Here is a 55,973-nt window from a genome sequence, read left to right as displayed (position 1 = left end):
GTGGGGAGAGGGAGGAAGGGAGAGAAAAGAATTTTGTTTAACTTTACTTGAGGCTGGTTGATTCTGTACCTGTATCCTCTATTCTGTATTCACAATATCATTCAAATAGCCTGCTTACATTATCAATGCTTCTCAACAATTAATTTCTCACTAATTTTCTTCCTTTCTCTGAAGGCATTGACTCCTTGCTGAGATACAGTTCCAGGAGTCCCAGCCACTCTCCAGTAGCTTACTCAGCTGGTCATTCTTCATATATGAGCTGGACAGTCAATATCAGTATGCTATTTTATTATGGGGGGGGGGGAAACCAGCTGAGGCTCAACCGACATCCATTCACGTGCACTTCTGACAGGGATTGCTGGATAGTGATTAGGAGACTCCAGTTTAAACAATCATCCTTGATTCTCAGAACCCTTTCCAAAACATCAATGCGCTTTTGAAGAATATTGGGCATCTTGATTTCAAAAAGATACATTGTAGTTTTGGTAAACTTTGTGCTCATCTCTGTGAGAGATGTCAGTGATGGGGAATCGAAGACCATCAAATACTCAATGGTCAACGATAGCATAATTCATGGAATATAATGAGCAAAGCTCCTTCAACATTCTCCAAAGAATGTAACCAATCTCTAACCCAAGAAGATCACCCTCCTACTGCATGAGAGTCCAATCTTTTGGAATGTGGGGCCAGATCCTCATGCCACAACTATGGAGGGGACGCATATAATTAAAATACTTTGGGGTCAGTGTGTTGTTCCCCTTTGACACGCATACATAAGAAATACAAGCCACCCCTATATTAAGATCCAATTCACTCCTATATGCATTAAAAATCTAAGTCCCCACCGCCCCACTCCCTAGCACAAAGAATCTGTATCTCACTTCATCACCTGGTCTGGTCTGCTCATCTGTCATTATTTTCTACTGCCTGGCCAGGTCGGCTCTGGTCTAGTCCACCACCAGCCACTGTCCTTTTTCTTTTCTCCCCGCTGCTCATTTTGCTTCTTTTTCATTTGTCACTACTTGAGTGTATGCTGCAAAGTATACAAGCTTGTAAGCTGCAGCCTCAACTCTTTAAACTTCCCTGGCCTGGAGGACTGGGACAGGCTGCTTCCTAACTGATACAAAATGACTGTTCCTTCATTTGACTAAATCTACCAGTTGGGGAACAGTCTTTACTAATCCTTCAGGCTGGAGAGGCTTAAAGAGCTGATGCTGAAAGCTGGCATTGTGCAATTTGATTAGCTGACCCTAGATTTTTTGATTAGTTTAAGAGGAGAAGGGCAGATTAGAACATAAGAACATAAGAAATAGGAGCAGGAGTAGGCCAATCGGCCCCTCGAGCCTGCTCCGCCATTCAATAAGATCATGGCTGATCTGATCCTAACCTCAAATCTAAATTCATGTCCAATTTCCTGCCCGCTCCCCGTAACCCCTAATTCCCTTTACTTCTAGGAAACTGTCTATTTCTGTTTTAAATTTATTTAATGATGTAGCTTCCACAGCTTCCTGGGGCAGCAAATTCCACAGACCCACTACCCTCTGAGTGAAGAAGTTTCTCCTCATCTCAGTTTTGAAAGAGCAGCCACCTTATTCTAAGATTATGCCCCCTAGTTCTAGTTTCACCCATCCTTGGGAACATCCTTACCGCATCCACCCGATCAAGCCCCTTCACAATCTTATATGTTTCAATAAGATCGCCTCTCATTCTTCTGAACTCCAATGAGTAGAGTCCCAATCTACTCAACTTAGGACATGGAGGACAGAAATTTATCAGATTAAAGAGCCAACAAGTTTGACTGGTCTGATTGACTGATAGTGGAGAACAATGGCAGATGAAAAACAAAAACTGCAGGTAAGAGCCCAGCAAAGAGGAGCAAGAAAACAAAGGAGAATTTGCTGGGTGCAGCTTCCAACATCACCTTGAGAGGTAAGCAGGGTTTAAGAGAGGACGAAGTACTAGCAACAACTTGCGATGAATATCAGAGCACATCCTACGAGTTTTTAAAATGAAAGAATGCACAATGGTGGTGATCCTGGATGTGGAAAAGGCTTTTGACAAGGTTTGGATTAATGGGCTACAATACACTATCTCCCTGCTCGACATCTCCAGTGAGCTGAGTCGATGGATATCAAATTTTCTGGCAGAGTGCACAATTGTCAAAGAGACTCAGCAATCTCCACTGGGTTTTGTCCATTGGCAGGACGGCCCTAGAGCTCAGTTCTCATACCACTCCTGTTCTTCATTTATGTCAATTGACATTCCAACACCAGAACACAGGATTGAATCTTGCTCACAGTTTGCTATTTGGGTATCCTCCACGAGCTCAGAAATAGCATCAGAAAAGCTCCAGAGATGTCAGGAGGAAGGGGCATGTCAATAGCAAATTTTGCTGAACTCCAGAAAATAGTATCCTCTCATCCCTAAAAGAAACAAACACAACTAATAGGATGTGAGGATTGAGCTGCTGTCAAAACCAAGCAAGATCAGCAGAAAGTAGCAGTTCCTGGACATAACAATCAAGAGGAATATGGCTTGGACACAACATGTTGACCATATCACCACCAGGGCATCAGCCAGGCTGGGTCAATTACAAGTCCTCTGTGGAAGGATGCACAGAATCAGCCCCAGAACTTTCCTCACATTGTGTAAAGCCTACATCCGGCCAATCCTGGAATATGGCAATCCAGACTGGTGCACAGTGAGTCAGCCACAGATTAAGAAACTATAAGCAATCCAGAACCAAGCAATAAAGGCAGCATATCACTTCCAGTATTTTATCTGCTCAACCTATTGGCACAACATCTGTGTACTCCAAACAATGGAAGAAAGGCTTCTGGGACTCTGGGAGAAATACCTGCACAAAGATATCATTGCTGATAGAGGAAGAGGGACAAATCCACCATGATACATGTACAACACTGCACTGGCGGTAGGCCTGCAATAGGCGGCAGGCCTGGGCAACATTCAATCACAAAGAAGACTATGGCATAGGAGTCAACTGAGTTCTGCTAGTCAGAAATTCCAGAATATCCAAGGGTATTATTAGTAAGCTCCCAATGTTACTAGCTAGCTGTTTTTAGGAGTGTTGTGCACAAGCATGCAAACAAGAACTGCAAGCCAGAAAAAAGGAGCTTGTGGGCCAGATTCAGCCTGCAGGGCTAAGTTTTTCCCTTGGTATATAATATATGATATATCCACATCAACCATGAAACTACACAACTAGTGAGAAATTATGGCTAGTCTTTTGTTGGGAGTTTACACAGACTAGGAACTAAGACAGTCACAACTAATTTCACCCATGACCATTCTAGATTTTGATGAGAGAAGGCTTGAAGCCCATTAATTTGGATTGAATTTAAACCCAGATGCCAGAGTAAAAACAAAATATTCAAAGTCTTTATGACTTCCAGTCCTGTCAGGACATTTTCATTTGAATTTCCAGTACTTATTTTAACACAGTATCTCGACAATATAAAGAACCTTCATTTTAGAAACAAATAAAAACATCTACTGCTATATGAGATATAACATTTTCTATTCCTTGGCAATCTATAGTTGATTGAAAAGTACTGAAACCTACAGAAACATACCCATTCGACCAGCTGTCCTAGCTCTTTGTTAATGGCCTTCTGGTAATTTTCAATTATTATCAGCTGGTAGTAGAGTGATCGTTTCCTTTTTTCTATTGTAGCAGCATGCTTCTGATCCATAAACATCTTTCCCTAGCACAAAAAAAGTTTTAGAAATACATGACATGTACTTTTAAAACTGTGCACCTAGATTCAAACATCTAACCTTGGAATCATAATTTGCTATCATATATCAATTTTTGTATGATTGTCATTCACTAGCCAACAAGTCTCTTTATAGCAAACCTAAAGTACAAAATGGGAATTAATTTACCAACACACTGATGAGCTCCGTTTGCAGCTGGGAAGGAGGGGATGAAAAAGAAAAAAATTGAAACCCACAAAGAACGAACCTGATCTTGGTTATACATTGAAATAAAGTGAAGCAGAACCAATTATTTCACAAGGGGGAGGGGGTAAAGAATGAAAGAACCTGAATTTATATGGCACCTTTCACAACCTCAGGACATCCCAAAGCATTTTACAGCCAATGAAGTAGTGCTGAAGTGTAGCCACTGTTATAATGTAGGGAACACGGCAGCCAATTTGTACACAGTAAGGTCCCATGAGCAGCAATGAGATAATGACCAGGTAATCTGTTCTTCAGTGATGTTGGTTGAGGGATAAATATTGGCCAGGACACCAGGGAGAACTCCCCTGCTCTTTTTTGAAATAGTACTATGGGATCTTTTCGCTTCACCTTAGAGGGCAGGCAGGGCCTCAATTTAACATCTCATCCTAAAAAGGCCACCTCTGACAGCACTTCCTCAGTACTGCACTGAAGCATCAGCATAGATTATTAGCTCAAATCTCCAGCATGAGACTTGAATGCATATCCTTCTGACTCAGAGGCAAAAGATAGTTCTCTCCCCACCCCAAAAAAGGGGTAGGTCACTTTTAAAATTCCCCTAGCAGGTGCAGATGGATGCAGGCAGAGAAATGGATGAAAACTGCTTGATTGTAAGTCAAGCCAGGGTATAACTGCATAATAAAGATATAACAATGAAGAAATCATTAAAAGAAAAGTGTATATAAAATACACACACACACACACACACACACACAATAACCTCTTTTTTTGGTAATCATTAGCTGCAAACACTAGGGAAACATTAGGAATTAGAGTTATTGCAAAATCCAATTGCTGCATGAGCAGGAGTTTTAAAGATGATGTGGAGATGCCGGTGATGGACTGGGGAGGACAAGTGTAAGGAGTCTTACAACGCCAGGTTATAGTCCAACAGCTTTATTTGAAAGCTTTATGTGATTTCAAATAAAGCTGTTGGACTATAACCTGGAGTTTTAAAGACTGTGTGCAATGGGTTTTCGAATCAGATTATAAAATCAAATAACAAAAAGAGAATGGTAGGAAATTTGGAAACAAATCTTCACAACTACCACTTGTAACAGAATACATGATGTCAATTCAAACCAGTACACTGAATAAGATTTTGCCTATGTCTGTCATTTCAGTGGTGGAGGGGCTGTGGCTAGTGCTACACCCTCAGGTCCTGCCCCCAAATCCAATCTTTTTGCAAAGTGATCTGGGATGCTACAAAAGTAATGTGCAAAACTGATGTCCTCCCAGATCCACTGCCCAGTTGTGTAGGCTTGTTCAGGGGTATGAGATCTGCTAATGAAGTTCAGACTAACACAACTATCATTGCTAGAATTAAGAAGATGCATCCTCCCACTGTGGCAAAACTGTACACCTCCCACCACAAACATATGGATTAAACAACTGAGCCAGTCAGAATGCATGATGTATGGATCCTGGATAGAACTGGGAAATATCAAGCAGTCTGAACCCCGTTTCCAGTGACTTATACAACAAATCCCTTCGCACAAACCCAACACATCTCTAGGAGAAATGGGTTAATGCCAATAATAACACACACACATTTACTAGTCTCCAGCTATACAGAAAAGTTGATCTAATTGAAAAATCCCTCTAGTAGAATAGCACCTGTGCACCTATATGGCTGTCCTGCCCCATCCACGTCCTCTTTGGACTGAAGCATGTGAAAATACACCACACCGCAAGTATACACCAGTGTACAATGATAAAAAAGTATTCATATCTGGACCATTAAACTTTTGCTAGTTTTCCTGTTTCAACTCATCCTGTTTGTAATGTTTAGTTTCTTGAAAGATGTGTGAGGGAAGTGTAAAAGTTGTGTTTATTTTGAAATTAATACAACTCAAAATGGATTACTTTTTGTATTAAAAAATGACCAACTGCCACCCCTAACAAGCAACACTTATTAGGTCTGCTGTTCTGGTTTGTCTTATCGCTCTCCACCGCCATTGTCTACAGAACAGAGCCCAAAACCAGACAGGGGCGGCAACTTAAAGATAGGATTGAGTCTTTCGAAGAATGGTTGGCATAAAACACAACGAAACCCCATGAATTTTAAATTTATCACAAGGCAGTCAGGAGACTGAAAGTCACACGGTGTCCTAAATGATGGCATCAGCACCACCGACGTGACAAATTCACAGACGTACACTTCAATAATAAAAACACACACTTCGGGCGTCAGGCTTACACTTTCGCAAGTTTCGAACAGACCTCAGCCTGGTGCAAAACCAGTCAAGGGGCGTCTAATGCCAAATCAGGTGGGCCACTCACTGAGGGATGCGCAGGGTGTCGAGTTTCTAACGGCATTTTTTTTATTTTTGGGGCGCATTTGAAGCGCCCAGTAAGTGTCTGCTCCATTCTGACCGCCACCATTACCCATTCACTCGACACTCTCCTCGCTTTCACCGCACCTTGTCTTTTACCCCCATCACTCGGGCAACCGGCCAAGTGTCGACGTCAACTTCAAGCACCGCCCCCCTTCGACGACCAGCCGCCAATCCGCGCGCGCGCACACCCTGGAGAATGATTGACAGTTGTCGTCACCGGTTGGGTCCAGTTGCCTTGCAGGGCCAGGAACCCCTTCTCTTTGGCAGTCCCTCAGGGTCGAGGATGACTTGGTGACGTAGAACCATAGAAAAGATACAGCACAGAAGGGGGCCATTCGGCCCATCGTGTCCGTGCCGGCTGGAAGGACAACCGGGTGCCCATTCTAATCCCACCTTCCAGCACCCGGTCTATAGCACTGCATCTTACAGCACTTTAGGTGCAGGTCCAGGTACTTTTTAAAAGTGTTGAGGGTCCCTGCCTCTACTACCAATTCGGGCAGCGAATTCCATATACCCACCACCCTCTGGGTAAAAATGTTTTTCCTCATGTCCTGTCTAATCCTTCCGCCAATCAGCTTAAATCTATGTCCTCTAGTTCTTGAACTCTCCGCTAGGGGAAACAGGTACTTCCTGTCTACTCTATCTGGGCCCCTCATAATTTTGTACACCTCAATCAAATCACCCTTCAGCCTCCTCTGCTCCAAGGAAAACAATCCCAGCCTATCCAATCTCTCCTGGTAGCTGCAATTTTCAAGCCCTGGCAACATTCTTGTAAATCTTCTCTGCACTCTTTCCAGAGCAATTACGTCCTTCCTGTAATGTGGTGATCAGAACTGCGCACAATACTCCAGCTGTGGCCTTACCAGCGTTTTATACAGTTCCATCATTACATCCCTTCTTTTGTATTCTATACCTCGGCTAATAACGGAGAGCATTTCGTATGCCTTCTTCACAACCTTATCTACCTGTACTGCCACCTTCAGGGACCTGTGCACATGCACTCCAAGGTCTCTCACTTCCTCCAACCCTCTCAATATATTCCCGTTTACTGCGTATTCCCTTTTACTGTTTGCCCTCCCTAAGTGCATTACCTCACACTTCCCTGGGTTGAACTCCATTTGCCACTTTTCTGCCCACTGCACCAACCCATTGATATCTTTTTGGAGTCTACAGCTATCCTCTTCACCATCAACTGCACGGCCAATTTTTGTGTCATCTGCAAATTTGCCAATCATGCCCCCGACATTCAAGTCCAAATCATTAATATATACCACAAACAGCAAGGGACCCAACATTGAGCCCTGTGGCACACCAATGGAAACGGATTTCCATTCGCAAAGACATCCATCGACTTTTACCCTTTGATTCCTGTTACTGAGCCAATTTTGGATTCAATTCGCCACATTTCCCTGTATCCCATGGGCTTTTACCTTTCTGATCAGTCTGCCATGTGGGACCTTGTCAAATGCCTTACTAAAATCCATGTAAACAACATCCACTACACTCAATCAATCCTCCTTGTCGCTTCCTCAAAGAATTTAATCAGATTTGTAAGGCATGACCTTCCCTGAACAAATCCATGCTGACTATCCCTGATTAAACCATGCCTTTCCAAGTGACAGTTTATCCTATCTCTCAGTATTGATTCTAATAGTTTGCCCACCACCGAGGTAAGACTGATCAGCCTATGATTGTTCGGCCTTTTCCTCGTACCCTTTTTAAAGAATGGTACCACGTTTGCAGCCTTCCAGTCCTCTGGTACCTCCCCTGTATCTAGTGAGGATTGGAAAATTATCCTCAGAACATCTAATATCATTGCTATAACGGAAACCTGGCTTAAAGAGGGGGATAATTGGCAGCTCAGTATCCCTGGATATAGAGTTTTCAGGCAGGATAGAATGGTTGATAAAAAAGGAGGGGGGGGGGGTAGCAGTATTGGTTAAAGAATCAATTACAGTTGTGAGAAGGGACGACATGCTAAATGTACCATCAATCGAGGCCATATGGGTTGAGCTAAGAAATAAAAAAGGGACAGTCACACTACTAGGAGTGTACTATAGACCTTCGAATCGTGAAAGGGAGATAGAAGAACAAATATGTAGGCAAATTTCTGAGTGCAAAAATAAGAGGGCAATAATAGTAGGGGACTTCAACTACCCTAACATCAACTGGGATTCAAACAGTGTGAGGGGCACAGAGGGTGCAAAATTCTTGATTGGTATCCAGGAGAACCTTTTTAGCCAGTACGTGACAAGCCCAACAAGAGGGGATGCAATTCTAGATTTAGTCCTGGGAAATGAAGATGGGCAAGTGGGTAAAGTGACAGTGGGTGACCGTATTGGGGATAGTGACCACAATTCAGTTAGTTTTAGCATTATTATGGAAAAGGACAGAGTTAAATCAGGAGTAAACATTTTAAATTGGGGGAAGGCAAATTTTACAGAACTAAGAGGCGATTTGCAGAAGTGGACTGGACACAACTACTTGAGGAGAAATCAGTGGCAAGCCAGTGGGAGGCACTAAAAAGTGAAATTCTACGGGTACAATGCAGACACATCCCCTCAGAAAAAGGGTGGCACTGCCAAATTTAGAGCCCCCTGGTTGTCTAGGAGTATACGGGGCAAGATAAAGCAGAAAAAGAAAGCTTATGAATGTCACAGAAAACTAAATACTGCAGAAAGCCTAGAAGAGTATAGAAAGTACAGGGATGACGTAAAAAAGGAAATAAGGAAAGCAAAGAGAGGGCATGAAAATATATTAACTAGTAAGATTAAAGAAAACCTGGAGGTTTAAATCCAGTGCGCAGTGGGTCACTGGGTCAGCACGATACGGCAGAGACACGATGGGCCGAATGGCCGCCTTCTATGCCGTAAATTTTCTATGTTTCTAAGATAGGTTGTTGCAATACATTGCTCCTGCTGTCCTGCCAGAGATCCGCTGGTTGCTATAAATTCATTCCAGTCAAGGAGGCGACTAAATTACTTTCTAATTCCTCTCTTCCTAAAACTATGTGACTCCGATCTAATTACCGCACTCTGGAGTGTCTGGCATGATAGTGTGCAATGATTTTTTTGGCGTGTGCAGTATCTATGAGGTTTATTCTTCAGTCCTCACTCAAAGAATGATAGAATGATACAGCATAGAAGGCCATTCGGCCCTTCGTGCCTGTGCTGGCTCTTTGAAAGAATTAATCCCATTACCCTGCTCTTTTCCCACAGTCCTACAAATTCTTCCCCTTCAAGTATTTATCCCATTCCCTTTTGAAAGTTATCATTGAATCTGCTTCCAACACCCCTTCAGGCAATGCATTTCAGATCATAACAACTCGCTGTGTAAAAAAAATGCCTCCTCATCTTGCTTCTGGTTCTTTTGCCATTTACAACAACAACTTGCATTTATATAACGCCTATAACATAGTAAAGTGTCTCAAGGCATTTCACAGGAGCATTATCAAACAAAATTTGACATTGGTTGGCTTTATAAATAGAGGCATAGAGTACAAAAGCAAGGAACACTCCAGCTGGCGTATTGTGCTCAATTTGAGCACCACACTTTAGGAAGGATGTCATAGCTTTAGGGTGCAGAGGAGATTTACTAGAATGGTACCAGGGACGAAAGACTTCAGTTACATGGAGAGATTGGAGAATCTGAGGTTGTTCTCCTTAGAGCAGAGAAGATTAAGGGGAGATTTGATGGAGGTGTTCAAAATCATGAGCAGTTTTGACAGAGTAAATAAGGAGAAAGTGTTTGCAGTGGCAGACAGGTTGGCAACCAGAGGACATAGATTTAAGGTAATTGGCAAAAGAACCAGAGTCGACATTAGGAAAGAAAAATTACACAGTGAGTTGTTATGGTCTGGAATGCACTGCCTGAAAGGTTGGTGGAAGCAGATTCAATAATAACGTTCAAAAGGGAATTGGATAAATATTTGAAGTGGAAAAATTTGCAGGGCAATGGAGAAAGATCAAGGGAGTGGGATAATTGGATACCTCTATCAAAGAGCCAGCACAGGCACAATGGGCTGAATAACCTCCTTCTGTGCTGTATCATTCTGTGATTCCGTGATAATGAGATATTACTATAGGTGACCAAAAGCATGGTCAAAGAGGTAGGTTTAAAGGAGCGTCTTAAAGGAGGAGAGAGAGGCAGAGAGGTTTAGGGAGGGAATTCCAGAGCTTAAGGCCTAGGCAGCTGAAGGCATGGCCGCCAATGTTGAGTGATCCAACGTCCGCAGTGTTTTGCTTTTGATTAAAATCAGGGCTATGCAAGAGGCCAGAATTGGAGGAGCGCTGAGCTTTCGGAGGATTGTAGGGCTGGAGATTACAGAGATAGGGAAGGGAGAGGCCATAGAGGGATTTGAAAACAAGGATGAGAAAATTAAAATCAAGGCATTGCTGGACCAGGACCCAATGTAGGTCAGCGAGCACAGGGGTGATGGGTGAACGGGACTTGGTGCGCATTAGGATACGGGCAGCTCAAGTTTATGGAGGGTGGAAGATGGGAGGCTGGCTGGGAGAGCATTGGAATAGTCAAGTCTAGAGGTAATAAAGGCATGGATGAGCTTTTTAGCAGTAGACAAGCTGAGACAGGGGCAGACATGGGCGATGTTATGGAGGTGGAAGTAGGTGGTCTTGGTGATGGAGCGGATATATGGTCGGAAGCTCATCTCAGGGTCAAATAGGGCCAAGGTTGCAAACAGTCTGGTTCAGCCTCAGACAGTGGCCAGGGATAGGGATGGAGTTGGTGGCTAGGGAACGGAGTTGTGGCGAGGAACGAAGACAATGGCTTTGGTCTTCCCAATATTTAGTTGGAGGAAATTTTTGCTCATCCAAGACTGGATGTCAAGGTTAGAGCAGTGAAGGTTTAGGGGAGATTTAATAGAGGTGTTCAAAATCATGAAGGGTTTTAATAGAGTAAATAAGGAGAAACTGTTTCCACTGGCAGAAGTGTCGGTGAGCAGAGGACACAGATTATTATACACAGGTAATTATCCCTCATCAGCGTTCTCAACCTGTCTGTAGCCTTTGACAAGGTTGACCACCCCATCCTCATCCAGTGCCTCTCCTCCGTTGTCCAGCTGAGTGGGATTGCATTCGTCTGGTTCCATTCTTATCTATCCAGTCGTAGCCAGAGAATCACCTGCAATGGTTTCTCTTTCCACTCTCACACCGTTACCTTTGGAGTCCCCCAAAGATCTATCCTTGCCCCCCCTCCTATTTTGCATCTATATGCTGCCCCTCAGCGATATCATCCGAAAACACATCAGGTTCCACATGTACACTGATGACATCCAGCTCCACATCACCGCCACCTCCCTCGACTCCTCCACTGTCTCTGATTTGTCACACTGCTTGTCAGACATCCAGTACTGGATGAGCAAAAATTTGCTCCAACTAAATATTGGGAAGGCCGAAGTCATTGTTTTCGGTCCTCGCCACAACGCCGTTCCTGAGCCACCAACTCCATCCCTCTCCCTGGCCACTGTCTGAGGCTGAACCAGACCATTTGCAACCTTGGCGTCCTATTTGACACTGAGATGAGCTTCCGACCACATATTTGCTCCATCACCAAGACGGCCAACTTCCACCTTCGTAATGTTGTGCATCACTGCCCCGCCTCAGGTCATCTGCTGCTGAAACCCTCATCCATGCCTTTGTTACCTCTAGACTTGACTATTCCAAAGCTGTCCTGGCCGACCTCCCATCTTCCACGCTCCATAAACTTGAACTCATCCAAAACTCTGCTGTCCATATCGTAGCTCACACCAAATCCTGTTCACCCATCACCCTTGAGCTCACTGACCTACATTGGCTCCCAATCCGGGAATACCTTGATTTTAAAATTCTCATCCTTGTTTTCAAATCCCTCCATGGCCTCACCCCTCCCTATCTCTGTAACCTCCTCCAGCCCTACAATCCTCCGAGATCTCTCCGCTCCTCCAATTTTTATCTCTTGCGCATCTCCGATTTGAATCGCTCCACCATTGGCAGCCGTGCTTTCAGCTGCCTAGGCCCTAAGCTCTGTAATTCCCTCCCTAAACCTCTCTGCCTCTCTACCTCTCTCTCCTTTAAGACGGTCCTTAAAACCTACCTCTTTGACCAAGCTTTTGGACACCTGTCCTAATATCTCTTTATTTGGCTTCATTTCAAATTTTGTTTGATAATCGCTCCTGCGATGTTTTACTACGTTAAAGGCGCTACATAAATGCAAGTTGTTGTTGCTGTTGGTGTATAGGGAGCTACATTGAGAGAGACACACACACATTCATAATTCAGTTACTGTAATTTATATTATCTATGAGAAGCCTCAAAGTTTAGTTCAGTGGAGATAGCTTAAGGGATTTTGACTGGGAGCATTTGGAACATATTTAGGAGCTATCAATTTACCTAACAAGTCACTTTGCTTATAGTATTGCACACGGATGTAGTGCATCAGATGCTCTATTTTGACCATAAGGACCCCTGGTTGTTGTGAGGTATGGTGGAACAAGATCCAGGTTAAAAGAATTTCTGTATTGTATATTTTCTATGAATTTGTAGCTAGGCAAAAGTGCTGGGATTTTTAATGGAAGCTTTAACTGCTGCTATGACTATTGAGAATTCTGTTGTCTTGCTGTGAGGGCCTGAGTGTAATGCAATTCACACCTGCCTTTCTGGAGTGGATGTTAATAATCAAAACCTTTATTTATGTCTTTGTCTATAAACAGTCCCTCATACAGTTAAAATTGATTTAATTCCTCAGGTAATTTTACAAGTTTGCCAATGTGAGAAAAAGACAGTTATTAATTACAATGGCTGCTCCAATAGGGATGTTGCGTATTGCGGCAGATTTTCTTTGTTCTGAAGGAGTGCTTGAAATCAGGTATCAAAAGAATTGTCTTCAACATTTCCATAGCCAGAGACCTTCCAGGTGAAGATGAATAAAGTGTCGATCCTCGGCCCACTCCTCTTCTTCGTTTACATGCCGCCCCTTGGTGACATCATCTGAAGACATAAGGTCAAGTTCCATTTGTGTACTGACGACATCCAGCACTACTTCTCTCGACCTCTCCACCACCTCTTTGTTGTCAGACCGTCCAACATTCAATCCTGGTTGAGCCACAATTTCCTCCTATTAAACATCGGGAAGACCGAAGCCATCCTCTTTGGCCCTTGTCACAAACTCCGTACCCTCGCTACTGATTCCATCCCATTCCCCAGCCATTGTCTCAGGTTGAATCAGATTGTTCGCAAATTTCGCATATTTGAAGCTGAGCTTCCGATCCCATATCCTCTCCTTCACAAAGACCACCTACTCCGAAATATCACTCATCACCACCCCTACCGTGGCTCATTTTCTGCCGAAACCTTCATCCATGTTTTTGTCACCTCCAGACTCGACTATTTCAATGTTGTCCTGGCTGGCCTTCTATCCTGCATCCTCCATAAACTTCAGCTCATCCAAAACTCTGCTGCTCATATCCTAACATGCACTAAGTCCGGCTCAGCCAACATCTCTCTTCTTGCTGACCTACATTGACTCCCGGTCCACCAATGCCTCAAATTAAAAATTCTCATCCTTGTGTTCAAATCTCTCCATGGCCTTGTCCCTCCCTATCTTTGTAACCTGCTCCAGTCCTACAACCCACCGACAACTCTGCATTTGACAACTCTGTACAGGATACATATCTCTGATACATCCAAAATCCCTTTGCCCCATCATTGGCAGTCGTGCCTTCAGCTGTCTCGGCCCTAAGCTCTGGAATTCCCTCCCCAAACTTCTCCACCTCCCTATCCACCTTAAATACTCTCCTTAAACTCCACCTCTCTGAACAAGCTTTTAGTCACCCTTCCTAATTCTTCTTTGGGCCTTTGTTGAATCTTGTCTGATTAGGCTTCTGTGAAGTGCCTTGGGATGTTTTCTACATTAGAGAAGCTATATAAATGCAAATTGTTGTTGTTGTTGGCCACTGCTTCAGCTCATCGGGCTGAGCACATGTCTAAATCAGTGAAGTGAAGTAGAACTCCATGGAGGCTGAGATGTGATTTTATTTGTTCTCAGATTGTGGGCAGTGCTGGTAAGACTGATTTTTATTGCCCATTCCTAGCTGCCCTGAATGGAGATGGTGGGCCTTCTTGAACTGCTGCAGTCCTTGTGGTGGTGGTGCTCCCATGATGGTGAGGAATTCCAGGATATTACCCCAGGATGTTGAAGGAGCAGCGATATATGTCCAAGTCAGGATGGTGCAGACTTTTTTATTCATCTGATAAAATTGCTGACTTCTTGCTGAGATACAGTTTCTTAGCGGCATCAGTGACCATATATTACATCACCCAAGTATCCATTCTTCGTGTGTCAGTCTAGACAATGAGTGTAAACGGCTGAGGGGCATTATAGCTACATTAGATCTTCTCCACATCCATGCACTTTCCAACAGGAGGTACTGGACAGCAGTTAGGAATAGGAATCGTGGCTGATTTCTTGCTCTCTAATCCAGAGACACTGAGACTAATCTCTACTGCTATTCTAGCTCAGATCGTGTAATACAGCAAAAACCAGGGAATATCCTAAATCCGGGAAACATCCTAGTCTGGGAAGTGCCTTTACTAACTGAGCCAGCAGGGCGCTTTTGTATTGCCGATTTCTCAGTTCCTGTCTAGGGAGAACGACCTTCGTGTGACACACTGCTTTTATTTTTCAGTTGTATGCAATTGCACTGGATTCTACCGTGTAATGCGGACACCTCATTCCTTAACAAAATGTAAATACAAGGATCTGCTTCCAAAATCTATTTTTATTGAAAGTGAACCCCTTAACCAGACAGCACATTCATAGACCCACATTGTTTTGATGTCCAGAAGACCGGAAGCCCTGGATGTTGTCTTTTTGATGATAAATGATTTGAAATGCCACATATTTTTCTTTGTTCTGGTGTCCACAATGGATACTTCCATAAGACTTCCATTGAAATAGAAAATCGCATTTGATGCTTCAAAATGTAATTTAGAATTGCTGCATTTACATTACTTGACGAGAGCGGGTGTACAGGAAAAGGACATACATACGTTGGAACGTAATGGGTCAAGCAAAAATAACTAAGTACAGATGCAAAAACCTACAATGGATCTTTCCTAACCCTGTCGACGTGGCAGTTGCTGGAGTGAAGAGTAGGGGGAGGTGTTTCTATGCCCTGTTTTACTGGAAACACAAATAGATGTAAAAGCATTATTTAAAATATTTTTTCAAATAACCCACCGAAACAAAAGTTCACGATCAAATTAAGTCATCATTATTTGCATTCCTGCGCCAAGTTGTTTGTATCTCCTCACTATTTTAAGAATATATATACTTTTAACCGATCAGTATATATACTTTTAATCGACGGTTGCTTTCTTTTGTAATATTGTTCCGAATGTTGATTTGCTTTCTTAAACGCGATGTTGAAGAGTAATGAAGAAAAGTTTAAAAGTTATAAACATACGACAAAAATGTCGCTAAAGTTGCTTTAAAACATCACTTCCATCAGTATAATATATCAATTCATCGATACAGGATGTGATGTGGATTACCAACTTTAGAAATAAAACACTGCATTTGACCACTTTTGATAAAACAGAAAATGTAAGGGTAATTTATTCTATTATTTTTGTAGTAGAAAAAACCCCGCAAACACCAGATATTAAATCACTTTTTACTTTTTGCTGCTGGAACTTCTACTTTGCAATGATTCTCCCTTTCCCCAGTTATCAGTTTAGAATATGTAGATTTTCAGAAGATTTTCAGTTCTATCACACCTTTTATGTAAATACACACTAATACTTGAAAGAATCTGTACCTAATAGAAAACTTCTGTTTAATGTTGAATGAAATTTATTTAGTTCCCCAATTAAGATGATATTCTTATTTAAAACCCCCCTTTAAGCTAGCCCCTCAGCGATACATACTGTACCTCTTCTCGTGTAGGCAGTGCTGTCGGCTCGGGTTTCACAGATATTTAAGTTACGTTTAGCGAATTCCTTCTCGAACTTTCCTAGGGCTAGTTAGAAAACGGGAGGTGGCGTTTGGACTGGTTGCATAGATTCGCTGGAGCTGTTCTGAGAGTGAAGCTGACGAGCCCTGATTCAGAGTCTGACCTAAGACGAGGTTGCGAGAAAAGGTAAAAATTCCTCACCAACCAGGGTCAGAGCTACCTGGCTTCAACTCTTAGGAAACCTTACTAATCACTTCTGTAGATGAGGAAGGAATCTCCGAAAGCTTGTGAATTTAAAATAAAATTGCTGGACTATAACTTGGTGTTGTAAAATTGTTTACAATTACAAATATAAGCATTGGGGGGAAAAGTGTTTGTAAAAACGTTACTGGAGAATTGTGTTGCTCTCAATTCTCAGATGATCTGGAGCAGCCAAACAGTTCAGTTCTAAAGTTCTATTATCCACCTGAAATGGTACCAGTTGCACTAACATATTTGAGATGGTTAATATATAGGAATTGTAAACAATTTTACAACACCAAGTTATAGTCCAGCAATTTTATTTTAAATTCACAAGCTTTCGGAGATTTCCTCCTTCCTCAGGCAAACGTTTGCCTGAGGAAGGAGGAAATCTCTGAAAGCTTGTGAATTTAAAATAAAATTGCTGGACTATAACTTGGTGTTGTAAAATTGTTTACAATTGTCAACCCCAGTCCATCACCGGCATCTCCACATCATAATATATGGGAGTGAGAGAGAACTGCTAAGGCAGACAGACTGAAATAGGCTAACTTCAACAGAAAGTCGCGCATCGAAGAAAATGAGATGGAGATTTCCACGCATAAAGTCTAACTGCGGGAAGAGAAGAAATTGTTCCCAAGAGAGATACTCGCTGCCAAGCAGAAACAAGGGCGGGGGACGCAAGACGAGATTATCAGATACTACGCTCGAAATCAGGGAGAGGCCCTCAGACTGCCAGAGTAGACAGATTGTCTGATTAATCCAAGAAAGACTAGAGAACAAGATTTCTTTTGTTTGCCATTTGTAGTGAAATCATAAACGGTTTATAAAGCGAATGCATATAAGGTTGAAGAAGGCAGACAAAAAAAATCTAATTTTCTGCAGTCAGTTTTTAGATGAATGGAGAGCCCGATTTTTGCTAGGAATGAGCTTCCACAGAGTGAATAGTGTATCCCCAATATTCTAGGTTGGGAGTCTTGATTTTACAGGGTAAACTTCCTTAGCTGGGTTTTACATTCAACATCAGCAGTTGGAAGAGCCTCATAGTAGGAGGTGCCTACATGGATGATTTTTTGCCATGCTTTCCTATCTTGAGCAAGTTGTCTATTTTTCAGAATCACTTTTAAGCAATCTTTATATCTCTTGCTGTCCACCATGATATCGCTTCCCAGTTGTCAATGCCCCATAATCTTCTTTGGGATTAATTCAGCAGACATTCACACCACATGATCTGACCAGCAGAGCTGTGCTTTCTTTCATATCAGTTTTTTAAAGAATTTTGTTGTCAGGGATCTTGCCTTGCCATCTGATCTTCATTAATCGTCTCAGGCAGCTTAGGTGTAAATGGTTCAGATTCTTAATGTGGTGTGCATATGTTGTCCAAGTTTCACAGGTATAAAACAGGGTCATCAGAACGACAGCCCTGTATGCTTTGAGCTTGGTCTACAGGCTAGTGCCACCCTTGTCCCAGAGGTGCTCATGGAGTTTGTGAAAAGCTAAGCTGGTTTTGGCGATCCTGCAGGATGCTTGCTGTATGATGTGGAGCAGTGTTGTCCAATACATTATCCATATCCAGGCTAGTCGGAAATCCAGAAGCTAATTGCATTCCAGATTAGTAAATTAAAAATGATTAATAAACACTATCATTGGGCATGTGATCTCAATATTTATATTCACTTGGCATATGCATGTGTACTTTAATCTTTTTGTGCATTTGTTGGTAAAATGGTAAGATAAAAAGCAGAGTGTGTGAATATTTTATGATCGCTGTGAGTGCTTTGCTTCCTTGGTCACTGAATTAAAAAAAAAATCATTCTTGGTGGTATGATGGTAGATGTTCATTAAAGTAAATATACACAGGTGAAGTACATTTACCTGTATTGTGTGAGTGTATGTAAGGCGTTTTCTACTAAAATTAGAGCATTTGGCTAAAATGGTGTTGCCTTAGCCACACATGTGAGTAGTCAGCAATTTCTGTTGGACAACACTGATGTAGAACTACTTTGTTTAATGCCTCTGAAAATATTTTGTAAAAGATTTGGACAAGTAATTGTAAGAATGTGATTTAGGCAGGTCGAATAATCAGTAAGGCATGCAACTATTTTAATTATGGAAAAGAGGTGTAACTATGCTTCCTAATAATTTAGCCTTATGAATTGTCTGGTTAGATGTGTTGAGAATTAATGCGTTCAGCAGAATTTAACCAGAATCTAATTTGCTTAAAATGCATATGTAGAAAAAGAAAATTAGGAGTGTTTGACTCCATGCTTCTCCCCCTCCTTGCATTATAACGTATTGTTATGATAGAGAATAACCAAATGAACTGTATACCCTTCATTTGTATTTGTTATATCTTTCAGAATGGACTTGGCAAAGATGTACATCCCTTTGAAAATATTTCGAGGTACAAAAAACTAAAATAAAGGGCTGCAAACTTTAGGTTACCATATGTAATGGTTTGACCTGTTTGTATTTTAAACAGCATCAGTATCATCAACCATCAGTTTTTTAAGTTGATGGTGTTTTAACCCATGTGTCACTTTGCTAGTTTCACAAGAAAAGGCATGTTTTTCATTGGATTGGAGCTTGTCAATATCAACCAATTAGATCAGCTGGAAGACTTTATTTTCTCCCACTGTTTATTGAACATGAACTGGAGGTATAAAAGTTTTTAAGTGTCAGCTGAGGCTCAATGTTAACACCCTTGCCTCTGAGTTAGAAAGTTGTGGGTTCAAGTCCCACTCTTGAGCACAAGATCCAGGCTGACATTCCAGTGTAGCACTGAAGGTGTGTTGTCTTTCAGATGAGATGTTAAACTGAGGCCACATCTGCCCTCTTGTGGATCTGTATGTCACTATTTTGAAGAAGTGTAGGGGCGTTCTCTCTGGTGTCCTTGCCAATATTTATCCCTCAACCAACACCTAAAACAGATTATCTGGTCATTATCACATTGCTGTTTGTGGGACCTTGCTGTGTGCAAATTGGCTGCCATGTTTCCTACATTATAATGGTGGCTATACTTCAAAAGTACTTCATTGGCTCTGAAGCACTTTGGGGTGTCCTGAGGTTGAGAAAGGCACTATATAAATGCAAGTTTTTTTTAAGAGGAGCTGTTGGTTGCTCAGAGTCACAGTTACAGGTGTGTTTATTTAGTTTGGTCTGCAAAAAGTTATATATAATAAACAAGGTGCAAAGATATAGCTTTTACATTCTTTTAATTTTACTCAAAGGAAATTTCTAGATCATGCTGGTTATTGTCTTTTACAAAGGTTTATTTTCTTCAAGACTAGTGACAGATGCTTTTTTGAAATTAGATGGACATTTCCTGGTGTGAAAACATTATTGGAACAATTCTGTCATTGCATTTGAGGAATTGCCAGGATTTGAAAATTTGAATAGAGAATGGGGTTAGACAGATGAATTTTACTTAATTTAAAAATTTACACTGAAATTCCCATATTTTGAATTTTACTACAGCATACTACTGTGATGTGCATTGGCCTGTTATTGGGTGAGATATAGTTTTCAGTTATTTGGTAACTTCAAAAGCTGTTTTCAATTTGTTTGCATGCCCATGGAAGTCTTTTTGTCAACTGTGCAGTAATCAGGAAAACACCTTGCACTGTATATATTAAGGCTGTCAACATCCATGCAAAATGTGAGGATTTAATATTAATGATCAATAAGTATACAATAGATTGCAAACCCCAAAATAGAAGGAAGCAGTCAGTCAGATCCACATGAGAGCACAATATTCAGGTAACCTCTGCCTGATCCTATAAACCATGTTTTTGTGCACTTTTTTTTTGATGATTGCTATGTGTAATGATTTTTATCTCCTACACAAAAAAATAAACTTTTCCGACAGTGAAAGAGCAATAAAAGCTAGAAATTACAGTTGGCAATAATACTGAATGAATGCTTGATGCATTCCTCTGTCTGCTAGTTTAATATTCATTTTAAATGTGAACATGTTAAGTGCCCGTTTGCTATTGTCACTAACAGAAACCTTTAGCCTCGTATACATGTCTTAAAATTTTATAAACAGAAACCATTTGAAATACACAGCAGATTGACCAGCATCTAAAAGAGGAAAAGACAGGCAGATCACTGAAATTACAGCATAGAAGGAGGCCAGTTGGCCCTTCATGCCAGTGCAATTGTTAGATCTTCAACTGAAACGACCTGCTCTAATGCCATTTCCTTGCCTTTTTTCATACTCTTTTATATTTTTCCTTTTCGTACACTTATCTAACTCCTTTTTAATGATAATATTTTAGTATCTCTGTCTCATCAGCCACCATTCTAATGACCCTCTTGAGTGAAAAAACTTCTAACCTCTCCCTTCATTATTCTAATGATAGTTTATGCTCCCTTGTTACTGAGTCACCAGCCAGTGGAAACAATCTTTCACTGTTCACCCTCTTAAAACCTTCTGGTCAAAAACCACCATTTGTTAATGTATTGGTGTGATTCTTCATTAAGACTCAGTTTTAAGGTTTTCATCTCTTTTGCAATTATTTAACAATAAAGTTATTTATTTAAAGTAGTTAAATCAGCAATCTCTCAATTTAGGTAATCCCCCACTACCTCTCGACTGCTATGGGGTCCAGATGTGATAGTGAGCCATTCTATGCGGTGAATGTAGAATATGCTGCTGGCTAGGATTATTGTAGGTTTCAGTTCACAAATTAACATGATGCATCTGCACTTAGATTCCCATTAAAAGAAAGTGAACCCTATAAAGTTATTTGGAACTCTGTATAACTGTTTTATTTTCATATTTAAAATATATATTACCTATTCAGCATTTATTTTTGGTCTGAAAGGCAGAATTATTGTTCACTCACAATTGCCAGATATTGCACCAAATAAAGTGTAAAAAAAAAAATCAAAATTTGATGGGGATCATGTCTACAACCCTCCCACACAAAAAAAAAATCACATACTGTTTTTAAATTGACCACTGTGGAAACATGCTTTTGCGCATTTTAGGTTTTCTTTCGTGCAATGAATAAGCAATGTTGAGTGTACCTGTAGCTCAAGTTATGACAGATTCATGTCCTGCTGGGTTGTCTAAACCCCTGTCTTCATGTCATAAGGCCTATATTCAGGACTGTTTTTTGAGCTTTTGGCTTTTTAAGCTGTTGATCAGCTTTTTCTAATTTTCTAGGTTGGCATGTATCCAGTATTATGTGCTAGCTTTCTGGAGAGTGCCAGTAATGCAGCAGAGCGCGGGTTACAAAATATAGGCAAAAGTATAATACAGGGAGAGTGAGACACAATTCTAGTGTTTGCTTAATTGTACATAATCTTGTAGTGGAATCTGGGTGGGTGAGCAGTTAAAATCCCCCAAGTTATTTACTCTCCCCAAAGCCAACGGGAACTGACCGATCGCGATTTTAATCTGCTCAACTGAGCAGGTGGCAAGGACACATGTCTGTAGTCAGCGGAGTCCTTTTTTACATATACATGTCGGGTGCCACTGATGTCATTGAGCCCCGATTGCAATTTTTAATAGGCGGCCTGAGTGGGAAGTGACAGTGAGCTTCCTGCCAGGCCAACCCAGGGGGGAAACAGGTCAGGGCCAGAAGAGGCCCAAAAAGGCAAGTTTTAATTTTTTTAAAACTTTCTTTGTGGGGCTAGGGGGAGCAGGCTCCTCCAGGCCCCTCAAGGAAAGCTTAGGCCTTCCCAGCCGCGATCTTGCGACCCTCCTCCCACCCAATCACAGGACGCAGCCAATCCCGCAACCTAGTCGCTGTTGGAGTGCAACCTCCAGGCTGCATATTTTTCTGCCACGTCTTGTCTGGAACAGGTGGGAAGTTGGCCAGCAGGATATAAATGAGACCCAGCCATCAAAATTGTCTGGGTCTCATTCATCGAAATTACAGCACGGATACAGACCATCAGCCCAACTGGTCTATGCTGGCATTTAAGCTTCACACGAGCCTCGTCCCTCCCTACTTCATCTAACTCTATCATGATATGCTTCTATTCCTTTCTCCCTCATGTGCTTATCTAGCTTCCCCTTAAATGCATATAAGCTATTTGCCTCAACTGCTCCTTGTGGTAGCGCGTTCCACATTCTTACCACACTTCGGGTAAAGAAGTTTCTCCTGAATTCCCTATTGTATTTATTAGTGACTATTTTATATTTATGACCTCTAGTTTTGGACTCCCCCACAAGTGGAAACATTTTCTCTACATCTCCCCTATCAAACCACATCATTATCTCAAAAACCTCTATTGGGTCACCCATCAGCCTTCCCTTATCTAGAGAAAAGAGTCCCAGCCTGTTCAGCCTTTTCTGATAACGATATCCTCTCAACTCTGGTATCACCCTTGTGAATCTTTTTTGCATCCTCTCCAATGCCTGTATATCCTTTCTATAATATAGAGACCAGAACTGTGCACAATACTCCAAGTGTGCACTTGGTGACCTGATAGAAGTCATTCTGCTGCAGGCGGGTGGAAAATTATCTCAGCAGCGTGATTTCATGCCGGAAACCCACTGGCAGTCAAAATCCAGACCTTTGTATGTCAGGAAGCATTATTTTTTTCCAAATTGTGAATACCCCAATAAATTATGATGGGATGTATGCATCTTTAAACTGTTTTCTTTGAAATAACTACTTTCCGTTCTTTTTCTGCAAACAGTGTTACTGGCTTGTATTTACTGGAGGAAACCATGGAGATTAAACTAGTAGTCCTAAGCCTGCTACATGCCGTAGTAACAGCAGATCCTATGATGCTGAAGGAACATAGTCCCATCCTGGCAGACAGCACAGTAAACCTGGCTGTCAATCTCTACAAGACCATGATCAAAGACCAGCAATTGTCAGCTGAGAACCTCCTCTTCTCACCCGTGGTGGTGGCTTCCTCCTTGGGAGTGATGTCTCTGGGTGCCAAAGATAAAACAGCCAAACAGGTGAAGTCCCTCCTTAACATCAACCTGCATGACGACGCTTTTCATCCTACTTTCTCAGAACTGTTTAATGAGGTCAGCAATGAAACTGCCCGCAACACTACTTGGAAGATTGGCAGCCGCCTCTATGGGCCTAGTTCAGTCAAATTCAGGGATGACTTTGTTCAGAAAAGCAAGACGTTCTACAAACATGATCATTCCAAGATTAACTTCGGAGACAAGAGGAGTTCAATGCAATCCATCAATGAATGGGCCTCTCAGGCAACAGGGGGAAAACTGGGAGAAATCACAAAGGATGTGCCTAGTACTGATGGTGCTTTGTTTGTCAATGCCATGTATTTCAAGCGTGAGTATAGTAATCATTGATAAAGGAATTGGTTTTAAATAGTGGCGGTCCTCAAATGTAGATATTCAGTGTGCATGTACTTGGCTACAAACTTAATTGCTGTTAATTTGCTTTCACAGCTCACTGGGATGAAGGTTTCCATCATACCATGGTTGATAAAAGAGGTTTCATGATGACGAGAACCCATACTGTTTCTGTGCCTATGATGCACCGTACAGGTAAGTGTTAGAAATTTATAACACGTTTTTGAGCCATATAAACTGGGAAAGTCCTAGGTTTGATCCCTGCTTAGTTAGCAGCCTGAGTGACATTAGGGGTGTTACATTTGGCTTCAGTGCTCTGGGTTAGGGAAGGATAAAATTTTCCAGAGTTCCTGCCTCTGATTACTAAAGAGTGACCCCTACTGGAAGTGTGTTTGTATGGACACCAAGTGAGGAAAGGATTATGTTATGATGTTCTCCACAATTGGATAGCCTGCGGACAGTGACTGTCAAAGCTCACGTACGAATGATGGCCACTTGGGCAAGATATCAAAGGACACTAGACAGCCTTGAAACCAGGCTGCAGTGAAGGAGCCACTGCTGTCAGTAAAGGAGGGGAGAAGACTGGGCAAATGAAAAAGAGAAATGTATGTATTTTGGAGACAAAGAGGTAAATTTTAACGGGGAGCTGGGAAGAAGGCGGGGATGGGGGTGGGGAGGATTCCTGACGGGAAACCTGGAAGTATGGGTTTCCCGGACGTCCTTTTGACGTAAGGATGTCTTTCATTTTTTTTTCTGTAAGTTTCCCGCCCGACAGGCCAACCAAATTGACAGGCTGGCTATCAGTTGGACGGGAGAGCAGCCAGGGAGCGGATACCAGCAGGTAAGTCTTAGATTGGGGGGTGGGGTGGGGTCATTCATTGGGGGGAGAGGGGGTCTGGATCGGGATCGGGGGTCATGGGGGGGTTGGTCATAGGATGGGTCAGGGGTCATTGGGGGTCGGTCATCTGTGGGGTTGGTCGTCAGGGGGAGTCATTGGGGTTGGTGGTCATTGGGGGGTCATCAGGGGCTCAGTCATTGGGGGAGATGGATATTGGGGGGGGCTGGATATTGTGGGGGGTCGGAGATTGTCGGGGGTCGGAGATTGTCGGGGGTCGGAGATCGTGAGGAGGTCGGAGATCGTGGAGGGGTCAGAGATCGTTGTGGGGGAGTCGGAGATCATTTTGGGAGTTGGAGATCTTGGGGGGGGGGTCAGACATGGGGAGGGGGTCAGCTGATCGCATGTGTGGGGCAGGTAAGCTTGCTGGGCCTGGAGGAAACACTCCTGCTCCTCCTGGCCCACAAGCAGTGCAATAAAGGCATTTACCTGTTGATCCGGACCTTTTCGCCTTTTTTTAAAAGTGAAGCAGAAGGCCCGGGAATCCTGGCCCCCAGGAATTAAAAATAAAAAACCTGTCAAAATGGAGGCCCGCAGCCTCCTTAAAAGATTTCACTGACTGACCCGCCTCCTAAAAGCGGATTGGTCACCCGCCCCTCGACCCGCCTCCATTGAAACTGCAAGTGGGTGGATTGGAGGTGGGTTGGGGTTGGGTTTTACATTTTTATGATTTTTACCTTCCCAACCCGCCCGTTCGTGGGGTTAAAATTCCACAAAGTTTTCTCCACCAAGATTCTGTAAAATGCAATGAAAATAAAGTATTAATACAAAATGTGTTAACTAATTAAATTGATGAACATTAAAACTTTGTGCCTTTGTTGGAATTGTAGATCTTACAATAGTCTTCTACGGGGTCTCCAACAATTCAGGAACCTGCATTAAAGTGCTTGCCATTTCTGATGTGTGACTACAAATTAATTTTTCAGGATTGTATAACTACTATGAAGATAAGACTAATAACGTTCAGATTGTTGAGATGCCCCTGGCACACAAGTATTCCAGCATGATTTTCATAATGACACCTTATGTTGAACCTCTGGGGAGACTGGAGAAGTTATTGACCAAGGAACAGCTCAACACTTGGTTCAGCAAGCTGCAGAGACATGCAATTGGTATCTCTCTTCCCAAAGTCAACATTGAAGTCAGCCATGAGCTGCAGGTAAGAACTGTAACTTAACAGCTTTTGAGTAACTAAGGAACTAAATTATAGATAAATGTTTTTAATAAGTATTTGAATTCACAGATAACTTATAATAAAAATTAGCTTCTGTTTAACTTCATGTAACAGGTGAACATACTACACTGAGGAGGAATTTTTAGTTTCTAGACTTAGTTTGTAAACTGGTTTAGCCACCCATCACTGTTTCTGCCTAGAAAATAAATCAAGCAATATCAGGCCACATTCTTCTCTGCCAAAATTGTTCTCTATTCTAGGATCATCCTGGAGAGCAAAGATAACTTCAAGCTTATTTTCTCCACAACCACCACCCTCTTTAAACCCCTCTCCTCTGCACCCTCCATCCTTACCTCCAATAACAAGTCCGAGGAGCTCATTTGTCACTAGGATTGAGGTTATCCATCCAGCTACCCCTGCCACATCCCCCCTTCCCCTTGACCACGAGGCCAAACCTCCCCCAAGGTTCTCCCCGCCCTAGCCCTGAACCCAAGTATTTTCCTGAATTCTCTCCTATCTCCCCATGTGCCCTTCCCAAGCTCATATTGTTCATGAGATGCTTGCATGACCCCATTCCCACTAAACTGCTGACCACCCAACTTCTCTTCCTGGACGTCATGCTAGTTGACATTGTAAATAGTTCCCTCTCCTCAGGTACTGTCCCCTCTCTTTCTCAAAACCGCTATCATCACCTCTCACCTCAAAACAAACCATCAACCCTTCTGCCTTGGAAAATACAGCCCCTTTCCTCTCCAAAGTTCTTGAACATGTTGTTGCCCTACCAAAATCCTGTCCTTCTTTCCCGTGAACCCATGTTTGAATCTCTCCAATCAGATTTCTGACCATTCTACAGCACTGAAACGACTCTTATCAAAGTCACAAATGACACCCTCTGTGACTGAGACCACGGTGTGCTACCCCTCCTCGTTCTCCTTGACCTCTCTACAGCCTTTGACATGGTCAACCACACCATCCTCCACCAATGCCACTCCTCCATTGTCCAGCTCACTGGGACTGCCTTTGTTTGGTTCCACTCTTGCCTGTTCAATCGTAGCCTGAGCACCTCCATTTCTTACCGCCCCCACATTGTCACCACTTGAGTCCCCTAAGGATCTTTTCTTGGCCCCCTCATCTTCCTCATATATATGCTGCCCCGTGGTAATATCATTTGAAGACATGGGGTCAGTTTCCATATGTACACTGACCTCTCAACCCGTCTATTGCCTATGTGTTGTCAGACTGCTTGTACAACATCCAGCCCTGGATGAGTCGCAATTTCTTGCAGTTAAACATTTGAAGGACCGAAGCCATCGTCTTCGGCCCTTGACAAAAACTTCATACCCTTACCACCGATTCCAACATCCCCCTCTCCCTAAACCTTTCCACCTCTCCACCTGTCAGTAGAGATAATGGGCAGGTACTCACGGTGTGACTAGCAGTGTCCCACAAGGATCTGTGTTGGGGCCTCAACTATTCATTATGTATTTATTTATGACTTAGATGACGGGATAGAGTGCCACATATCCAAGTTTGCCAATGGCACAAAGATAGGCAGCATTGTAAGCAGTGTAGATGGAAGCATAAGATTACAGAGATATTAATAGATTAAGTGAATGGGCAAAACTGTGGCAAATGGATTTCAATGTAGGCAAGTGTGAAGTCATCCACTTTGGACCTAAAAAGGATAGATCAGAGTACTTTCTAAATGGTGAAAAGCTCGAAACGTGGAGGTCCAGAGAGACTTAGGGGTCCATGCACATAGATCATTAAAATATCATGGACAAGTACAGAAAATAATCAAGAAGGCTAATGGAATGCTGGCCTTTACATCTAGAGGAGTAGAATACAAGGGGGTAGAAGTTATGCTTCAGCTATACAAAGCCCTGGTTAGACCACACCTGGAGTACAATATTCCGTTCTGGGCACTGCATCTTAGGAAGGATATATTGGCCTTGGAGCAAGTGCAGCGTAGATTTACTAGAATGATATCTGGACTCCAAGAGTTAAGTTACGAGGAGAGATCACACAAACTAGGGTTGTATTCCCTGGAATTTAGAAGATTAAGGGATGATTTGATTGAAGTTTTTAAGATATTAAGGGGAACTGATAGGGTAGATAGAGAGAAACTATTTACACTGTTGGGGAGTCTAGGACTAGGGGACTTAGCCTAAAAATTAGAGCCAGGACTATCAGGAGTGAAGTTAGGAAACACTTCTACGCAAAGGGTGGTAGAAGTTTGGAACTCTTCCACAAACGGCAGTTGATGTTAGCTCAATTGTTAACTTTAAATCTGAGATTGATAGATTTTTGTCAACCAAAGGTATTAAGGGATATGGAACTAAGGTGGGTATATGGAGTTAGGTCACAGATCAGCCATAATCTCATTGAATGACAGAACAGGCTCAAGGGTCTAAATGGCCTACTCCTGTTCCTATGTTCCCTCTCCTCTTTTAAGACCCTCTTTAAAACCTACCTCTTTGACCAAGCTTTTAATCACCCCTCCTAATATCGCCTTCTTTGGCTCAGCGTCCATTTATGTCTGATTATATTTCTGTGAAGCGCCTAAAAGCTTGGTCAGAGATGTCTGTTTTAAGGAGCATCATAAAGGAGAAGAGGCAGAAAAGTTTGGGGAAGGAATTACAGTGCATAGGGCCTAGACGGATGAAGGCATGGCCGCCAGTTGTGGAGCAGAGGGAGCGCTCCAACCTGTCCTGACAGTCAGTGGCTATGCTACCTAGATTATATCCAACTATACTTGCTTTAACCAGAACCAAAAACTATCTGGTTGTCACACAGGGGTACCGTCCCCTTGTGACACAAAGTTTATCTGCTTATATATCTTCTTTCCACACAATGCCTTAGCACTGACATTGCAGCTTCAACAAAGCTACCACTTCACGCTGGTAACAGTAACGGTTTATCTGGTGCAATAACATACTGGTCAGCTTAATGAAATCTCACTGGTCTACAGTAATTATCCAGAATAGCAAAATATTAGCATGGCAAGACAGGAAGAATTTATGTTATATGGTAGAACAAGGTTGTTGACATATACATTCATTTATGTTCATATTGCTCTGGCTAGCCACAGGACCTGTGCTACAGATGTTAGTGCTGCGAATTGGAAAACATTCCTACTTCGGGCAGCGAGCATTGGCATCGAGCATTCCCTGGTCAGATATAGCATGGCTCAGTGAATAGTATAGCTCTCCTAGTGTGCCCCAACTATGTACCTGAGCCCTAACCTTAAAAGAGACCCCGAACAGCACCAGTGTTCCATTTCCCACAACAACCAATTGAGCTGTTTAGAAGAGAGATACTTAATTGGGAAATAAGGATATTAAGCGATATGGAGAAATGGGAGGAAATTGGGATTAATAAGGTCTGGCTGCCATGGTTAACACATAAGGTTGGTTTGAGGGGCCCAATGGCCTACCCTTTTTCCTATGTTCCAGTTATCTTGTGACCTCTTTTAGATTGCCGCTTAGTGCCAAATTTGTGGTGTGGGCCCATGGTCATAAGAAGCTACATTGTCACTGTCCAAATGCAAGGCAGTCTAAGGTGAGATTGGAGTGCATGTGTAGTAAATAAGGTTGGTGAGCTGTAGGCTCAAGTCGCCACATGGGACTGTGATATAGTGGCAATAACAGAGACCTGGCTCAAAGAAGGGGAGGGTTGGGTACTTAATATTCTTGGCTACCAGGTATTCAGGAAAGATAGGGAAGGAAAGAAGATGGAGGGTGGGGTGGTGGCAGTATTGATCAAAGAAACTATTATAGCACTGGAAAGAGATGCTGTAGTTGAGGGGTCAAAGACAGAATCTATTTGGTTAGAATTAAGGAACAATAGCAGAGCTATTACACTACTGGGTGTGTACTATAGGCCACCAAATAGTGGGAAGGAGATAGAGGAGTACATTTGCAAGCAAATTACAGAAAGATGCAAGAACTATATAGTAGTGATAATGGGGGACTTCAATTATCCCAATTATAGACTGGGACAGTAATAGTGTAAAGGGCAAAGAGGGGGAGGAATTCCTGAAATGTGTTCAAGAGAACTTTCTGAAACAGTGTGTTTCCAGCCCAACCAGGAAGGTAACAGTGCTGGCAGATGGAGCATGTTTCAGTGGGGGAGCATTTGGGGAACAGTCATCATAATATCATTAGGTTTAGAATAATTATAGAAATGGACAAGGAACAATCAAATGTGAAAATGCTTAACTGGAGGAGGGTAAATTTCAGGTGGATTGGAATCAAAAATTGATAGGCAAAACAGTAATTGAACAATGGAGGAGTTGGTTCGGGTACAGAGTAGACACATCCCTATGAGGGGGAAAGGAAGGGCATCCAAAGCTAGAGCTCCCTGGATGACTAAAGATATAGAGATTAAAATGAAAGAGAAAAAGGAGGCTTATGATGAATGTAAGGTTCATAATACAGTAGAGAACCAGGTTGAATACAGAAAGTACAAAGGAGATCTAAAAAAGGGAATAAGAAGGGCAAAGAGAGAGTATGAGAATAGATTAGCGGCTAACATAAAAGGGAACCCAAAAATCTTTTATAAACACATATATATAGTAAAAGGGTAGTCAAAGGAAGGGTGGGACCAATTATGGACAAAAAAGGAAATCTTCTTATGGAGGCAGAGGGCATGGCTGAGGTACTAAATGAATACTTCGCATCCGTCTTTGGATATTGGATAGGATAAAAATAGATAAAGAGGAGGTACTTAAAAGATTGGCAGTACTCAAGGTAGAAAAGTCATCCGGTCCAGATGGGATGCATCCTAGGTTACTGAGGGAAGTAAGGGTGGAAATTGCAGATGCTCCGGCCACAATCTTCCAATCCTCCTTAGATATGGTGATGGTGCCGGAGGACTGGAGGATTGCAAATGTTACACCACTGTTTAAAAAAGGGGAAAGGGATAAACCCGGCAATTACAGGCCAGTCAGCCTAACGTCGGTGGTGGGGAAACTTTTAGAGATAATAATCTGGAACAAAATAAATTGGCATTTGGAAAAATATGGGCTAATAAATGAAAGTCAGCATGGATTTGTTAAAGGAAAATCATGTTTGACTAACTTGATTGAGTTCTTTGAAGAAGTAACAGAGAGGGTTGATGAGGGTAGTGCGGTTGTTGTTGTGTACATGGACTTTCAAAAGGCATTTGATAAAGTACCACATAATAGACTTGTTAGCAAAAATAAAGCCCATGGGATTAAATGGACAGTGGCAGCGTGGTTACAAAATTAGCTTGGGGACAGAAAGCAGAGAGTAGTGGTGAACGGTTGATTCTCAGCCTGGAGGGAAGTATACAGGGGTCAGTATTAGGACCACTGCTCTTTTTGATATATATTAATGACCTGGACTTGGGTATGGAGGGTATAATCTCAAAGTTTGCAGATGACCCAAAACTCGGAAATGTAGTAAACAATGTGGAAGATAGTAACAGACTTCAGGAAGACATAAACAGACTGGTGAACAATGTTCCCTCTAATTTTTTTCGGCCACGTGCAGAATGAATTTGGGTTTGTGCACCCATATAAAGGCTTTGTGTGCCATCGTAAAAAAAAAATCACAACGTAGAATGAAACATCTTTTTAAAAAACATTATTCAGGGTATATAACAAACAGAACAAATGTACAAAATAATGGATAATTGTAACAATTTAATGTTATATTGGCTGATAAATTTATAAAATGTAGGTGATGCTGGCAAGGCTGTATTTATTGCCCATCAATAGTTGAACTGAGAGCATTGAGAGTCAACCGCATTGTGTGAGACTGGAGTCATGTGTAGGCCAGACCAGATAGTGATAACAGGCTCTCTTCCCTGAAGGTCATGAGCAAACCAATTGGTTTTTACAACAATCCGGCAGCTTCCGCAGTCTTTTTGTGATGCCAGGCCACAAATGATCAGATTTATTGAATTCAGATTTATAACTGGCCCTGGTGGGATTGTGAACTCTCAAGCTCTGGGTTGTTCGTCCAGCAACCAAACCACTGCAGTACTATCCAGACTCTCTCTTGACATTTTGAAGTTTGGACACCTTGATGTCTCAGTGTTTGCTATGACACCACCCGCCCCTGCCCTTGACAGCCCCCACCCCAAAAAGTTATGCCAGCCTGCCCCGTACCAGTGCTTGCTGCAGTCTCTATACCACAGCCACATTCAACAGTACCATCCTGCCAATGCAGATATTAACATAAACAAATTCACAAGGTAGACTTCAACCCTGTGCAGTCATTCTGTACAGTGTAGGAAAGATTTTGAATGCTTATAAGCAGTTGTCTAAAAGCTTAGTACCCCTGAGATTCAACTAATAGCAAGGACAATTTGATCATTTTTGTTGGCACAGGGAATGACAGAATGGAGCAAAGTTGGCAACTGCTCACCTGAATAATCATAATCACTGTCATCTGGTGTCCTACAAGGTGAAATTGGTCTTCAGCAGTGGTGCAAAACGGGCCATCACTGGAAAAGAGAATCGGGCAGGGTGTAAAACAGCATGCAGATCCGCTAATGCTTTTGCGTTAGAAGCAAAAACCAATTTCATGGTCCTAGATATTAGTCATCATAGTAAAAGCCACTTGAACAGAAGAGAGCAAAATGATCTGGTGTCATCTAGAATTGCAATAGTATTTTTTCAAAATGATGTTTATAATTGTAAAACTACTTGGAAGAAGTTGATATATTCTAGTTAAAGCTGAGTTGCGAATCTCAAATGTTTAACTGTGGAGCAGGTTATTCTAATTGGGCCTACCCAAAAAGGCCTCAGTGCACGGCTGTTTCTTCATATATTTGACCCACTGACTCTGCTACGGTCAATGTTGCCTCATCTCTTAAAGGAAATTGATGAGGTAATTGTCTAGCAGCTGGGCCAGAAATCATTGAATCTGTCACCATATTAGATTCTGAACATCAGTGGAAATTGCAGTTCGATTGCTCCAGATTCTCTTGGGAAAGATGCTGCATCTGGAACTGATAAACTGGATTCTTTTACCCCTCAGTCTGGTTCAGCAAACACTGAGTCGAATACACCTTTGAAGTTCAACACAATTTTATTACACCACAGCGGGACTTAGTCTACAGTATCGATTTTGACTCCTGACAGAGTCTTGTCGATCCTGATAGAGAAAGACAAAATTACATACAGAAGTTCACACATTTATACAGTATCAGCAGGGGTTGGAACCTGATTAACAAGGGTCAACACCAATCATAAGCTGGGCATGGGTTGGCCATGTGGGGTTACATGATTGCAGGCCAATCACAGGTAGTACACTTGGCTGATCACGCCGCAGTTACAACAGCAGAGGGGATGCCTCCTATCTCCTAGCTTGGAATGTTCCTCCTGTTCCTTATCTCTTAGCTTGGAATGTCTTTCGGCCTTGCTCAGCTTAGTGCCGCCATTCATTAACCCGCTCCATAGAGACACCCACACCAGACCCGATAAACTTATCAAGTCTCCTCCACTGATGAGACAATGCAGGCCTTACAGTAAAGAGCTGAGCATGCAAACAGATGGCCGAAAAGAGGCCCACTGTCCTAACTACCAGCTAACAGGCTACTAATTAACCCTCGCCTAACCGCATTGCTACTTCTGCTACTTTGCCACGTAGGCATTTTACTATTTTACTGGAAACTGACCACGTAGGCATTTTCATTAGAGGGGCACCACGTAGGCATTCTCAGAACTGCCAGCCTTCTAGCGATGCTAATTCCTGGAGTAAAGCTGCAATGATACACACCTTATTCTTTTGAAGCTTTATTCACTCCCATTCCTCAAGTGCAGCTCGTCGCTTCTCTATTTTCAGTCTTTGTTCCTTTAACCTCTTCCTCCGATCTTCCGCCGGTTTCGCACTACATTCGACATTGCAGTACAACGCTCCCGTCAACCTAACTTTAACTCCTGCCTTTGCCGCAAAGTGATTGGTAGCTAACGTCACTTCAGCAGCGTCTCCAACAGAGAGCACTGGTTTGGTGCGCAGACGGAATGATTTCGTGCGCGGCACATAACAAACTGCTGCGCAGCTGCGCACGTCTGCAGCTTAGAGGGAACAGTGCTGATGAAATGGGCAAACACATTGCAGATGAAATTTAATGCAGCGAGGGGTGAAGTGATACGTTTTGGTAGGAAGAATGGGGAGAGGCAATATAAACTAAATGGTAGAATTTTAAAGGGGGTGCAGGAACAGAGAGACCTGGGATAATATGTACACAAATCTTTGAAGGTGGCAGCACAAGTTGAGAAGGCTGTTAAAAAAGCATTTGGGATCCTGGGCTTTAACAGAGGCATGGAGTACAAAAGCATGGAAGTTATGCTAAATCTTTATAAAACATTGATTTCACCTCAAGTATTGTGTTCATTTCTGGGCACACTTTAAGAAGGATGTCAAGGCCTTAGAGAGGGTGCAGAAGAGATTTACTAGAATGTTTCTTTTTATTCATTCATGGGATGTGGGCGTCACTGGCAAGGCCAGCATTTATTGCCCATCCCTAATTGCCCTTGAGAAGGTAGTGATGAGCCGCCTTCTTGAATTGCTGCAGTCTGTGTGATAAAGTTACTCCCACAGTGCTGTTAGGTAGGGAGTTCCAGGATTTTGACCCAGTGACGATGAAGGAACGGCGATATATTTCCAAGTCAGGATGGTGTGTGACTTGGAGGGGAACATGCAGGTGGTGTTGTTCCCATGCGCCTGCTGCCCTTGTCCTTCTAAGTGGTAGAGATCGCGGGTTTGGGAGGTGCTGTCGAAGAAGCCTTGGCGAGTTGCTGCAGTGCATCTTGTAGATGGCACACACTGCAGCCACGGTGCGCTGGTGGTGGAGGGAGTGAATGTTTAAGGCAGTGGATGGGGTGCCAGTCAAGCAGGCTGCTTTGTCCTGGATGGTATTGAGCTTCTTGAGTGTTGTTGGAGCTGCACTCATCCAGGCAAGTGGAGAGTATTCCATCACACTCCTGACTTGTGCCTTGTTGATGGTGGAAAGGCTTTGGGGAGTCAGGAGTTGAGTCACTTACCGCAGAATACCCAGCCTCTGATCTGCTCTTGTAGCCACAGTATTTAGGGATGAGGGACTTCAGTTATGTGGAGAGACTGGAGAAGCTGTGGTTGTTCTCATTAGGACAGTGAAGGTTAAGGGGAGATTTGATAGAAGTGTTCGAAATCATGAACGGTTTTGACAGAGGGGTCAGTAACTAGAGGACACAGATTTAAGGTGATCGGCAAAAGAGTCCGAGGCGATATGAGGGAACATTTTTTTACGCAGCGAGTTGTAATGATCTGGAATGCCTGAGAAGGTGGTGGAAGCTGATTCAATAGTAACTTTCAAAAAGGAATTGGATAAATACTCGAAGGGAAAAAATTTACAGGGCTATGGGGAAAGAGCAGGGGAATGGGACTAATTGGATAACTCTTTCAAAGAGCAAGCACAGGCACAAAGGGCCAAACGGCCTCCTCCTGTGCTATAACTATGAAGTCTGAAGTGGAAATATGCTAATCTAATCTGCCACCAAGTCCTCAATATTGATATTTTTGTTCTCAACGCCACTGCCATAAAGAAATATGTGTATTTGTTATAATACTGAACTAGCAACCCAGCTGTAGTGAGTTCAAATCCCACTGTGGCAAATTGTGAAATCGAATTCAATAAATTGGGGTGATTTATGGTCTACTATCTGAAAAATAAACATGAACGCTTTTGGATTGTGAAAACCCAGCTGGTTTACTAATGCCCTTCAGGAAAGGGAACCTGTCCCCAACACGTGACTCCAGTCCACACTCCATAGTTGGCTCAATGTCTGTAGTGGAATAAGGTGAAGGGCTAAAGAAAGCAGTGTTGAGAATAAGACATCATTCAGTAAATGTTTTTCACCTTGCTTTCTAATGACAGACTTTTGGAATATATTTGTAACATAACTTGATTTTGCTTTTGTTGTGGTAGTTTTCATTCTTTGAAAATCTTTTATCGCCTCTTAGAAACATCTGCAGGAGCTGGGTCTGACTGAAGCTGTAGATAAGAACAAAGCTGATTTCTCAGGTATCACGGGCAAGAAGGACCTACACTTGTCCAACATGCTCCATGCTGCTGCTATTGAATGGAACATTGAAGGAAACCCTTATGACATGAACTTGCATTCTCATGAGGAACTGAAATCGGCCAAGCTCTTCTATGTAAACCACCCCTATATCTTTCTGGTCCGAGATAACAAAACTAACTCTATACTCCTCATTGGAAAGTTAGTCAAACCAAAAGTCAACAACCATGATGAGTTATAAACTTTATAAAATTGTACAAAGTGCAGTAATATTCTGTATGTACATTACTGACCTCACATTCCAATTACTTGTGTACTGGTGGTGGGGTAAGAATTATTCTTGTGTAATTGTAGTTCCATAGAGTTAAACTTCTGTGGAAGAGAAAAAAAGTTGCTTGTGTTGAATTCCAATCAGTAATTAGGTGGGAGGCTAATGAAATGTCCAATGGAATGCATTTTGGTTCACTAAAAATAGGGCTGACTATTTAAAACCAGGACTACTAAATACATATCTAGTGGCACTAGAGTTTAAGGAATTTAGAGATTTCTAACTATATACCTCTGGTATATAGTTAGAAACCTCTTACATCACTGGATCAATCACTGCATACAATTCTATTCCCTATTTCTATTATCATCTAAGTTTTAACTCCCTTGTAGACATGTATCCCTAAATACTACATTTAATGAAATCAAGAGAACAAGAATTTATAATCTGAATGGTTCATATCTTCACTTCATGTAAATGAACCAATAAATATATTTTTTAATACTGATCGACAACAACGGATACTACCTATTTGTGCAAGAGTGTGTTTAGAAAGTGAGGTTGTTAATATCACCACAGGGAACACATATCTTCCTTCTGTGCAACATAGGTTGTTTGTAAGTGAGTATAATTTTTATGCAGTGTTTTCATCTATTTTTGTATTCTTTTTGGTGAGCTGGATCATTTGAATAACTGTCTCATTTCTACTGTTCTTAATAAAAGGTACAACAAATTATTGTTAGTCTCCAGTTTCTTTTCGAGCCAGGTTATAGAAATCAAATGCATACTGTAAATACCTGGGTGTAAGGTAAGACGATCTTAACTTCCCAGGCAAAATCTTAAAAAAACAAAAATCTGTAACCTACGTATAAAATATCCCTTCAGCCACTGCATCACCCAGATAGGGCAGAGTTTAATGGACACCATTGCTGCACAAAGATGGAGTAGCAGTTGTTTTACTCCAGAACAATGCATGATCTGAATAGACTTTAATGGGAACTTTAAAAAATATTGAAATTATATCCTCTCCAGAACAAGAAACCAAAGCAGCAATCTGGACTGATGATTCTCTTCCTCTAATCAAGTCTCTGAGTACTAACAGAAAATGCTAGAAATGTACAGGCTGGTCAACAACTGATAAGTTAATAGAACTGACCAGTTCCAATGAAAGATCTATAACCAGAAACATTAACTTTCTCTCTAACCTGCTGCCCATTTCCAACATTTCTGTTTTTATTTCAGACTACCAGCATTTGACATTTTCTTTTTAATTTCTGTATTAGCCCAGCAGAGGTAAATACTCATGATTTGCCTAACCAACCTCACAGGACAGCAGTTTTTTTTTTGCTGTGGGGAGAGGAAGCAAGAAAATGGCTTAGTTATTAAAAGACTAAAACAGACGTAAGATTTTTTTTTATTTTGCAACTTATGGTTTACAACATGGGAAAAAAATATTTTACCACCAGGTCACTTCCAAGGACTCTAAAGGAGCAGTACAACATTTTCTATAGATACTACATTGAATATTCACACAAGTTCCATGAATTCAGGTGACAAAATCCAGTTAGCTCAGGGATTAAATACAGCTCAAGAATTCATCTGTTGCAGCTTTAGTTTGTTAACCAACACTAAAGAAAGTTGGCAAAGGAATCTGAACTCCTGATTTGTAGAATGGGAAAAAAATACAAGAGTTGTAAATTGAGATTCGCCAGATGCTGCTTAATACTAAATTAAGTAATTTCATTGCAATTATATATAATTGCACTGTAACCACTTTCTCACTCCTAATGTTATCCCTCCATTTATTACATTACAATGAGAAAATGCAAATTTTAAATGGCATACAGCAACAAGTGCCTCACTTTGCTTTCAGCTGAGCATCACAATACTGTCACTGAAAATATATTTTTTTAAAAAGGCACCACCAACAATTGCTGACAACTCAGAAACCAGCGATGTCCACAGACAGAGAGAGGGGTATACTCTGCATGGTTGACAAATCCATCTCAGTATTGGTGCAGGTTCCGACTCTCAGTGCACTTTCAAAGGCTCCAAGGTGAGCAGTGGTACTTGAAGTGCAACTCAAATAGAAAGGCTAACCCATGTTCTGCCTGTTACCATATCCACGTCTGTGCGTGTCCTTCCAGTCATCCTTATCACGTCTGATTCTCAGGGCCTGGTCATCGTCAGCCTCATTATCATTCTCTGCTTCCTGATCTTGATTATCCTGATCACCTAGAGTGAGAAAATTCCAAGATCAATTTAAAATCCACCAAGCCAACATTGTAGGTAAATTAACCACATGTTGTGGTTCTGAGATGTACAGACCAGAAAAGTTTGAAATTTGATCCCTGATCTGGTTGAGTTAGCTGATGTAAGCCCGAGTGGCCTTCAATGTCCCTGGATTGAGGAAAAAATAGCTAGATTCCTACTACTGATTGTTATAAGAGCACGTGGTGGGCAAATTATGATAGATTGGATGTTAGAATAGTTGCTACATTCATGTGGCCACTTCCAGGACTTGAGCACATAATCTAGGCTGACATTTCAGTGCAGTACTGGGGGAGTGCTGTTGGATGAGATTTTAAACCGAAGCCCTGCCTGCCTACTCAAAGTCGATGCAAAAGATCCAATGGCACTATTTGAAGAGAAGTATTTTAAGTTGCGATCCCAGGGTCTAGGAGCTTTGGGAAGGGTGTCCTAGGAACATTGTAAAAGGAGCTTCTACGAACACTGGGGTAGGTCGTAGGATTTGGGAGGGAGTTCTCAAGGAACACTGGCCTCAGATATGGGATCAGGGATCGTGGCCTAGAGGTTTGAGAGTATTAAAAGGGTCAGCTGGATCTAGGAGTTGGGTGGGGTGGAAGTCCGAGGAAGCAGATCCTAAGGTCCAGCTGAACTCAAATGGAGGTACTGGAGTGTTGCTGGGATCTGGAAGTACTGGGACCAGCAGGGCCTAACACACTTGTGGCGGGGATGGGAGCGGCCCCAAGGAATAGGATCCGAACTATTGTTGGCCCCTTTCAAACCATCAGGCCCTCGAATTCCCTAAATAGCATGTACCACTATTTTCCCCATCGTGATCCCTATGGTATTGCCGTAAAGCACCGAAGTATACATTTTCTCGTTGAAAATGAATGGATGGAAAATCATGGGCTGAGGGCGTGCAATTTCCCATTAGTGAGGTTTCTGACTTATTAATAGACATAATCGGGGTAATTTTAACACCCCCCCGCCATGACAGGCGGGAGTGGGGTTAAATATGAAAAAATGGGAAACACGACCCCAACCCGCCATGAATGCGCCTACTTCCGGTTTAGCCGGAACAGGTTTAGGGTTGGAGAAGTAACCCGCGCTGCAGAGCCAGTTCGGTGATTCTAATACCTAAATGAGGCTTCGTGCCTCAGATTTTGTCATTAAATTGAATTTAACGGCTGTGGGCTGGGTTTCCCAGGGCTCGGGAAACCTGTCAGCTAAAGGGAGGCGGAAGCTGCTGGCTGCAGCAATTAAATGCTCTTTCAGCACCGCTTGTGGGCAAGGTGGAGGAGTGCGCCCCCCGGCCTCTCAAGCAAACCCACTGCGATCTGCCTCCCTCACTGCGAACGGCTGACCACCCCCCACCCCCACGCGATCTCGGCCGAACCACCCCTCCTCCCCCCGCGATCTGAGCCCTCCCAGTGATCCAAGCCCACCCCTTTGATCCGACCCCAATCTTCTTGTTTGCTGGGGACCATCCCCTGCGGTCCCCGGCTGCTGCCTTGTAGTGCAGGATTTTCTGCCTTCAACCTGGTCAGCTATCGGGCGGGAAACGGAGTAAAAATATTCTAACAAGGACCTGCCGTTAAATTTGGCAGGACTTCCACGATCCCTCCCCGTAAGTATCGGAGCCAATGTTAGATAAAGAAACAAAAAGTACCCTATAAAATGCTCAAAGTTCATTGGTTATGTAGTTTCCAAGTTTTTATATTAAAAAATTGTTAAACATCAAAAATAGCTCAGGACAGATTTTTAATTCAACATATATAACTAAAAGCAATGAATGTTTAGAAAACTGATTTTTTAGCCAATCAACAAAGAACTCACAATAACATCTGTAACGGTTCCCAATGCTGCCTCAAACACGATAACAGTTATTACTGTTCTCACTTGCTCCCTATGTTCAGGTGGGACGAAGTTTAGATTGATAAAGAGAAAAGACAAGGAAGTAGTACAGGAAAGTGATGGGGGTAATGATAAACACAGTGTGTGTCAGGAAGGGACAGAGCATACAAACATAAGAGTGCACTAGGGCCGGGGTAGGAAAGAATGGTAAAAAGACAAAATTAAAGGTTCTTTATCTGAATGCGCGTAGCATTCGTAATAAGATAGATGAATTGACGGCACAAATAGAAACAAATGGGTATGATCTCGTGGCCATTACAGAGACGTGGTTGCAGGGTGACCAAGGTTGGGAGCTAAATATTCAGGGTTATTTAACATTTCGGAAGGATAGGAAAAAAGGTAAAGGTGGTGGGGTAGCTCTGTTAATAAAGAATGAAATTGGTATAATAGTGAGAAATGATCTTGGCTCAGAAGATCAAGATGTTGAATCAATTTGGGTGGAGGTAAGAAATAGCAAGGGAAAGAAATCACTGGTGGGAGTAGTATATAGGCCCCCTAACAGTAGCCACACTGTAGGGCAAAATACAAATCAGGATATAAGGGGGGCTTGTAAAAAAAGATAATGCAATAATCATGGGCGATTTTAACTTTCACATAGATTGGACAAATCAAATTGGCAAAAATAGCCCTGAGGAGGAGTTCATTGAGTGTATTAGGGACTGTTTCTTAGACCAATACGTCAGGGAACCAACCAGGGAACAGGCCATTTTGGATCTGGTAATGGGTAATGAAACAGGATTAATTAATGATCTCGAAGTAAGGGATCCCTTGGGAAGCAGTGATCATACCATGATAGAATTTCACATCCAGTTTGAGAGCGAGGATCTTGGGTCTGAAACTACTGTATTAAACTTAAATAAGGGCAATTGTAACGGAATGAGGGCAGAATTAGCTAGAGTGGACTGGGTAAACAGATTAGATGGTATGATGGTGGATAAGCAGTGGCAAACATTTAAAAAGATATTTTATGACTCACAACAAAAATATATCCCTGTGAGGAGGAAAGACTCTACAAAAAGGGTGAACCAAACATGGCTAACTAAGGAAGTCAAGGATGGTATCAGGTTAAAAGAAAAGGCACACAACATGGCAAAGATTACTGGTAAGCCCGAAGATTGGGAAAACTTTAAAAACCAGCAAAGGATGACTAAAAGACTAATAAAAAGGGAGAAAATAAATTATGAGAGTAAACGTGCAAGAAATATAAAAACTAACAGTAAAAGCTTCTACAAGTGTATAAAAAGGAAGAGGGTAGCTAAAGTAAACATTGGTCCCTTAGAAGATGAGACTGGGGAAATAATAATGGAAAACAAGGAAATGGCAGAGGAATTGAACAGATATTTTGTATCTGTCTTCACAGTAGAAGACACCAATAACATAATAGTAGATAATTGAGGGGCAAAGGGAAGGGAGGAACTAAAAACAATCACTATTACTAGAGAAAAAGTACAAGGTAAACTAATGGATCTAAAGGCTGACAAGTCCCCTGGACCTGATGGCTTGCATCCGAGGGTCTTAAAGGAAGTGTCTATAGAGATAGTGGATGCATTGGTTGTAATCTTCCAGAGTTCACTAGCTTCTGGACAGGTCCCAGCGGATTGGAAAACCGCAAACGTAACACCCCTATTCAAGAAGGGAGTGAGACAGAAAGCAGGTAACTATAGACCAGTTAGCCTAACATCTGTCATTGGGAAAATGCTAGAATCCATTATTAAGGAAGTAGTAGCAGGACATTTGGAGACTCATAATACAATCAAGAAAGTAACGGGCAGGGTGCATAAAGGGGAACCAATGGATACAGTATATTTGGATTTCCAAAAGGCATTCGATAAGGTGCCACATAAAAGATTACTGCACAAGATAAGAGCTCATGGTGTTGGGGGTAATATACTGGCATGGATAGAGGATTGGCTAACTAACAGAAAACAAAGAGTCGGGATAAAAGGGTCATTTTCAAAATGGCAATCTGTAACTGATGTAGTGCCACAGGGATCAGTGTTGGGGCCTCAACTATTTACAATATATGTTACTGAGTTGGATGAAAGAACAGAGTGTCTTGTGGCCAAGTTTGCTGATGATACAAAGATAGGTGGAAAAGCAAGTTGCGATGAGGTCACAAAGTGTCTGCAAAGGGATATTGACAGGTTAAGCGAATGGGCAAAAATTTGGCAGATGGAATATAATGTGGGAAAATGTGAAGTCATCCACTTTGGGAGGAAAAATAAAAAAGCAAAATATTATTTGAATGGAGAAATACTACAAAATACTGCGGTACAGAGGGATCTGGGTGTCCTCGTATATGAAACACAAAAAGTCAACATATAGGTGCAGCATGTAATCCGGAAGGCAAACGGAATATTGGCCTTGATTTCTAGGGGGATGGAGTATAAAAGCAGGGAAGTCATGCTACAACTGTACACACCTTGAGTACTGGGTACAGTTCTGATGCCCTTATTTAAGGAAGGACATACTTGCATTGGAGGCAGTTCAGAGAAGGTTCACTAGGTTGATTCTGGGTATGGAAGGGTTGTCTTATGAGGAAAGATTGAACAGGTTGGGTCTATACTCATTGGAGTTTAGAAGAATGACAGGAGATCTTATTGAAACATACAAGATTCTGAGGGGACTCGATAAGGTAGATGCTGAGAGGATGTTACCCCTCACCGGGGAATCTAAAACTAGGGGTCATAGTCTCAGAATAAGGGGTCGCCCGTTTAAGACGGAAATGAGGAGGAATTTCTTCTCCCAGAGGGTCGTGAATCTTTGGAATTCTTTACCCCAAAAAGCTGTGGAGGCTGAGTCAATGAATACATTCAAGGCTGAGTTAGACAAATTTTTGATCAGCAAGGAAGTCAAAGGATATAGGGAAGGAGTGGGAAAGTGGAGTTGAGGTAAAAATCAGATCAGCCATGATCTCATTAAATGGCGAGCAGGATCGAGGGGCCGAATGGCCTACTCCTATCTCTTATCGTCTTATGTTTTTATGTGAGAAGTCCATAATAGAAGAGCGCAATTGTAATATATTTATATAAATTCATCACTTGCTTGAAATAAAAGCTTTAAGACTTCAATCAGTAGTTTCTTTCAATGTCATTTGGAAAAAGTAAACATACCTTTATGCCCTTCAATGACCATTGAAGCACAAATTGCACGCTAGCAAATTCTGAAAAGTACACATGCTCAGCGTGCACAGACATGAATGTAAACTCTATCAACTGTTGAGGTAAAAATATTTGGTTGAACCCCAAGCTTTTGGGAGAATTACAAAGAATTTACAGCACATTTGGTCCTACAGGTCTATACTAGTGTTTAAGCTTCACACGAGCCTCCTCCCACCCTACTTCATCTAAGTATCAGCATATTATTCTGTTCCTTTCTCCCTCACGTACTTATCTAGATTCCCCTTAAATGCATCTATGCCATTCGCCTCAACCACTGCATGTGGTAGCGAATTCCACATTCTTACCACTCTCTGAGTAAAGAGGTTTCTCCAGAATTCCTTAATGGATTTATTGGTCTTCGAGTAAAAAAAATCGCGAAGACATTAAAAGCAACAAAAGGCAATTCAATGGATATATTTAATGTTATTGCGAAATATGTAATTTTTAAATTTTGGTTTACAAATTTCAGCTACTGAGATTTTAAAAAAAGGTAGATGAAAATCTTTTTCAGGAAGTATTTTGAGCAATTTGACGGAACCTAGTAGCTATATTGTAGTCACAGTGATGAGTTTACACTGGTAAAACACGTTAGAAATGTGGACATATGAATTTATAGTGGGAAAAAGTTGAAACAAAAAGTGTGACAAAAGAAGTCAAGTTGTGAAGACAGGAAGTGTGCACAGATGTAAGATTTTTAATATATTATAGATAGATTTGAGTTTGTGAGAAAGAAAAGTGACAAGATGAAAGGTTTTTGAAAAAAACAAATTTGATTTTATTTATATCTTTTCATCACTCATGGTTACAGTTCTGATTTGTCACAGGATATAATGTTTTATAAGTACAGGAACATTTTACCATTTGAAGCACAATATATTATTCTTCTGCTAAACTGTAGGGGTGTGTGTCCCTTTAAGCCTACAAAGTCTATTAGATGTTATGTAAACAGCAGGTTTACAGAGGTCAAATAGGCCGCTGCAGACATTCTGTCCCTGGTTATTTTGTGTTCTTGGAAAATTCCCTTATTATTTTATACTTTTTAAAGAAATGTGACTGACATTTGGCAAATGTGCGATAGGAATTGCACACTAGATGTATTGTGACTATAACATGGATATATATAACATGAGAGTGAAATGAATTGTGAAAAGACTGTTATTGATGAAGACCATTTTCCACTGCACTCCTTGGTTAATACATTTATTCCACAATTATGATCCATTGATACATCCTTATTGGCTGAGCATTTTAACAATAACATTTGAATGCTGTTAGCTGTAGTAACATTTTGAGGCCAGTTTTTCCAACTCAAATTTGTTTTCATGTTGGTTTGTTCTTACCGATAAATGGGGAAAAAAGTTCTCCCCGAACCCTCGACAATGAAGACCTATATTCTTATGTAAAAACTGCAGCATCAATACAGAAATTACATAGAATTATTGCTCCATTTTCAACATTTATAATTCTACAGTATTTTAGACCAATCATGGATAGTCAATAAAGTTCAACAGCTGAACATTTTAGCAAACATGTTGCACCAAAAAATTATGGATCTGTAAAAAGGAATAGATAGGAAGGATCAATATCAGCACAGATATAGAGGCACTGCTACCTGGACGGCTTCTTGGAATTCCTTGATCAGGCAGAGCACCCTGTTTCTTATGCTGCTCGTACCAATCATCAACAGTCATAGTAGGAAGACTTGGGTAACCAGCACCTAACACCCTAGAAACAGATCACATTATAATATTTATGAATAGCGCAACCATTCAAAAATTTAAAATTACATTGTCTATTTTGTTTCAACTGGAATTGCATTTAAGTGCACAAGTCATTTTTGGTGCATTGTTTTGCAGCCCAAAACCGTATTCATAACAATATGCTGCACCATACTATACCTACTTGAGCATTACTGAGAAATAATGTGGAAAACAACGAAGAATCGGTACCATGTGATTAACAAAGTAGCCAATATACACAGTCTCATCAGTAGTGAAATTTCTGTTCAAGGCTTATGAAATCTACCATAAAGTCAAACTTTCAGAATGCTCTTGATTTGCCTATGGCTTTAGTTTTGTATTTCAATTTTAGTTAAACTTAAAATGCCTCCATTTATACATTATAAGCTCTATATGGCCAGGATAAAGCCTTCATATGGAATAGAGCTGAGTTGGCAGGCTGTAGCAGATTCTAGAATAGAATATGCAACTTTGGATGTAGACCATTAGCCATCAAGCTAAAGAAAGTTTTTTTTTGTGTATATTAAATGTCAATGCAACAATTTTCAGCCAAAGCAACTGTAATGAAGACAGAAGTGCCCTATAATCTGACCCTCCTGGGTCCTGGAAGCACTGAAAGATTTGGAAAGATTATGCTGGTCAGATCAGTCTTCAATTACCACTGGCCAAGTACATGCTGTAGCAACCATTGTTCAACAAGTAACTGTTAACTTGATTTACATTTCTGCATTCTGTACAAAAGACAGAATATATGTTAAGACTGGAGAGAGTTACACAAGAGGAGAAGCAATGCTGAAGCATTGGTACTTGCATTCTGCAGATTTTGGATACAAACTGAAGTGCAGCTATAACAATGCTTCTGTTCCCAACTTAAACAATGAGATCTGCCTCAAGCAGCAGCAAATCTTACAGGATTGCTAATCTCTTCTACATTGCCTATAGACTATGAATTCTGGCATGGAATAGGCCATCATCAAGCCCAATGTGCTACGTGTCGTTGGATGAAGTACGAAACCACAGAACCATAGAAGTTTACAGCATATGGAGGAGGCCATTTGGCCCAATGTGTCTGTGCTGGCTTTTTGCTAGAACAATCCCAAACTAATCCCACTGCTCTGCTCTCTCCCCGTGGCCTTGTATCTTACTCTGCTTCAGATATTTATCTATCTAATTTTCCCTTAATGGTCTCTGCCTCCCACTCCTATGGCAAAGCTTTCCATGCTCCAAAAACCCATAAAATAAAGACATTTCTTCTTTGCTTTGTCTCTTCATTCTCAGTTGATGACTCCTTGTCACTGACTGCCCAACTACAGGAAGTGGTCTTTCCCTATTCACACTATCAAAACTTCTTATAATTTTAAATATCTCAATTAAATCTTCTCTTAGCCACCTCTGCTCTGGTGGAATTAGTCCCAGTATCTCAAGTCTCTCTTTATAGTTTCCCATCCCTGGCATCATCCTGGTAAATCTGCCCTGCTTGCTCTCTACGGCTTCAATGTCCTTTGTATAATGGAGTACCGAAAACTGCTCACAGTACTCTAATGTGGCCTAACCAATGCTTTGTACAAATTTATCATTTCTTTGCTCTACAGTATAATAATCTTGCACCCTATGCCACATTTAAAAAATCCAAAATGCCATTGGCCTTTTATAACTGCATTGGCACTTTCAGGGAATTATGTATTTGAACCCCTAGTTCTTTCTGTGTATCCACACATTTCGGTGTCTTTCTATTGAGTGTATATTCCCGTCCTTGTTTTTCCTCCCAAAATATATTACCTCACACTTATATCCACATTAAATTATACCTGCACTCTGTCTGCCCATTCCTCTAACCTAGTTAAGTCTTTACGAAGTATTTTACTGTTTCCCAACCCCCCACTTTTGGGTTGTCAGCAAATTTTGAGATCACAGAATCAAGAGGTGGGTTTTTATTATGTCTGATAATGTGTGTTCATACAGTTTTAGCCATAATAAAATTCCTTCAAATCGTTCACTTGACCTGGCCTGGGAAAATTTAGAAAAAAAAGTCCAGCGCGTGCATGTGAATGTCAAGTGAGGACAGGATTGGGTTTGACTCTGATGTCCCTCTCTCAAACAAACCTTATGGCCAGTCAATAATCGCGAGTGAAAAATGTCTACTTTGTTGAGGTAAAGGACCGACGCTGGAGTTGTGGAATCATACGACAAGTACTGTTTCAGGAGAAAAGTCAAGGGGAAAATCAGAACAGAGGAAAAAAAAAACAGCAGCTGATCACCAAACTATAGGACTTTCAATTACAGAATTTAGTATAGACGTAGGATTTTCAATAGCATTCTTGTTTAGTACTTACTTGGCTTGGACAGCATCTCGAGTAAGGATAAAAGGCTGCATTGGAGGTCTTTGTGGTCGAGTAGCCTGGGGCTGAACAGGGGGCAAAATGACCGTCACATTGCTTTGTCTGCATAGGTAGAATTTTCTGTAAATATCACTAAGTAAATCCCAAATCCAAAGTAATTTCAAATTTTCAAGCTCACTTCTGTACCAGGTTATAACATTAAAATAAGAAACAGTATGTGCATTAAAAATACTCACGAAGCTCCAACATTTTCCAATCACAGCTTTAAGTGTCTGGTTTACATTTTATTAAAGAAAGATCCAGGATACATCCAAAAAAGTTTACGATTTGCAATGAATCAATCTTATACTACTCCTTTAAAAAGTACGCTGGCAGTTTCCAAGGCTAGGTTCTGAAATGTGGCCTTATAGTGCTGGTTTCCAAGTACTTCCACTTGCTTCAATAAAAGCAATGGGGTAGGGTGGCTTTTAGTGGTGGAAGGCTACAAGTCAGCACTCAAATGGTATCTTTCAGTGAACAGTTTTGGAAAAGGCATGAAAATGGCAGTTCAGATTGGATGGCCCGCATTACAAGGTATTTTGTTTTCTAAAACAAAAGATGACAAAATTATACAAATTCAAAAAAAAAGTCATTATGATCATTGTGGGACCTTGTCCTGGAGGCTTCCTTTATTCAAACCTCTTTTCACAGAAGTTTGAAAATTCATAAAGATGCCCAGCTTCTCTCCGTGCCAGACAAAAAGCAATAGAATAAAACTTAAGTACTGGTAGTTGCAGGTCCGAGTGACAGGATTCTACAGTTAATTTTCATAGAGTGGCCCAGTCGCTCTCAATTAATGTTTGGTTGTTGAAGTAAATCTATCCCCCTGCCTAAATTTCTACTGTGATACAGGAAGCAAATCACATTTGTGGCTAATAAGTTACTTTAGGTTGTGTACAGTGAAATATAAATCAAAATCCTCAAATATTTAGAATTGATTTTCAAAGTTAACAATTTTTCCTGCAGACAATATTAGGAGCCATAGTAGTAGTACTGGGAAGCCCATCTTATCATTAGGTATGTTTAACACATGGGCACCAGTACATTACTGAAAAAAGAAGTTATGTGAGAGGACAAGTTGACAACTGTAAAAAAAAGACAAGGGATCTCAGGTTTTATAAACAGGGGCATGGAATACAAAAGCAAAGAGGTAATGCTAAACTTGCATAAATCATTGGTTAGGCTGTAGGTAAAATATTGTGGATAGTTTTGGGTGGCGTACTTTAAAAAGGATGCTAAGGCCGTGGTGAGAGTGCAATAGAGATTCACCATGATACCAGGGATGAAAGGCTTTAGTTATGAGAGACCAGAAAAACCGGGACAAAATTATGAAGGAGTTGAAAAGGTAAAAACTATTTTCACTGGTCGGTGAGTCAGTAGTAGAGGGCATAAATTTAAGCTCATTACCAAGAATGAAGGGAGAAATTAAGACTTCTTTTTCCACACAGAGTTGTAAGGACATGGAATGTACTACCAGAGACACTGGTAGAAGCAGAATCCACAATAGCTTTTAAAAGGGAAGTGGAAAAATATATGAAAAAGAAAAAATTTAAATGGTATGGGGAAAAGCTAAAGGATAGCTCTTTCAGGCAGCTGGCACAGGTGTGATAAGCTGAAAGGTCTCCTTCTGTGCTGTAAAATCTTTAGATTATATTAAACCTCAATGTACTTAAATTGCTCCCACAACCAGTTAAAGACCCGCCACCACTAGTACTTCAACCTATTGTAATGTAGTTGAAAATGCTTACTCCAGACAATATTTTAAGTTTGGAAGAATGCAATCTGTAAATGTATTGCTAGGTTCAAGTAGAATATTACAGTTCAAGTAGACATAGTATAAAACTTTAATATCCACCATTACAATTTACTGAAATCCTAGTGACATTGGTGGCAGTGCACCATCAAATGGGCGGACATGGATTCACGTCAGTAACTTCTCAATCTCAGCTATGTCACCGTGAAGCACGAGTAGATGCTACATTATGGGATAGTTATCCCTGGGTCATTTTGCACTGTCTCTGGCAGCCAGATCAGAGTGATGATCATGGAATCCTGGAAGCAGGTTCTTTGCCCTTATAGCTTTAAGTGATGTATAAGACAACCAGATGAGAAGGGAGAAAAGAAAGAGGACACCCTTTAGAAAAATCATGAAAAATATTGATGCTCCATAGATGGAGTGTTACTGGGTACGAAGAAGCCAGGGGTTGGAGGAAAAAGTTGAGAACTTGTAACCACCACTTCAAAAGAACAGGCAAATTTGCAACTAAAACAGTAGCCAAATTGGAGGCCTTTACGCCTATGAGTTACAGCTAACTACAGCACACGATACCAGAATGAGCTCCAGGTCCACCTCCCTTCAAGGGCAGCTATTTGGAGACCATGAAAAAAATCACTAAAGTCATAAGAACAGTATTAAAATCTAATATTTCAGGCAAAAAGTAATCAGGAGGAAAATCTAGGTCATAAGCTAAATGTGAAGCCTCAACCCTTTCACAGCAGACAAGGCTATTCATAATTCTTTAACAATGAGCAGCACTTGGTAGAGAGGAAAGGGAAACAAGTCTTTTTTTGTGAGTCATAAATAAGAGATATGTGAACTATATCAAGAGAGCTGTTGCTTCTAGCTTATACTAAACAACAACAACCTACATTTATATAATGCCTTTAACACAGTAAAACGTCCCAAGGCACTTCATAGGAGCGTTATCAGACAAAATTTGACACCGAGCCATAAAGAGATATTAGGACAGGTCAAAGAAGTAGGCTTTAAGGAGCACCTTAAAGGAGAGAGGCGGAGAGGTTTAGGGAGGGAATTCCAGAGCTTAGGACCTAGGCAGCTAATGGCATGGCCGCCAATGGTGGGACGATGGAAATCAGGGATGCACAAGAGTCCAGGATCGGAGGAAAGCAGATATTGGAGAGTTGTAGGGCTGATGGAGGTTACAGAGATAGGGAGGGTCTAGGCCATGAAGGAATTTCAACACAAGGATGAGAATTTTAAATTTGAGGAGACCCAGGTTCGCTCAATGAAGTCCTTTTACACAGAAAAAAACGTTCTATTCCCTCAGTTTTCCTACATGGGCATCTCTCACCTTGAGGTGCACAAAATGCAGAGATTAAAATAAACCACATACCCGTTTTGTCCCCTCCATTCTTTTTAAGATCTGAATTTCTTGATCTATACTCTCAATCTCTTCCAGACTTGTGCTTATCCACCTTTGCAAATTCAGTAGATAAAATTTTCTTGTCTGCTCATCATCTGCCTTTCCGCTGCAGATAACTAATTTAATATCCTTCAATTTGGCTTCAGTTTCTTTCTTCAGATTATACCTAGTTGGAATGAGTTACAAAAACAAAAATACCTTTCAGAGTATTGCTACATAAGTTGCCTTAAGGCCACAGTCACTCATGCATTCCAAGGTTACACAGATCAGCGCAAAGAGATGTATGGAACTGGTACCTTTCAATTTTAGCCTGTCTTTTAGTTGCCATGGAGAGTAAACTGGATTGACTGCCGACTGCAGGACTGCTGGGAACAACACTTGCCTTGTTACTTTCTTCGTTATTCTCTACTGTTTTAGGGAATTCAAATGTCATAACATTATAATCTTTGCAACGCTTTAAGAAGTCCATGTAATAGACTTGGGCCTTCTGTACATGCTCCAGTCGCTTAGCAGAATTCCCTAGTTTCATTGTGAGAGCTCCCAGCAACACAGGCAGCAACAGGTACTTAATGTCTGCAGTGGCTATTTCTTCCAGTTCTTCATTTCGACTGTAATACAACAAAAACAGATCTAAAAAAAAATTCAAAAGTATTATCTCAAAACTAACAATTTGCATGTCGAGTCAAGACTGCAACAAACCAGTTTAACTGGTCATTTATCTCATTGCTGTTTGTGGGACCTTGCTGTGCACAAATTGGCAGCTGTGTTTGCCTACAAATCAAGAAACTACATTTCAAAAGTAATCCAATGGTTGTAAAGCACTTTGGGGTGCCAATAACATGCGAGGGGTGTTATATAGATGCAAGTTTTTTCTTTCTTCATTGACCATTAAGTAGAATAATTGATTGGTGTGAACAGATTATATGAGTTTAAGTTAAAAAAATGTAATGTGGGGCAGCACTGTCCTTTCGCATTTATACCGGGAGTTTGATTCTGGCCCAGGCTCTCATAAATTGAGCTTTGACAGTCTTAACTGAGTTCCTAGATAGAACAAAAGTACTCAATTTGTAATTGCATTCAGGCTGCCAAGGTGGCTTGGGAGGATGGCTGGGTGGGGAGTGTGGTGGTATTGAAAATGTCATACTAGTGTAGCGGGGAGTACTCTAAGATTTGGGTTAAGGAGCTCTGATAGGGCTTGGCTCAGGGAGCTTTGCTTCACATTTATGCTGTAATTATATTATAACAACTGCTTAAAAAAGCAAATCAGAAAGATCTATTGGCAATGCACCGAGCATCGTATCAGGATAAGACTAAGGCAATCTCAGCCCAGTCAACCCTGCAAAGTCCTACTCACCATCATCTGGGGTTGATGCCCAAGTTGGGAGTGCTGTCCCATAGATTAGTTTGACATTGTCATACTCAGCATTATATTACAGGATTGCTGCTGATGACAATGTTATAATGTAAATAAGGCGATACTGCTATCCTCAGAAACTTTGATAGTCATTTAAATACGCAGTTTTCGTTGAAAACTCAAATCAACAGCACTCTTGCCAGAGGTGGATGCCTCCTTAATTTCTGACTACTAGCAGGCCAAGTGGCTTAGCCAGGATACAGGCCAGCAATGCAATTTTTCATTCACTGGCCTGAATGTACCTCCTGCAAGCATCAGGGAAGACACAGCAGGTAAAAACAAAGTTATGAATCACATATTTGAAGTTTTTGGGTTGCTTCAGTACTGCAGAAACCATCTTGCAGTATACATGAATCGGACTGTATGACATCAGGACCTTCAAGCAATATTGAAGGGATATTCAAGTAATAATGAGGCAATTCTGCAATATAAAAATAATCCATGCCATAGTTAACGGTGCTTGATGCGGGGTCACTGAAATTGTAAAGTGTTTCACTTCCTAACATACATGTTGACTTTTAATGCCCTCTGAAATGGCCTCATAAGCCACCCAGTAGTAAACATCTGCTACAAAGCAAATCAGAAAGATCTACTGGCAATGAACCGAGCATCGTATCAGGATAAGACTAAGGCAATCTCAGCCCAGTCCACCAGTCAAAGTCCTACTCACCATCATCTGGGGTTGATGCCCAAGTTGGGAGTGCTGTCCCATAGATTAGTTTGACATAGTCATACTCAATATTATACCCAACAGTCAACATGCCTAGGTATGTCCTGCCCCACTGTCAAGGTAGACCCACCAGAGGTGGGGGCACTGCGATATACAGTCGGGTGGGAGTGGCCCTGGGAGTCCGCAACATTGACTTTGAACCCCTTGAAGTCTGATGGATTCAGGTCAATGTCAAGTAAACCTTCTGCTGATTACCACCTACACACTCTCCACTCCACAAAGGAAATGAATTAGTACTTTTTAGTGTCAAACATCTCTTGGGAAGCAAGGGCACAGAATGCAATCTGGGTGTGAGACTTCAATGTCCATCACCAAGAGTGCCACATGGTACCACCACTGACCGAGTCAGTGAGTCCTGAAGGACACAGCTGCCAGACTGACATGGCGTCAGGTGGCGAGGGAACCAATATGAGAAAGTAATCTACTTGACCTCATCCTCACTAACCTACCTGTAGCAGACACGTCAATCCATAATAGTATTGGTAGAAGTGACAACCACACAATTCTTGTGAAGACAAGTCTCTTTTCCACCATCCTCCATCATGTAGACAGGCACTATCGCTATGACAGATCAGCAGCACAAAACTGAGCACCCATGAAGCACTGTGGGCCACCAGCAGCTGAACTATCTAATTGCAGCAATCTGTAACCTCATGCCTGGTACATTCCTTAAAACTTGATCACCATCAAGCCAGAAGACCAACCCTGGTTCAATGCAGAGTGTTGAAGGGTCTGTCGTAAGGTCAGAAGTGGGGATGTTCACTGATGATTCCAAAGTGTTTAGCTCCATTCACAACTCCTTCGATAACAAAGCAGCCCATGCCACTTTACAGCAGGACCGTGGGCTGACAAATGGCAGGTAATCATCTTTTCAAAATAAAAGAAAGCATACCCATTTCCTTCTGACTTTCAGCGGCACCATCATCACCAGACAACATGCTAGTGGGCTACCGTGGCTACTGGAACCGTAGCTCATCGTTGTCAATGCATTGAGGAGAGGATAAAGGAGGGAGAAATGAGCAAAATTATATATTGAAAACATTTAACAGGAATAATTACATTTATTTTAATGAAACACTGCCCGAATAGCCCAATTTCCCAATAGCTGTAACATATTACAGATTCACGCTGTCCCTGCCCAGTCCCCTGGTTACCTGAAGAGGTCCAGTTGGTTCACCATCCGAGTGGCCTGCTCCAACAGCTCCACCCCCCGCCGCACTTTGCGCTGGAAGATGTCCGAGTTGGACGGTTCGGTGCTGCTCTCCGCCTCCTCGTGCAGTTTCCAACCGCTCTCGAAGATGTCGGAGAGTTTCGGGGACTCAACGGGCTGTGTCTGAGAGCATGTAGCCTCCGCCTCCGTCTCCGGCTGCTCGGTCTCTGTCACTCCCACGGCCGCCATCACTCACACACGGAAACCCTCCACTACCAATGCGTCAGCCCGCAGTGGGTGGGTGGGCTAATTGCGGCTGATCTGCGGCCGCAGCGCCGCCTAGCGACGGGAGGACTGCATCCTCGCAGTACAACAGGCAGCTGCAGCGCCGCCTGGCGACGGGAGGACTGCATCCTCGCAGTACAACAGGCAGCTGCAGCGCCGCCTGGCGACGGGAGGACTGCATCCTCGCAGTACAACAAGCAGCTGCAGCGCCGCCTGGCGACGGGAGGACTGCGTCCTCGCAGTACAACAGGCAGCTGCAGCGTCGCCTGGCGACGGGAGGACTGCACCCCCGCAGTACAACAAGCAGCTGCAGCGCCACCCGCAGGCACTTTCACATGGTGCCAGGTGGATGGATGATCTTCGACAAATGACACTTGCAACTAATCAACCCCAGAGAAAGAAAAAAAGTGAGTTTCATAACAGGGGTGTAGACTGTAAATTTGGAATTGTAGATACTCCTTCTAAATGCTACATTTCTGAGAGAAAATAATGGAGCACCTTTCGCTAGGAAAAATGAATTTTACATTAAAAACTGATTCTAGTTAATACTTATTTACTTCACAACTGATACGTTTATAACTTGAAAAATACGATAAATAAAAGACATTCATATTCAACAGAGCAAGATCACAATTTACACAAAAGCAACCACAAAAGTACAGCTATGCTGCCCCTTCTCAGAGCGACGCTCTCTCTTCACAGAAGTACTATGTTATTCTCCTTCACAAAGGATCTATTCCTCTTTCCCATTCTGAGAATCACTTTTTCTTTCCTCTTTCTAGACCTACTTCGCAAAAGCACTCACTATATCCCAATCACAGAGAGTCTCCCAGTTCACATTTGTGTACAGTAGATTCATTTGCCCATAACTATAATTGCAAATCTACTGGAATTAATATATATTTTAATAGAAACTGGTTATATTTTTTCACAAAAAGCTACACCATATATTGTAAACACACACATATTTCACACTAATTTCTCATTCCTCTCTCATATCTTAATCTGAGCACTTCTTGTCTATGTTACGCCGAGTTACATCAGCAACACAGAAACAGGCTATTCGGCCCAACAGGTCTATGCCGGTGTTGATGCTCCACACGAGCCTCCTTCCACTCTACTTCCTCTAACCCTATCAGGATTCCTTTCTCTCCCATGTGCTTATCTAGCTTCCCCTTAAATGCATCTATGCTATTTGCCTCAACTACTCCTTGTGATAGTGCGTTCCACATTCTTACCACTATTTGGGTAAAGAAGTTTCTCCTGAATTCCCTATTGGATTTATTAGCGACTAATTTATATTTATGATCTCTAGTTTTGGACTCCTCCACAATTGGACTCCTCCACACGTCTCCCCTATCAAACCCTATCATTACCTTAAAGACCTTTATCAGGTCACCCTTCAGCCTTTTCTTTTCTATAGAAAAGAACCCCAGCCTGTTCAGTCTTTCCTGATAAGGATATGCTCTTAGTTCTGGTACCGTCCTTGTGAATCTTTTTTGCACCCTCTCCATTGCGTCTACATCCTTTCTATAATATGGAGACTAGAACTGTGCAAAATGCTCCAAGTGTGGTCTAACCAAGGTTCTATACAAGTTTAACATAACTTCTTTGC

At 41.7% G+C, this 55,973-nt stretch overlaps 2 protein-coding genes and 1 long non-coding RNA gene across 4 annotated transcripts; 1 reads left to right on the top strand and 2 right to left on the bottom strand.

Annotated features, from left to right (window-relative positions):
• Positions 1-15,075: 15,075 nt before the first annotated feature.
• Positions 15,076-16,373, bottom strand: LOC137333052 (uncharacterized). The gene is made up of 2 exons (XR_010965784.1): positions 16,249-16,373; positions 15,076-15,497 (listed from the first exon to the last, which is right to left on the bottom strand). It is a non-coding gene; the product is annotated as an uncharacterized lncRNA (long non-coding RNA).
• LOC137333051 (serpin H1-like) lies at positions 16,372-36,896 on the top strand. Of its 2 annotated transcripts, XM_067997147.1 has the most exons (6): positions 16,378-16,455; positions 18,870-18,913; positions 23,167-23,780; positions 23,900-23,998; positions 25,625-25,857; positions 35,850-36,896. In XM_067997147.1, the coding sequence occupies exons 3-6, from the start codon at positions 23,198-23,200 to the stop codon at positions 36,147-36,149; spliced, it is 1,215 nt and encodes a 404-aa protein (XP_067853248.1). In that variant the 5' UTR covers positions 16,378-16,455; positions 18,870-18,913; positions 23,167-23,197; the 3' UTR covers positions 36,150-36,896. The 2 variants fall into 2 exon arrangements, with proteins under 2 accessions (XP_067853247.1, XP_067853248.1); XM_067997146.1 differs by lacking the exon at positions 18,870-18,913 and having other exon boundaries at positions 16,372-16,455.
• A 678-nt stretch (positions 36,897-37,574) lies between these two features.
• On the bottom strand, positions 37,575-54,370 carry igbp1 (immunoglobulin (CD79A) binding protein 1). Its single transcript, XM_067997145.1, has 6 exons — positions 54,078-54,370; positions 51,076-51,387; positions 50,750-50,945; positions 47,571-47,641; positions 45,111-45,223; positions 37,575-38,411 (listed from the first exon to the last, which is right to left on the bottom strand). The coding sequence occupies exons 1-6, from the start codon at positions 54,320-54,322 to the stop codon at positions 38,272-38,274; spliced, it is 1,077 nt and encodes a 358-aa protein (XP_067853246.1). The 5' UTR covers positions 54,323-54,370; the 3' UTR covers positions 37,575-38,271.
• Positions 54,371-55,973: the final 1,603 nt, after the last annotated feature.

This window comes from Heptranchias perlo, chromosome 15 (genome assembly GCF_035084215.1).
Source record: "Heptranchias perlo isolate sHepPer1 chromosome 15, sHepPer1.hap1, whole genome shotgun sequence".
NCBI classification, from domain to species: domain Eukaryota; kingdom Metazoa; phylum Chordata; class Chondrichthyes; order Hexanchiformes; family Hexanchidae; genus Heptranchias; species Heptranchias perlo.
The sequence above is the reverse complement of the archived record's forward strand: the minus strand, read 5'-3'. Positions and strand labels throughout refer to the sequence as shown.

Bases quoted from the DNA above. Each gene is read 5' to 3' on its own strand.
- igbp1 (XM_067997145.1), bottom strand. From the start codon at position 54,322: ATGGCGGCCGTGGGAGTGACAGAGACCGAGCAGCCGGAGACGGAGGCG. The intron at 50,946-51,075 runs GTACCAGTTCCA...CATTCCAACTAG, and splicing joins AGACAGGCTAAAATTGAAAG to GTATAATCTGAAGAAAGAAA. The intron at 38,412-45,110 runs GTAGCAGTGCCT...TTCTCACTCTAG, and splicing joins AATTCCAAGAAGCCGTCCAG to GTGATCAGGATAATCAAGAT.
- LOC137333051 (XM_067997146.1), top strand. From the start codon at position 23,198: ATGGAGATTAAACTAGTAGTCCTAAGCCTGCTACATGCCGTAGTAACA. The intron at 23,999-25,624 runs GTAAGTGTTAGA...TTAATTTTTCAG, and splicing joins GCCTATGATGCACCGTACAG to GATTGTATAACTACTATGAA. The intron at 25,858-35,849 runs GTAAGAACTGTA...ATCGCCTCTTAG, and splicing joins AAGTCAGCCATGAGCTGCAG to AAACATCTGCAGGAGCTGGG.